The following is a 60,948-nucleotide window of genomic DNA, read 5'->3' on the forward strand; positions in this document are numbered from 1 at the left end:
GAACAGATTATTTTTTTCCTTTTTAATAATTTATTTATATGTTAATAAGAATAATAGGAGGAGAAAGAAAGAGAATCAGAACATCATGCTTGAGAGTTTAATGCTTTATCCACTGTGCAACCTCCTGGACCATTGTTTTTTCTTTACCAGAGCACTGCTCAGCTCTGGCTAATGGTGGTATAGGGGACTGAACCTGGGATCTTGGAATCTCAGGCTTGAGAGTCCTTTTGCATAACCATTATAATATCTTCCCCACCCCAAGTTACTTTTTATTTAATGTGGTTTCTGCTTATTTTTTTCTGTTTTTTTAATTTTTAAATTATCTTTAATAATTTATTTATTTATTGGGTAGTGACAACCAGAAATTAGAGGGAAGGGGGAGATAGAAAGGGAAAGATACAGAGAGACACCTGCAGCACTGCCTTACCACTTAAGAAGCTTCACCCTGCATATGGGGACTGAGGGTTTGAATTTGGGTCCTTGTGCATTGTAACACATGCACTCAACCAGGTGCACCACCACTCAACCCCTTTTTTCTGTATTTAGTTTAAATAAATAAGATAAAGATGGCAAGAAATTAAGAGGTGGGGGTATAGAGAAGGAGAAAGAGAGACATTGTAGCACTGCTTCACTGTTCAAAGTTTTCCCTCTGCATGGTTACATGTGTGCTCAACCCAGTGGGCCACTGACCAGCCACCTTACTCAAGGTTTTTGTTTGTTTGTTTGTTTGTTTGTTTTTGGTTTTTTTTAAATTTATTTCTTTATTGGGGAATTAATGTTTTACATTCAACAGTAAATACAATAGTTTGTACATGCATAACATTTCTCAGTTGTCCATATAACAGATGTTTTTGGATGGATATGTTGGGTTCCTTAGGATATATCCCGAGGAGAGGAATTGCAGGGTCACAGGGTAGGTCCATTTCTAGCCTTCTGAGAGTTCTCCAGACTGTTCTCCACAGAGGTTGGACCAATTGACATTCCCACCAGCAGTGCAGGAGGGTTCCTTTGACCCCACAGCCTCTCCAGCATTTGCTGCTGTTACCTTTTCTTTTTTTTTTATTTTTTATTTTTGCTTCCAGGGTTATTGCTGGGGCTCTGTGCCTGCACTATGAATCCACTGCTCCTGGAGGCTATTTTTCCCATTTTGTTGCCCTCGCTTGTTGTTGTGCTTGTTGTTATTGTTGTCATAGCTGTTGTTGTTAGATAGGACAGAGAGAAATGGAGAGAGGAAGGGAAGACAGAGAGGAAGAGAGAAAGACACCTGTAGATCTACTTCACTGCTTGTGAAATGACCTCCTGCAGGTGAGGAGCAGGGGCTCCAACCGGGATCATTACGTAGGCCCTTGAGCTTTGCGCCATGTGCGCTTAACCCGCTGCGCTATCGCCAGGCAATAAAGTCTTTTTGTATAACCATTGCTATCTCCCCTGCCAAGGACAGATTTGTAAACAAAACAAAACAAACAAACAAGCATATGTTCCACTGTCCCCTGATGCTGATGCTTTAAATAATGTTAGAAAAGCTTGGATCTCAAGTCCCTGGCTCTCCACCTGCAGGGGAGTCGCTTCAAGGGCGGTGAACCAGGTCTGCAGGTGTCTATCTTTCTCTCCCCCTCTCTGTCTTTCCCTCCTCTCTCCATTTCTCTCTGTCCTATCTAACAACAACAACAACAATAACTACAACAACAATAAAAAACAACAAGGGCAACAAAATAAAATAAATAAATAAATACAAAAAATTTTTTTAAAAGGAAAGAAAGAAAAGGTTGGGTCTGGAGTCCAGCCGTAGCACAGCGCGATGAGCGCAGGTGGTGCAAAGCGCAAGGACTGGCATAAGATCCTGATTCAGGTCCTGGGCTCCCCACCTGCAGGGGGGTTGCTTCACTGGCAGGTCTACAGGTGTGTATCTTTCTCTCCACCTCTCTGTCTCCTCTCCTGTCTCGATTTCTCTCTGTTTGCTGTTACCTTTTCTGATGTATGACATTCTCACAGGAGTGAAGTGATATCTCATTGTTGTCTTGATTTGCATTTCTCTGACAATCAGAGACTTGGAGCATTTTTTCATGTGTTTCTCGGCCTTTTGGATCTCTTCTGTGGTGAATATTTTGTCCAAGTCCTCCCCTTATTATTTTTGGATGGGGTTATTTGTTGTCTTGTTGTTGAGTCTGGCAAGCTCTTTATATATGTTGGTTATTAAACTCTTACCTGATGTATGGCATGTAAAGATCTTCTCCCATTCTGTGAGGGGTCTCTTGGTTTGGGTAGTGGTTTCTTTTGCTGTGAAGAAGCTTTTTAATTTGATGTAGTCCCATAGGTTTCTACTTGCCTTAGTCTTCTTTGTAATTGGATTCGTTTCATTGAAAATGTCTTTTTTTTTTTTTTTGCATTTTAAAAATAAAGAGAAGCAATACTAAACCTCCTTAATTTGTAAATATGTAACATTATCATATCTCCTATTATATAAAATTCCTTAGAATCTGGTATGTTTTAACACTATTTTTTTTTTTTGAAAAAGCAGGAATTTTTTTGAAATTTTTTTGAAAAATTTTTTTGAAAAGCAATTTTTTGAAAAGAAATTTTTTTGAAAAAGCAATTTTTTTGAAAATTTTTTTTGAAAAAGCAATTTTTTGAAAAGAAATTTTTTTGAAAAGCAGGAATTGCTTTTTTTTTTTTTTTTTAATCTCCATATCCCACCCCCTCCCCCGATAGCTTTCCCATTCTCTATCCCTCTGGGAGCATGGACCCAGGGTCATTGAGGGTTGCAGAAGGTAGAAGGTCTGGCTTCTGTAATTGCTTCCTCGCTGAACATGGGCGTTGACTGGTCGGTCCATACTCCCAGTCTGCCTCTCTCTTTCCCTAGTAGGATGGGTCTCTGGGGAAGCTGAGCTCCAGGACACATTGGTGGTGTCTTCAATCCAGGGAAGTCTGGCCGGCATCCTGATGACACCTGGAACCTGGTGACTGAAAAGAGAGTTAACATACAAAGCCAAACAAATTGTTGAGCAATCATGGACCCAAAGCTTGGAAAAGTGGAGAGGAAGTATTAGGGAGGTACTCACTGCAAACTCTAGTATACTTCTGCTTTCTTACTTTGGTGCCATACTCCAAACTCAGTCAATTTCTGCTTTGCGTTTCTACTTCTTTTTTTTTATTTATTTATTTTTTTTATGATCTCCTTACCTACAGGAATACACTATTCCTGGTTGCTATTTTTGCCTTTTTTTCATTTTATTTGATAGTATAGACAGAACTTGAGAAGTAAGGGATGGGTAGAAAGAGAGAGATAGAGACACCTTCAGCTCTGCTTTACCACTTGTGATGTTTCCCTCGAACCAGTTTCTTTGCACATGTTAATTTGTGCACACAACCAGGTACACCACCACCCAGCACCCTGAGTATCAATCATTTCTAAATAGTTCACCAGCAGAGGGGATAAATAGCACAGTGGTTATCCAGAGACTCTCATGCCTGAGGCTCCAAAGTTCCAGATTCAATTTCTCCCCCACCACCACTACCACCACAAACCAGAACTGAGCTGTGCTCTGGTTAAAAAAAAAAAATGCTATATATATATATATATATATATGCATATTCTTCCCACAGCATGAGTGCTTCTCCATCCACATTGGTCAGGCTGGTGTGTCCAGATCAGCAATGCCTGTTGGGAGCTCTACTGCCTGGAACATGGCATCCAGCCTGATGGGCAGATGCTGAGTGACAAGACCACTGGGGTTGGAGATAACTCCTTCAACACCTTCTTCAGTGAGACAGGTGCTGGCAAGTATGTGCCCAGGGCAGTGTTTATAGACCTAGAACCTATAGTCATTGGTGAGTTGGCCTCAGTAACCTGGGTGAAATCCTAGGAGAGTGTCCTGGTCCTCCACAGACACCTTAAGGCTAGGTAGTCTTTTTTTTTTTTTTTCCCTTTTTTTTTTTTCCCCTTTTTTTTTTTTATTTAAGAAAGGATTAATTAACAAAACCATAGGGTAGGAGGGGTACAACTCCACACAATTCCCACCGCCCAATCTCCATATCCCACCCCCTCCCGCAATAGCTTTCCCATTCTCTATCTCTCTGGGAGCATGGACCCAGGGTCATTGAGGGTTGCAGAAGGTAGAAGGTCTGGCTTCTGTAATTGCTTCCTCGCTGAACATGGGCGTTGACTGGTCGGTCCATACTCCCAGTCTGCCTCTCTCTTTCCCTAGTAGGATGGGTTTCTGGGGAAGCTGAGCTCCAGGACACATTGGTGGTGTCTTCAATCCAGGGAAGTCTGGCCGGCATCCTGATGATACCTGGAACCTGGTGACTGAAAAGAGAGTTAACATACAAAGCCAAACAAACTGTTGAGCAATCATGGACCCAAAGCTTGGAAAAGTGGAGAGGAAGTATTAGGGAGGTACTCACTGCAAACTCTAGTATACTTCTGCTTTCTTACTTTGGTGCCATACTCCAAACTCAGTCAATTTCTGCTTTGCGTTTCTACTTCTTTTTTTTTTTTTTACATGCATAACATTCCCCAGATTCCCATTTAGCAATAAAACCTCCACTATTTCATTCATCATTTTTCATGGACCTGTATTCTCCCCACCCACCCACCCACCCCAGAGTCTTTTACTTTGGTGTAATACTCCAATTCCATTTCAGGTTCGACTTGTGTTTTCTTTTCTAATCTTGTTTTTCAACTTCGGCCTGAGAGTGAGATTATCCCATATTCATCCTTCTGTTTCTGACTTATTTCACTCAACATGATTTTTTCAAGGTCCATCCAAGATTGGCTGAAAACGGTGAAGTCACCATTTTTTACAGCTGAGTAGTATTCCATTGTGTATATATACCACAACTTGCTCAGCCACTCATCTGTTGTTGGACACCTGGGTTGATTCCAGGTTTTGGCTATTACAAATTGTGCTGCCAAGAACATATGTGTACACAGATCTTTTTGGATGGATGTGTTGGGTTCCTTAGGATATATCCCCAGGAGGGGAATTGCAGGGTCATAGGGTAGGTCCATTTCTAGCCTTCTGAGAGTTCTCCAGACTGTTCTCCACAGAGGTTGGACCAATTGACATTCCCACCAGCAGTGCAGGAGGGTTCCTTTGACCCCACATCCTCTCCAGCATTTGCTGCTGTTACCTTTTCTGATGTGTGACATTCTCACAGGAGTGAAGTGATATCTCATTGTTGTCTTGATTTGCATTTCTCTGACAATCAGACTTGGAGCATTTTTTCATGTGTTTCTCAGCCTTTTGGATCTCTTCTGTGGTGAATATTCTGTCCAATTCCTCCCCCCATTTTTGGATGGGGTTATTTGTTGTCTTGTTGTTGAGTCTGGTAAGCTCTTTATATATGTTGGTTATTAAACTCTTATCTGATGTATGGCATGTAAAGATCTTCTCCCATTCTGTGAGGGGTCTCTTGATTTGGGTAGTGGTTTCTTTTGCTGTGAAGAAGCTTTTTAATTTGATGTAGTCCCATAGGTTTATACTTGCCTTAGTCTTCCTTGTAATTGGATTCGTTTCATTGAAAATGTCTTTAAAATTTATGCGGAAAAAAGTTCTTCCAATATTTTCCTCTAAGTATCTGATAGTTTCTGGTCTAACATCCAAGTCCTTGATCCACTTGGAATTTACTTTTGTATTTGGTGAAATACAGTGATTCAGTTTCATTCTTCTGCATGTTTCAACCCATTGTTTCCAAAACCATTTGTTGAAGAGACTCTGCTTTCCCCATTGAATAGTCTCGGCACCTTTGTCAAAGATTAGATGTCCATAGGTGTGGGGCCTCATTTCTGGGCTCTCAGTTCTATTCCACTGGTCAGTGTGTCTATTCATGTTCCAGTACCAAGCAGTTTTGATCACAATGGCCCTATAATATAGTTTGAGGTCTGGGAGTGTGATGCCTCCGGTTCTGTTCTTTCTTTTCAAGATTGTTTTGGCAATTCTAGGTCTTTTCTGGTTCCAGATATACACTTGTAGCATTTTTTCTATTCTCCTAAAAAATGTGGTTGGGATCTTGATGGGGATAGCATTAAATTTGCATATGGCTCTGGGTAATATATTCATTTTGATGAACCCATGAACATGGAATATCTTTCCACTTCTTTGTGTCTTTTTCAAGTTCTTTGAGTAGTGACTCAAAATTTTCAGTATACAAGTCTTTCACTTCTTTGGTTAGGTTTACTCCTAGATATTTTATTGTTTTTGTTGCTATAGTAAAAAGAATTGATTTCTGGATTTCAATTTCTTCTAACTTAGTGTTTGCATAGAGGAATGCCACTGACTTTTGAATGTTAATTTTATAGCCTGACACCTTACATGTTTGTTTTTTGAGCAAGAGTCAGTTGCTCTATTTGTTCCTCTCTTGCATCTGAAGCATTGCTGGATGGCATCCTTGGCCTGAGCCTCTGCGACTCAGTCCTTAATGACCACAAAATGGCAACAGGCACTTTAGGAGGTTCTCCCTCTGTACTTTTATGGAGAACTGCCAGTCCCATGGTTTCTTGTGGGCATCACCCTTAATCAGGATGCTGTGGTGGAAGGACAGAGTGTCTCCCCAGTCTACCACCATATTCTCACAGTTGAATGCTCGAACTTAGAGGATATTGGCACTTGTCTAAGTCTATGGCAGCTTCTAGAATTCTTTTTTTTTTAATTTTTTATTTATAAAAAGGAAACATTGACAAAACCATAGGATAAGAGGAGTACAGCTTTGCACAATTCCCACCACCAGAACTCTGTATCCCATCCACTATTAAAGAATAGCTTTCCTATTCTTTAACCCTCTGGGAGTATGGACCCAAGATCATTGTGGGATGCAGAAGGTGGAATGTCTGGCTTCTGTAATTGCTTCCCCACTGAATATAGGCGTTGACAGATCGATCCATACTCCCAGCCTGTCTCTTTCTTTCCCTAGTGGGGAAGGGCTCTGGGAAGTAAAGCTCCAGGACACATTGGTGAGATTGTCTGTCCAGTGAAGTCTGGTTGGCATCATGCTAGCATCTAGAACCTGGTGGTTGACAAGAGAGTTAACATACAAAGCCAAACAAATTGTTGACCAATCATGGACCTAAGGGCTGGAATAGTGCAGATCAAGAGTTGGGGGTCCTCCATTTTGTAGATAGCTAGTAGGCATATTTTAGTTAAATTCCAAAGGGCCTGTGGCTATACTAGTTGTTTTGGTTTGTTTGTTTGTTTGTTTTCCTTTTTCTTTCTGCCCCTGAGCCTGAAATCTGATATGCAGGTGGGTCCATGTCATTGTCTGGGGAGGTGATATCATGGCTGGAAAAGGGACAGAAAGCTGGATCAGGGCAGAGAGTAGCTCCCTAATACGGGAAAGGGGTATAAATATTATTGACTGTAAACCCCATCAATTTGATGTGATCTGGGGCCCATAATTAGCTTAGGAGCCTATGTGACCTCTGCATCCCTCTAGATCTGAGCTCACATTCTCTGGCCATGAGTATGAACATTCCATGCTGCCCCAATATCGATCCATCTTCCTCGGGTGTTCCATCGAAGGACGGAACATTCTCTACTGTTTGTTGATCCAAATTGAGGGCAAAGTCCTATGGGGGCCCACACAGGGGTCTATTGTGTTGTTCCTGATAGAAATAACCGGTAACAATGGAGAAAGGGATTTATTCAAGGTCTAGGCCCATCAAGTCTGTTTGGGAATCTAAAGAATCCCCGAATAGGGCCCCAGCTGATGGGGTGGCCTGATAGTGACTGAAGAGTCATCATTGAAGTATGCCAGTCTCTTGTCCTTATTAAGCTTTTGCAGTCCTTGCTTTGATAAGGATAGCTTGGGAATGAGTAGGAGAACTGTAATAGGAAGTAGGTGAGGAGAGTATCTAAGTAGACACTATTTCATTATGAACTTGATACTGACTCACTATAGACTATTGTGTCCTTTTGCTTTCAGGTATATATTTTGCCCTAATTTATAAATACATGTGAACATATGCTCTATCTTATGGGACCTGGTCTATACCTAGGTTTTGGGACTTTGTTAGGAAATGAACTTCCTGGAATGGAATTAGAGAATAAGACGAAAGGAAAGGTCTCACCCGAGTAATGAGAGTGAAGGGTTAGCATTACATGCCTGACGTTTTTGGACACAGTCTGAAGTGAAGCATGCTGAGTGGTACTCGTTGCATTGATTAGGTTGGGATCAGCAGATGCAATATCATTTGGAATGACTTGAGAGAAGCATGCAGGAAACTGAGCCCCACCCCAGAGGTTTCAGTATTGGGGGAAATATAGGCTCTATAATGGAAGCAGGAAGTTTCTGCTGTCTTAGGGTTTAAGAAGACAATAGATATTGCTATAATCACATTGTTTGGCAATTGGGTTAACTTTGAAGAATCCCTTTGTTAGGATTTCCTGTATCATAGATACCATCACCATATTTTATGTCCTTTGACATTATTTGTATATAGCTATACCACTGGTTGCTTCTGTTCTCCCTGGTCTAAGCTTTTAAGAGAGTCAACATAACAAGGACTCAGCCTATGTATTAAAAAGACTCAGTCTGTGCTTTAAAAAGTTTGAGACATATACTCAGTTTTTACCCTCTCATATTACTTAAATAGTGATTTATATGACTACAAATTAATAGGAGTGTACATAAACACCATTCCCACTACCAAAAGACTGTGTCCCATCCCACCCACTGTCCCCCACCCCTGCAGCCCCAGGAAGCCGAATATCCACCCTCACCCTCACCCTCACCCCAGGGTTTTTACTTTGGTGCCCTACTCCAGGCCCTTGTTTATTATTATTATTGTTGTTGTTGTTGTAGTTATTGTTGTTGTTATTGATGTCATCGTTGTTAGATAGGACAAAGAGAAATGGAGAGAGGAGGGGAAGACAGAGAGGAGAGAAAGATAGACACCTGCAGACCTGCTTCACTGCCTGTGAAGCGACTCCCCTGCATGTGGGGAACCAGGGGCTTGAACCTGGATCCTTACTCCGGTCCTTGTGCTTCGCACCACATGTGCTTAACCTGCTGTGGTACCGCCCAACTCCCAACCACTCCAGAAAACTTTTAGTGAATAAAACATAGAACCAATAGCTCACTTGGATAGTATACCTACTTTACCTTGTGCTCTACTCAGGTTCTGGCCTGGCCTCCACCACAATTGAGGAAGCTAGTACAACCAAAAATCAGCTCATGAAAAATCTATTTCCTTGGAACGTTCCTACTTATGACCACAGAATGTGAGCTCAGATCTATAGGGATGCAAAGGTCACATAGGCTCCTAAGCTGAATATGGGCCCCAGATCAGATCAAAACGATGGGGTTTACAGGCAACAATACTTATACACCTTTCCCATATTTGGGAGATACTCTTTTCCCTGACCCAGCTTTCTGGTCCTTTTTCCAGCTATGACATCATCTCCCCAGACAATAACTTAGATCCACCTGCATATCAGATGTCAGGCTCAGGGGGGAAAAAAAAAAAAAAAAACTAGTATAGTCATGGGTTCTTTGGAATACAACTAAAATAAGACTACTATCTATAAAACTGAGACCCCCCCACACACTCTTCATGTGAACTTTTCCAGCCTTTAGTTTCATGACTAGCCAACAATTTTTTTGGCTCTATATGTCAATTCTTTTTTCAGCCACCAGGTTCCAGACGCTAACATGATGCCAGCCGGACTTCCCTGAGCAGACGACCCCACCAATGTGTCCTGCAGCCCCACTTCCCCAGAACCTCACCCCACTAGGGAGTGAGAGAGACAGGCTGGGAGTATGGATCGACTTGCCAATGCCCATGTTATCGGGGAAGCAATTACAGAAGCCAGACCTTTTACCTTCTGCACCCCATAATGACCCTGGGTCCATACTCACAGAGGGATAAAGAATAGGAAAGCTATCAGGGGAGGGGAGGGGATACAGAGTTCTGGTGGTGGGAATTGTGTGTGGAGTTGTACCCCTCTTATCCTATGGTTTTTGTGTTTCCTTTTTATAAATATAAATAAATAAATAAATAAAATCTATTTCCAGGAATAAGTTGAACTCTGTCTTTTCCTACTTCCATGGATACAGCAAAATGATGGCTTCTAAAAGAAATTCTAGGGAGTCGGGCAGTAGTGCAGCAGGTTAAGCACAGGTGGTGCAAAGCACAAGGACTGGCGTAAGGATCCCAGTTTGAGCCCCCGGCTCCCCATCTGCAGGGGAGTTGCTTCACAGGTGGTGAAGCAGGTCTGCAGGTGTCTCTCTTTCTCTCCCCCTCTGTCTTCCCCTCCTCTCTCCGTTTCTCTCTGTCCTATCCAACAACGATGACATCAGTAACAACAACAATAATAACTACAACAATAAAACAACAAGGGCAACAAAAGGGAATAAATAAATAAATATTTTAAAAATTAAAAAAAGAAATTCTAGCCACTCAGAGAGGAGATGGAATTATTAGAACTCAAACTCTGAGCCTGTGTAGGCCCAGCACTAGGTCCTGGACACACATCTGCACAGCAGACATCCAAGCACTGGAAGGTATAGACCTGTCTCAGTGACCATGGGAAGTTTGCTGAGAACCCAGCCTGGGAGGTTAGCTCTTCTTTAGGCCCCATCGCCAGCGTAGGCATGCCCCAGAGCACACAGCAGGCAGGCTCTGCCAGAGCAATGCTCAACGCTGTCACTCAGAAGCCCAGCAGCCCACACGCTTCATGCCTCATCAGCATCACGCGAACATCTGGCACATCAAGGGCTGGAGGGGCCTACCACTGGGAGGAGTGGTCTGCTCCCAACTCAAACATCCAGGGCAGGCAACCAGGCTTATGAAACACAGGACAGCTTTACATAACTGCAGAAGTTAGGAGGAAGAGTACACTCTCAGAAATGCAGTGCTGACCATAGCGGTGATTTTTTTCAAAGTGGAATTCTGTTTTGCTTTTTTCTGATGATAAAAGTAAACTGACTGGAGTCAGGTGGTGGTGCAGTGGGTTAAGCATGCATGGCACAAAGTGCAACTGACGTAAGGATCCCCATTCGAGACTTGGCTCCCCACCTGAAGGAGAGTCACTTCACAAGCAGTGAAGCAGGTCTGCAGGTGTCTATCTTTCTCTCCTCCTCTGTCTTCCCCTCCTCTCTCCATTTCTCTCTCTCCTATCCAACAATGACGACATCAATAACAAAAACAAGAACTACAACGATGAAACAAGAGCAACAAAAAGGAATAAATAAATAAATGTTTTTAAAAAAGTAAATTGACAGGGAGACAGCACAGTGGTTTATCTGATAGATTTGCATACTTCAGGCTCCAAGGTCCCAAGTTCTATCCCAAGCACCATTTTAAGCAAGAGCTGAGCAATGATCTGGTCCAAGAAAGACAAAGGAAGTGGTGCAGTGGATAAAGCACTGGACTCTTAAGCATGAAGTCCCAAGTTCAATCCTTAGCATTGTATGTACCAGAGTATATTGCTCTGGTTCATGTCCTTCCTCTCTCTCTCTCTCTCTCTCTCTCTCCTTTTATCTCTCTCTTTCATAAATAAGTAAATAAATATTTTTTAAAAGAAGGGCCCAGGAATTGGTACACCAGGAAAAGTGCACATATTACTGTGTGCAAGAACCCAGGTTCAAGCCCCTGATCCTCACCCCCATCAGGGGAAGCTTTCATGAGTGGTAAAGCATTGCTGCAGGTGTCTCTTTCCCTCCCTCTCTCCCTCGTTAGCTCCCCACTTCCCTCTCCATTTCTCTCTGACTATATCCAAAATAAATAAATAAATAAACAATAACAAATAACCAAGTATTTTATACAATTTATTTTTTAAAAAGGATGAGGATACTAAAAAGAAATAATGCAGGAAAACTATGTCCACTGTCACTAAATCCAACAAGAGAGAAATGCATAAAATAGAAACTAAACCCCACTCCCCATAAGTGCTACTTTCCAGAGTCCCCCAAAGCTTGGTACCTGGGCTTGCAGCCTCTAGTTTGCACATGCAAACACACACATACACACACACACACACACACAGCAAGCATGCACATACATGCACACACATACTGGAATCTGTTTCTTTGCGTTCATTATTCTTTGGCAGAAATGGGCTCACACCCTTCCCGCCAGCCTCTAGTTTGTTTTAACCCACTGAGAATGTGTCACAAACAGCTCCCTGCCAGCTTCCAGACTCAGTGCTTCACCTGCCAGATGCTTTGAGTCCAGGCCATCCAGCTTCAGATCCTGCAGTCCTAATTCTCTTCCCACTGTTTTCCTTTAGAAAGCTCTCAAAATGCCAGGAGAGAATTTCCTGGAATGCAGAACCCTAGGCCCCTGCCCCAGAGATTCTGATTCAGAAGGTTCTATGGGGCAGCCAGGGATCTAAGAGATAAAACATCACTTTATGCAATTCTCACAACATTTGTCAGCTGAGGGCTGTCATATTCAATCAGCGGGACCTGTAAGAAACTCTGTTCACACCTGTTTCTAACCCTGAGCCAATGCACTTGAAAGTAATTCATTTCTTCTTCTCTCTCTCTTTTATTTTTTTTCCTCCAAGGTTATCACAGGGGCTCAGTTCCTGCACAGTAGTTCCACTGTTTCGATGATTATTTTTCCTTTTTCCTTTTTTTTTCTCCCCTTCATTTTCTTTTCTGTCTTTCTTTTTTTTGGGGTGGGGTTGGTGGGGTAATAGAGACTAGAGAAGTAGAGAGGGAAGAGGGGAGAAAGAGGGAGAGAGAATGAGAGACAATGTAGCACTGCTTCCCCACTCATTAAACTTTACCCCTACAGGTGAGAACCAGGGGCTTGAACCCAGGCCCTTATGCAAAGTAATATAATGTACTCTACTAATGACTGTCTGATCCCCTTTTCTTTCTCCTCCTCCTCCTCCTTCTCCTCCTCCTTTTTTTTTTTTTTTTCTGTAGGGCTGATGCCTTGACAATGTATGATCCTCCTATTTCACTTTTATCATTATTATTTATTTACAGCCGGGAGGTGGTGCATCCAGTTGAGTGCATATGTTTTCACGCACAAGGACCTGGGTTTAAGCCTTTGGTCCCCACCTGCAGGAGAGAAGCTTCTTGAGCAGTTAAGTAGTGCTGCAGGTGTCTCTCTCAATTCCTTCTATCTCTCCCTCCCCTTTAAATCTGTCTCTGTTGTTATCAAAAATAAATTAAATAAATGTTTAAAAATTATTTATTAATGTCAGAAAGAGAGAGAAAGAAAGAGAAAACCACAGCATCACTACGGCCCATGTGATGCCAGGGACTGAACTCAGGACCTCATACTTGAAAGTCCAGCATTTTGGGTAGCACAGCAGGTTAAGCACAGGTGGTGCAAAGTGCAAGGACCAGTGTAAGGATCCCAGTTTGAGCCCCCAGCTCCCCACCTGCAGGGGAGTCACTTCACAAGCGGTGAAGCAGATCTGCAGGTGTCTATATTTCTCTCCCCCCTCTGTCTTCCCTCCTCTCTTGATTTCTCTCTGTCCTATCCAACAACAATGACCTCAGTAACAACAACAACAACTTCAACAACAGTAAAACAACAAGGGCAACAAAATGGAATAAATAAATAAATATTTAAAAATTTAAAAAAGGAAGTCTAGCATTTTATCCACTGCACCCCCTCCAGAACCCCAGCTAACTTTTTAAAAATTGGATAGAGACAGAAATTGAGAGGGAAGGGGGAGAAAGGAAAAGAGATGAGACACCTACAGCCCTGCTTCAAAAGCTTTCCTTTTGCAGGTAGAAACCAGGGGATTGAACTTGGATCTTTGTGCACTGTAATGTAAGTGTTTAACCAGGTAAGCCACTGCCTGTACCCCCACTAATTTTTATCCCCCCCTTTTTTTAGATATAGAGAAGGAGAGACACCACAGTACCATGCCACTGTCTGCACAGTTACCCCTGGTGCCATCCATGGTTTGTGTCAGAACCGAAACTAGGATCCTCCTGTCATGGCAAAGTGTGCCCTCTACCAGGTAAGCTGCCTTCCAGCCCTGAATCCATCTACCCCTCAGGAAGCATGACCATGACAGGGAGGGATAAGGAAACTGCTCAGACCCCCACCAGTTCCTGCCCTCTGCCATGCCCACACATTTGTGGATGAGGTTTCTCCCAGGCACAGAGCTCCCAGTCCAAAAGCACAGCTTGTGTCCAAAGGGCCATCAGGTGCAGGACATGGGCAGCAGGAAAAGCTAGCTCTCGGTCTTGACAATGCCTGTGCCTTCACCCAGAAGTTTCTGTGTGATGATGGCCTGTGTGGCCAGGATTGGCATGTCAGACAGCTTTTGAAGGCAACTCCAAAGCCTGCTGCTCCACATTCTGATTCAGGCAGTGACTGTATTCCATCTGCACTGTCACTGTGACCATGCTCTGCTCCATTGTAAGCAGCCTCTGTTGAAGGAGGTGACTCAGCCTATCTGAATCCCCAGTTTAATCCTGAGCACTGTAGATGTCAGAGTAGTGTTCTAGTATCTTTCATAAAATAAGCAAGTTGGGGAGCTGGGCAGTGGCACACCAGGTTAAGTGCATATATTACTAAATGCAAGAATCCATACAAGGATCCGAGTTCAAGCACCCAGCTCCCCAACTTGTGGGGGCGGTTGTTTCACAAGTAGTGAAGCAGGTCTGCACGTCCCCCTCCTCTCTCTTTTTTTTTTTTTCCACCAGGGTTATTGCTGGGCTCGGTGACTGCACCATGAATCCACTGCTCCTGGAGGCCATTTTTCCCCCCTTTTGTTGCCCTTGTTGTTGTAGCCTCGTTGTGGTTATTATTGCCATTGTTGATGTTGTTCGTTGTTGGATAGGACAGAGAGAAATGGAGAGAGGAGGGGAAGACAGAGAGAGGGAGAGAAAGATAGACACCTGCAGACCTGCTTCACCGCCTGTGAAGCGACTCCCCTGCAGGTGGGGAGCCGGGGCTCGAACCGGGATCCTTACACCGGTCCTTGTGCTTTGCGCCACATGCGCTTAACCCACTGCATCACCACCTGACCCCCTTCCCCCTTCCTCTTTTAATTTCTCTCTGTCCTATCCAATAAAATGGAAAAAATGGCCTCCAGGAGTAGTGGATTAGTAGTACAGGCACCAAGCCCCAGGGATAACCCTGGAGGCCTAAATGAATAAATAAATAAATAAATAAATAAATAAATAAATAAATAAATAAATATAAGCAAGTGGGATCCAGGTGGTGGTTCACCTAGTAGAGTGTACACATTACCATGTTCAAGGACAGGTTCAAACCCCAGGTTTCTACCCACAGGGGAGAAGTTTCACAAGTGGTGAAGCAGTGCTGCAGATTTATCTCCTCTCTGTGTCTCTGTCCTTTCCCTCAACCACACTAGCTTTGTCTCTCATCTCTATAAGAAGAAAAAAGGGGGAGTCGGTCAGTAGCACAGGGGCTTAAGCACACACGTCGCGAAGCGCAAAGACTGGTGCAAGGATCACGATTTGAGCCCCTGGCTCCCCACTGACAAGGGGAGTCATTTCACAAGCAGTGAAGCAGGTTTACAGGTGTCTTATCAATCTTTCCTCCTCTCTATTTTCCCCTCCTCTCTCCATTTCTCTCTGTCCTATTCAATAACAATGACAGCAATAACAACAACAACAATAAATAATAATGGGAACAAAAGAGAAAAAATAGCCTCCAGGAGCAGTGGATTCGCAGTGCAGGTACCAAGCCCCAGCAGTAACCCTGGAGGCAAATAATAATAATAATAATAATAATAATAATAAAGAAAAGAAGAAAAAAGGATGAAAGAGAGGAAAGGTTGCCCCACCTGCGGGGGGGGGGGCACTTCACAAATGGTGAAGCAGGTCTGCAAATGTTTATCATTTTCTTCTTTTTTATATTTATTTATTTATTTATTTATTCATTTTTGTTGCCCTTGCTGTTTTATTGTTGTAGTTATTGTTGTTGTTGTTGGATAGGACAGAGAGAAATAGAGAGTGGAAGGGAGACAGAGAGGAGGAGAAAAAGACACCGGCAGAACTGCTTCACTGCTTCACTGCTTATGATGTGACTCTCCTGCAGGTGGGGAGCCAGGGGCTCAAACCTGGATCCTTATGCTGGTCCTTGTGCTTTGCACCACCTGCACTTAACCTGCTGCACTACTGCCTGACTCCCAGATGTTTGTCATTTTCTCCCCCTCTCTACCTTCCCCTCCCCTCTCAATTTCTCTCTGTCTTATCCAATAAAATAGAAGGAAAAAAAGTGGCCACCAGGAGTACTGGATTTGTAATGCAGGCACCAAGTCCCTGTGATAACCTTGAAGGAAAAGAGAAAGAGAGAGAGAGGGGGAGAGAGAGAGAGAGAGAGAGAGAGAAGAAGAAGAAGAAGAGGAGGAGGAGGAGGAGGAGGAGGAGGGGGAGGGGGAGGGAAGGAAGAATGAAAGAGGGAGAGAGGAAAGAAGGAAGGAAGGAAGGCTGGCTAGCAAGACAGCTCACTTGGATAGTTCACTTGCTTTGCCATATGAATGATCCAGGTTCAAATTTGGCCCCAGTTGTGCTGGAGGAAGCTTCCATGCTGTGGTGCCTTTCTCTTTGTCTCTCTGTCTCTGTCTTTCTATCTGAAAAAGTTGGCCTGGAGTGATGAAGCCTCAGTGGTAACTCCACTCCCACCCCAGGAAAAAAAAAAAAAGCGATTAAGCACCCTAATACAGTTACCCCTTGGTATCCACAAAGGAATGGTTCCAGAATATTCCAGACAGACCCCCGAATCCAGAGGAACTCAGGATCCTTCTGTGAAATGGTGTCATATTTGCATGTAGCCCCTGCAAGCCTCTTATCTTCTTTAGACCACACTGCAGGCCAGTCCAGGACCTTGGTTCTTTTTTTAAATTTTTAAAAATATTTATTTATTTATTCCCTTTTGTTGCCCTTGTTGTTTTATTGTTGTAGTTATTATTGTTCTCATCATTGTTAGATAGGACAGAGAGAATTTGAGAGAGAAGGGGGAGATAGAGAGAAAGAGAGAAAGATGCCTGCAGACCTGCTTCACCACCTGTGAAGTGACTCCCTTGCAGGTGGGGAGCCGGAGGTTCGAACCAGGATTCTAACCAGTCCTTGCGCTTTGCACCATATGCACTTAACCTGCTGTGCTACCGCCCGACTCCCACGACCCTGGTTCTAAGCTCACCTCAGAGAAGTAGAACAGAGAGTTCCTGAGACCTGACTAAGTCCAGGATAGACAGGACCTCATTCACCTGAAGTTGTTCTAAAGGTGTGTATCTTTCTCTCCCTTATCTGTCTTCCCCTCCTTTTTGCCAGGTGTGAGACACAGGTCCGAATCTGGGCCCCACTGCATTGAAGGAAACTTCGGTGCTGTGGTCTCTTTCACTCTCTCTGCCTCTCTAACTTCTCTTAATAAATAAATAAATAAATAATTGGAAACCACTGTCCCCAGGGTTCTCAGAATTAGGGTTGGAAGGCACAGAAATTTCAGAGGTTTATCATTATTATTACCAGACTGTGAGCAGAGGTGGCATGCCCTGGGGCTGGGACCCATGGATTCCAGCCTGCAGACCCTGCATTTATGAGGACATCATCAGGTGGTGGGATCACTGTGGAGTGGCCAGCAGAAGCCACATGCTGCCAGATGCCACCCCAGAGGTCTGATCAGACTCAGCCAGCTGAGAAGCACCCAAGAAGCAACTAGAGGAGGGGGGTACTCACTCATGTGTCATCCATTGTCCCCATGTTTTAAGTGTGGGTTATGTGATGGACACAGAGGTGGCTGCCATAGGTCTGTCAAAGCTGGTGTAGCTCCCCACCCCAGTTCCCCTGCCCAGGCACCCACTGGAAAAGCCTGCCTTTATTTTTCCTCAGGAAACATGGAGCACCTTCCTGTGTAAGAAGTCATACATAGCATGGCACGGTAGTGGAGACCAGGAAGATAGCTTGCCTGGATAAAGCACTAAACTGGACTTTCGGAGGCGGAGCTACGAGCAGCAGCATATCTGTTTCTCTCCTCTCCTCTCCTCACCCAGATCAACTAGGAATACCAAAGGAGACCACCTGGGACCGAAAAAAGACAGGACTAGAACAACTACAGGAACCCACCAAATCACTGGTGAGTGCAAACACATGTGGCTGGTGACAGAGAGGAGCCTAGGAAGACACTAAGTGGCTGGTAACAGTCCGGCAGCTTATCAGTTGAAACACCACCTCCAGTCTGTTCCACCAACAAGGGGACAGCCGAAGGGAAAGAGGACTCCCCGGAGGCTCACCAAGTGCAACTCTGAGTCTCCATTACTACTACCCTCAGAATCTGGAGTAGCAACAGGGAGGGACACCATGGAACAGAGATCTAACCAGGAAACTCAGGAGAAGACCTATACCTCCGTGGCATAGCTGAGGGGCTGTGAAGGTCTCTTTGCATAACCACTGGACTATCTCTGCCACACCCTACATTATTACTTGGTCAAGAGTCAGTGATTAAGATAAAAAGCCTACTTATAGTTTAGAAGCCCTCAGGCTCCCATAGCCTACAGAGAAGGAAAAAAAAAAAAGAGGCTTTTAAATCACTGAGCCCCAACTCAGGGATTAAAATACTAGTGAAACAACTGCTAACTTCCACCAATGTGAACCCTTTAATTACCTTACTTAGACACAAGTCAATCCAGGAAATAGTTATCAGTAATTTGAAAAGTACTAAGAGAGGGAACTCATAACATAATATATAAAATGGGTAAACCAACAAGAAGAAATATTGGAGAAACGAACCAGGACAACAGTCCAGCTAAAAGCCCCACAAAGGGTGAAGCACAAAATAATGAGTTCAACATGCAAACATTAGCTAAGGAAATAATCACAAGAGTGAGTAAAGAGTTTGAAAGAATAGTAATCACAAATACAGGAACAAAAAATGAGACTCTGGAAGAAAACACTATCTCAAGGTTATTAGAGAGCTGAAAGCTGAAATAGCTGAGCTAAGAACACAACTAGCTGAACAAGCTAAAACAGTATCAAAACAGGGTAACAAAATAGATGAATTCCAGAAAACAGTAGAGGGCAGAGAGAATAGAATCAATGAGGCTGAAGACAGAATTAGCAAGATTGAGGATGAATTAGAGACAACTAAAAAAGAAGTAAGAGATCTCAAAAAGAGATTAAGAGATGCTGAAAACAACAACAGGTACCTATGGGATGACTTCAAAAGAAATAATATACACATTATTGGCTTAACAGAGGAAGAAAGAGAGGGAGAGGAAGAAAGCATTCTTCAGGACATAATAGCTGAAAACTTCTCTAGCCTAGACAACAATAAAGACATAAAGATTCAAGAAGCCCAGAGTGTCCCAAACAGAATTAACCCAGACTTAAAGACACATTATATTTAGAATGGAAAGGAATAAAGATAAAGAAAGGATCCTGAAGGCTGCAAGAGAAAAACAAAGAATCATCTACAGAGGAAAACCCTTAAGATTAGCAGCATACTTATCCACACAATCACTACAAGCCTGAAGAGAATGGCAAGATATCCTTTGAGTGCTCCATGAGAAAAACTTTCAACCAAGACTACTGTATCTTCCTAGACTGTCATTCAGACTAGACAAAGGCATAAAAGCCTTCTCAGACAAGCAACAGTCGAAAGAATCAACTATCACCAAGCCTGCCCTGAAAGAAGTTCTGAAAGGTCTCCTATAAACAATCAGACCACCATAAATAGGACATATATCAGAACACTCTAAAACTCTACAAGAATGGCATTAAAATATCTTCAATCTTTGATATCAATACATGTCAATGGCCTGAATTCACCTATTAAAAGGCACAGAGTAGGAAGATGAATCAGAAAACACAACCCAACAATATGCTGTCCACAGGAAACCCATTTAACTCAATAAGACAAACACAGACTCAAAGTGAAAGGATGGAAATCTATCATACAAGCCAACAGCCTACCAAAAAGGGCAGGAACAGCTAGTCTCATATCTGACACAATACACTTTAAAATAAAATTTAAAAAGATAGGAATGGACACTACTTAATGCTCAGAGGATCAGTCAATCAAGAGGACTTAACAATTATTAACATCTATGCACCCAATGAGAAGCCATCTAAATACATCAAACATCTACTGAAAGAGCTACAGCAATATATTAACAGCAACACAGTCATAGTAGGGGACTTCAGCACCCCACTCTCTCAACTTGACAGATCATCCAGGCAGAAAATCAATAAACACATAAAGGAGCTAAATGAAGAGATAGATAAACTAGAACTGTTGGTCATTTTCAGAGTCATTCATCCCAAGAAACTGGAATACACATTTTACTCAAATCCACATGGGTCATTCTCAAGGATAGATCATATGTTAGGCCACAAAGACAGCATAAGCAAACTCAAGAGCATTGAAATCATCCCAAGCATCTTCTCAGACCACAGTGGAATGAAACTAACACTTAACAATCAACAAAAGATTAGTAATAGTCCCAAAATGTGGAAGCTCAAGAGTACACTTCTTAATAACCTCTGGGTCAAAGAGGAAATAAAGGAAGAAATCAAAATGTTTCGAGACTGCAATGAAAATGAAGACACAAGCTACCAAATATATGGGACACAGCTAAGGCAGTACAGAGAGGGAAGTTCATAGCTATACAAGCACACATTAGGAAACAAGAAAAAGCACAAATAAACAGCCTGATTGCACATCTTAAAGACCTAGAAGAAGAAGAACAAAGGAACCCTAAAGCAACCAGAAGGACAGAAATCACTAAAGTTAGGGCAGAAGTCAATAACATTGAAAATAAGAAAACCATACAAAAGATCAATGAAAGTAAATGTTGATTCTTCGAAAGAGTGAACAAAATCGACAAACCTTTAGCCAGACTCATAAAACAAAAAAGGGAGAAGACCCAAATAAATCAGATAGTAAATGAAAGAGGAGATATCACAACAGACACAACAGAAATTCAACATATCATGCAAGGCATCTATGAACAACTATATGCCACCAAGCTAGAGAACCTGGAAGAAATGGACGATTTCCTAGATACCTACCAACTTCCAAAACTAAGTAAAGAGGAAGTGGATAACACGAACAGGCCCATCACAGCTAATGAAATTGAAACAGTTATCAAAAATCTCCCCAAAAAATAAAAGTCCTGGACCAGATGGTTTTACAAATGAATTCTACAAAACCTTCAAAGAAGAACTAATACCTCTACTTTTAAAAGTCTTCCAGAAGATTGAAGATACTGGAGTACTCCCTGCCAGCTTCTATGAAGCCAACATCACTCTGATACCAAAAGCAGACAGGGACACAACCAAAAAAGAAAACTACAGACCAATATCTCTGATGAACATAGATGCTACAATACTGAACAAAATTCTAGCCAACCGGATACAGCAGTATATTAAAAAGATTGTTCATCATGACCAAGTGGGGTTTATCCCAGGCATGCAATGTTAGTTTAATATACGTAAATCAATCAATGTGATCCACCACATCAACAAAAGCAAGACCAAAAACCACATGGTCATATCAATAGATGCAGAGAAAGCCTTTGACAAAACACTACAAAAAATGGGAATAAAAAAAAAATTTTTTAAAAATGGGAATAGATGGAAAATTCCTGAAGATAGTGGAGTCTATAGATAGCAAACCTACAGCCAACATCATATTCAATGGTGAAAAACTGGAAGCATTTCCACTCAGATCAGGTACTAGACAGGGCTGCCCACTATCACCATTACTATTCAACATAGTGTTGGAAGTTGTTGCCATAGCAATCAGGCAGGAGCAAGGAATTAAAGGCATACAGATAGGAAGAGAAGTTGTCAAACTCTCCCTATTTGCAGATGACATGATAGTATACACAGAAAAACCTAAGGAATCCAGCAAGAAGCTTTTGGAAATCATCAGGCAATACAGTAAGGTGTCACGCTACAAAATTAACATTCAAAAGTCAGTGGCATTCCTCTATGCAAACACTAAGCTAGAAGAAATTGAAATCCAGAAATCAATTCCTTTTACTATAGCAACAAAAACAATAAAATATCTAGGAGTAAACCTAACCAAAAAGTGAAAGACTTGTATACTGAAAATTATGAGTCACTACTCAAGGAAATTGAAAAAGACACAAAGAAGTGGAAAGATATTCCATGTTCATGGGTTGGAAGAATTAACATCATCAAAATGAATATATTACCCAGAGCCATCTACAAATTTAATGCTATCCCCATCAAGATCCCAAGCACATTTTTTAGGAGAATAGAAAAAATGCTACAAATGTTTATCTGGAACCAGAAAAGACCTTGCCAAAACAATCTTGAGAAAAAAGACCAGAACTGGAGGCATCACACTCCCAGATCTCAAATAGGGCCATTGTCATCAAAACTGCTTGGTACTGGAACATGAATAGGCACACTGACCAGTGGAATAGAACTGAGAGCCCAGAAGCAAGCCCCCACACCTATGGACATAGAATCTTTGACAAAGGAGCCCAGACTATTAAATGGGGAAAGCAGTGTCTCTTCAACAAATGGTGTTGGAAACAATGGGTTGAAACATGCAGAAGAATGAAACTGAATCACTGTATTTCACCAAATAACAAAAGTAAATTCCAAGTGGATCAAGGACTTGGATGTTAGACCACAAACTATCAAATACTTAGAGGAAAATATTGGCAGAACTCTTTTCCACATAAATTTTAAAGACATTTTCAATGAAACGAATCCAATTACAAAGAAGACTAAGGCAAGTAGAAACCTATGGGACTACATCAAATTAAAAAGCTTCTTCACAGCAAAAGAAACCACTACCCAAACCAAGAGACCCCTCACAGAATGGGAGAAGATCTTTCCGTGCCATATATCAGACAAGAGTTTAATAGCCAAAATATATAAAGAGCTTGCCAGACTCAACAACAAGACAACAAATAACCCCATCCAAAAATGGGGGGAGGACATGAACAGAATAGTCACCACAGAAGAGATCTAAAAGGCTGAGAAACACATGAAAAAATGCTCCAAGTCTCTGGTTGTCAGAGAAATGCAAATAAAAACAACAATGAGATACCACTTCACTCCTGTGAGACTGTCATACATCAGAAAAGGTAACAGCAGCAAATGCTGGAGAGGCTGTGGGGTCAAAGGAACCCTCCTGCACTGCTGGTGGGAATGCAAATTGGTCCAACCTCTGTGGAGAATAGTCTGGAGAACTCTCAGAAGGCTAGAAATGGACCTACCCTATGACCCTGCAATTCCCCTCCTGGGCATATATCCTAAGGAACCCAACATATCCATCCAAAAATATCTGTGTACACATATGTTCTTGGCAGCACAATTTGTAATAGCCAAAACCTGGAAGCAACCCAGGTGTCCAACAACAGATGAGTGGCTGAGCAAGTTGTGGTATATATATACAATGGAATACTACTCAGCTGTAAAAAATGGTGACTTCACCGTTTTCAGCCGATCTTGGATGGACCTTGAAAAAATCATGTTGAGTGAAATAAGTCAGAAACAGAAGGATGAATATGGGATGATCTCACTCTCAGGCCGAAGTTGAAAAACAAGATCAGAAAAGAAAACACAAGTAGAACCTGAAATGGAATTGGCATATCGCACCAAAGTAAAAGACTCTGGGGTGGGTGTGGGTGGGTAGGGAGAATACAAGTCCAAGAAGGATTCAGAGGACCTAGTGGGGGTTGTATTGTTATATGGGAAACTGGGGAATGTTATGCATGTACAAACTATTGTATTTACTGTTGAATGTAAAACATTAATTCCCCAATAAAAAGAAAAATCAGAGTCAAAAAAAAAAAAAGCACTAAACTCTCAAGCATGAAGTCCTGAGTTTGATCCTTGGCATCATATGTGCCAGAATGATACTATGCCTCTCTCTCCATCTTCCTTTTTCTCATTAACACACATTTAAAAAGAAAAAAGAATTAGCTGTATTTCCAGGCCCTAATTAATGTGGAGAGCCTGCCTCTAGGAATTTCTCAGCTAGCACTATCTGGCATTATAACTACTACTGTTGTTCTCATTTTCTTTTCTTTCATTTTTTTAAAAACTTTATTTAATTTGATTAGACAAAGAAGTTGAGAGAGAAAAGGGATAGAGAAGAAGAGAGAAAGAGATGCATCTGCAGCACTGCTCACCACTTGTGAAATTTTTTCCTTCCAGATTTGAACCTTGGTCCTTGTACATGGTTAACTAGCATATGCACCACCATCCAGCCTGCTTTTTTTTTTTCTTTTTCTTGCCTCCAGGGTTGTCACTGGGGCTCTGTGCCAGCACCACAAATCCACCACTCCTGGTGGCCATTTTTTCCATTTTATTGGATAGGACAGAGAGAAATCAAGAGAGGAGGGGGAGATAGAGAGTGGGAGAGAAAGATAAACAACTGCAGACCTGCTTCACCAGCCATGATGCATTCCTCCTGCAGTTGGGGAACCAGGGACTTGAATTCGGATCTTTGTGCTGGTGTTTGTATTTTGTACTATGCCACTGCCCACTCCCTTCCTTTTCCTTTCTTTCTTTTTTAAGTTTTTTTTTTTTTAGAATTTATTTATTCATGAGAAAGATAGGAGAGAGAAAGAACCAGACATCACTCTGGCACATGCCCTGTCAGGGATTGAACTCGGGACCTCATGGTTGAGAATCCAGTACTTTATTCACTGTGCCACCTCCTGGACCACCCACTTCCCTTTTTCTTTGTAAGAGTTCTTTTATTTTTTTCCTAGAGACAAAAATGAAAGAGCAAGAGCAAGAGCAAGAGCAAGAACAAGACTGAGAGAGAGAGAGAGAGAGAGAGAGAGAGAGAGAGAGAGAGAGAGAGCACCAAAGCTTCCTTCAGTATGATAGGGGCCAGGCTTGAGCCTGGGTTGCACACATAGCAAAGCAGCACACTTTCCAAGTGAACTGTTAGTGATGTCTTTATTTATTGTAGACAAGCAAGAGAGAACCAGCATATCTTTCAGTTCTTGTAGTGCTGGTGATCTAACTCTGGACCTCATGTTTTCAAATCCTGTGCTTTTCCCCCTGTGTCACCTGCCAACCACTAATATTCCCATTTCCTGGGTTCTCTCTTGGAACTGGGGAATAGTGTCAAGTCTGTTAGAGCAGAGCCCGCACCCAACTGCCCTGTGACCTTGACTAACCTTGCCAGGCTCTTGCTGCTCATCCATAAAATGGGAATATCAGCGAAGCCTCTTTTCTCCATTCCACCCAGGGCTGTGGTGGAAGGAGACAGGGAGGAGGTGAAGAGCCAAGCTGGAGGCAGGCCTGGACCCTGAACACACACACACACAACCTCAGTTGTGTCAACCTCAGTTTCCCGGCACAAGAGGGCGGGCGCAGGGAGGGCGGGGCGCGGCCTGGGGTGACGCTGGCCCCGCCCCTCCCCGCCCCCGGGCGAGTCCCGGGAGTCTTAAGGCGCCACTGCGCGGGCCGGGCCTGGCCTCTGCCTGTGTCGCTGGCCTCTGTCTGTACCGCTCGTCTCGCCGCTGCGCCGCGCCGCACCATGGAGGGCTACCACAAGCCGGACCAGCAGAAGCTGCAGGCCCTGAAGGACACGGCCAACCGCCTGCGCATCAGCTCCATTCAGGCCACCACGGCCGCGGGCTCCGGGTGAGCGCGGGCTCGGGGGCGCGGCAGGGAGCGGGCGAGGGCTAGGAGCGTTTCCAGGCCGGCCGCCGCCTTCCGGTGCTCGGCCCCGCTTCCGCCTTGTGGGCCGGCCGGCTGCGCCTCCCGCCGGCGCTGCAGTGCGTACCCGGGCTGCGGATTCCCTCCGGGTGCACGCTCTGCGCCTCTGGGTTGCACCAGGGCCCAGGCTCGTTGCACCTCTGGCCGGTTCTGCAGCGCTCGGCCCGGCTCCAGGCTACCTCAGGTCGGTTCTGGCTGCAACAGGCCCCGGGCAGCTGCTCCTCTTGGCTGCACCGGAGCGCGGGCCCGCACGTCGCCGAGCCACCGTGGCAGTGCAGTCTCCCAGAGCCAGCCCCAGCCCCAGCCCCCTCGGATTTCCTCAACAGCAGGCCGCGTCCCCCCACTGCCTGCTTGTGGGGCGCCTGCTTTCTTGAACACTTCTAGCGGGGAAAATGAGACCCGATCTTCCTCTTGTCGCAACCTGTCCCTGCTACACCCTTGATTTGGGGTCTTAATCTGGAGCCAGGCGGGGAAAGTGTGGCGCGCGGGGGGGGGGGGGGGGGGCGGGGGAGGGTGGTGGCCACGTGGGTGCAGAAACTAAGGCGAAGACTAAGGGCTGACCTGAAGAGGAGGTGGGGGCGGGGCGGGGCTAGAGGGTCCATGTTCCAGGGGCCTAGCAGTAGTGAAAATGAGGTCCTGACCTCCAGCAGGTGCCTCCTCCGCCCCCCCACTCTGGCTCTGTAGATGGAGACTGCTAATCCCAAACAACCTCTGAAGGTGTCTTGTAACAGGGACAGCCTGAGTGGGGCAACTCTGATGGGAGGAGAGTGGTCACCTGTGCCCAGCTAGTTAAGAGATCAGCCAAGGACTGACTCCTGAATGTTTTCTTCTTGTAAAGTGGGAACACGAATAGTTCCTACAATGTGAGTGCTGCCACCCGCCCTCGTTTCTAGGAACCTTCTCAGTCAAGTTGTGTGTTTAGAACCAAGACAAGACTCTCATCTCTAGCTAATTTCAATTAGGCCATTTTCTTACTGATCAGTGAATCTTATTTTAGGACCCTACTGGTGTGCAGTATTCCCCTCCTGCCTACCCACCACACACCTTTGTGGGTTTCTTTTGGGTCTAGATTGGCCTGGAGAATCCCCTTCCCAGACAGGTGATCATATTTCTCTTGGTGCCCCCAGCCCAACCTGGCACAAAGATCTGTACACCCAGTGTTGCTTAAAGAGACACAGTGGTTGCTCAGCTAGCTGGCACTGCAGACACACCTTCCAGGGCCAGCCAAGACCTGCAGGCAACTCTGGGTCGTCAAGCAGGTGTCCCTGGTGTGATACAGCACCCTTGCGTGCTGCTAGTGTCTCTGAGAGTAACCCTTGAGGACAAGTGTACTGTTTTGTCTTCCATGAGATCACTGCTCAGCTCTGGGTTATGGTGGTGTTGGGGATTGAACCTGAGACTTTGGAGCCTTAGGCATAAGAGTCATTTTGCCTCACCACTGTGCTATCTCCTTAGCCAGACTGGTGCTTTTCTGTGCATGTTACATGGATGAGGAAACTGAGGTTTGTAGGGGAACTCACTGGAGCCCATCTTTGATGATTCCATTCTCAGAGAGATCTGCCAAGCAGGACAAACAGACAGTGGAGAGAAAGGGAAAGGCTGGGAGCACATTCTTCTTTGGAAGAAATGAAATATAATAGAGATCTTAAGTGAGAGGGAGTGTTGGGAACCTCCTTGGGAAGGTTGTTAAACTGTGACTTCTGCCTAGAATAGATAGTGTGTGTTGACAGCTGATTTACATTCCTGCCCCCACTGGACTCAAAGAAAGTGTGCATTTGCAAAAAGGGAAAGGGCTGTAGAGTGTGTGTGTGTGTGTGTGTGTGTGTGTGCATGTAAAGATATAGCAGTGAGACACTAGAGGAAACTTGTTTTCAGAGGGAAGTAACATATTCATGCAAGGCCTGTCACAAGAGATTACAAAAGGCATTTGCCAAGAATGAGTGGCACAAAGGGCTAGGAGATAGCTCAGTAGGTAGAGCACATGCCTTGCCTTCCCTGATATCCTGGGCTTTATCCTCCATATCATGGGAACTCCACAGATAGTGCTTTAGTATCTTTTAAGTATTTCTCTCTTTTTTTTTTTTTTTTACCTCCAGGGTCATCATTGGGGCTTGGTGCCTGCACTACAAATCCACTGCTCCCATTCCATTTTATTTGGTAGGACAGAGAGAAATTGAGAGGAAGGGGAGATAGAGAGGGAGAGAGAAAGATAAACACCTGCAGACCTACTTCACCACTTGTGAAGTATCTCCCTGCAGGTTGGGAGTGGGGACTTAAACCCGAGTCCTTGCACTTAGTACTTTGTGTGCCACTGCTCAGCTCCCTCTTTTTCCTCTAAGGGGATAGAATAATTTTTTTTTAATTAGACTGGAGAGGCAATGACTAATCTTACACATTTGAGGCCTTCAGTCCATTTCCTGGTGGTATGTGAAAAACCACACAAGGAAAGATGCTTAATTGAACTCTATAGATGAATCTGTGAAATCTGTAAGTGGTAGGGTGGTTTAGTGTCTCTTACTTCTCTTGGGTGGTCTGGTGGTAGCATAGTAGATAAAGCATTGGACTCTCAAAGAAGTCCCAAGTTCAAACCTCAGCAGCGCTTATACTAAAGTGATTCTCTGATTCTCCTCTCTGTCCTCCTATGTCTCTTATTAATAAATAAGACCTTACATAAAGTCAAATGAAAATGGGAATTTTTTGGTTGGTTCCTTAGAGCAAAGGCCCTGTCTGACCAGTAGTCACACCAAAGTGGCCATGTGTGGGGCCATGTGTTTCTTTTTCTCTATCTCTCTCATCTGTCATCTTTTGGGCTTCACTGCTCTAGGCTGACTTCCTTAGATAGCAACAAAGAGGCAGAGAGAGAGAGACCATAGCACTGAAGCTCCCTTCAGTGTGGTGGGGGCCAGGCTTGAACCTGGGTCTCAAACATGACAGAACAGTATACTATCTAAGTGAGCTATTCTGCCATCCCCAATCAAGTGTTTCCACAGCTCCCCACAAGGACTGAAGCCAGATATTCTGTGAGGACCCATGCCATCAAGCTCAGAATTTCTTAGTAGCTTTCCATGTGCTGTGTCAGCTCATCTCCCATGAGGACACTGTCCTCTGTGTCTGGGGGCTGGGCATGGAGGCACTGCCCTCACAGAGGCCTCTTTGTCAGGAAAGTACCCACAGTGCTCCCTGCTCATCCTCTACATGCTGAAGGAGCGATAGCCCAGGTCCAGCTCACCCAGGCTGAGAAAGAAAATGTAGGGCTGGGCAGTAGCTCACCTAGTTGAGCTCACATAAGAGCCTGGTTCAAGCCCCCAATCCCTTTCTATAGGGGGAAGCTTCACAAGCAGTGAAGCAGTGTTGCAGGTGTCTCCTCCCTCTCATGATCTCACCCTTTATCAAAATAAAATTAGAAAAGAAAAGGGGCCACTGGGAGTAGTGGAATTTTCATTGCAAAAACCAAGCTCCAGTGATACACCTAGTAGCAAAAAGAGGAAGGGGAGGAGAGAAAGAACAAATAACCCTGTGGCCTTGTCAGACTTGCAACTGAGGCTGATGACAGTCCCCTAGCTCTCTCTGACCAGATGGAGACATGACTAAGTGTCATCTCAGGGCACCTCAACGTCAGGCCTGGTTTGGGGTGTGTGTGTGTGTGTGTGTGTGTGTGTGTGTGTGTGTGTGACTTTAATAGGTCCTTAGGGTCCTGATCCATGGCTCAAGAAGACTGGACTCTACTTAAGCACTTTCCTAAGCAGCTATGTCTTGGTCACAGTGGCCCTTGCCAACCCAAAGTCTGTTTCCCTGTCTTTTTTTTTTTTTTTTTAGGACAGAGAGAAATGGAGAGAGGGGAGAGGAAGACAGAGTTGGGGAGAGAAAGATAGACACCTGTAGACCTGCTTCACTGCCTGTGAAGCTACTCCCCTACAGATGGGAAGCCAGGGGCTTGAACCAGGATCCTTACACCGGTCCTTGTGCTTCGCGCCATGTGCAGTTAACCCACTGCGCTACCGCCTAACTCCCCCTCAGTTTCCCTGTCTTTAAAGGAAAAGCTCAGGGGCCAGGTGGGGGTGCACCTGATTAAGCATGCACATTACTGTGCTCAAGGACCTAGGATCAAGCCCCCTACCCCCTCCTGCAGGGGGAAGCTTTTCAAGTGGTGAAGCAGGGCTGCAGGTATCTCTCTTGTCTCTTTTCCTTTCTATCTCCCCCTTCCTCTTGATTTCTGACTATCTGTTCAATAAATAAAGATAATAATAAAAAAATTAAAGCTGGAAGCAAGTGGTAGTGCACCTAGTTGAGTGCACATATTACCGTGCACAAAGATCCAGGTTTAAGCCTTGTAGGAAAGAAGCTTCACAAGTGGTGAAACAGTACTGCAGTTTTCTATTTATTTATCTATCTATCTCTGCCTTCCCCTTCCCTTCCAATTTCTGTCTGTGTATCCAAAATAAATCTTTGAAAAGGAGGGAAAAAGAGAGAGAAAAGCTCATAGATGGGTGGTTTTCAAACTGATCTCCCAGAGTGGGCCTGGGAGTGCAGAGGGTGCCAGCTCTGGGGTTCTGCGCTGCCACACACACCCCACTATAGCTAGCTGAGGAATTGGGGAACTGGGGTGGGGGGGGGGTTGGTTAAGAACTGGTATTGGAGAACTACCCCTCAGCACCTCTCCCCAACCCACCCCTAACTGAGGCAAGAGCAGAGAGCCGTTGAGATTGCCCCAGCAGCCACTGGGTTTCCCAACCCCCTGTGAAGGCAGCTGGCTGAGTGCCCTCTGGACTCAACAGGGCTGCAGGTCAGTGTTTCTGGAAGCTGAGGAGTAGTAGGTGGGCTTAAGTAGTAGTAGTGCTTAAGTAGTAGGTGGGCATGACTCCCTGGAAAGGCTGAGACATTCCTATGGCTGCACAGTGGCCTTTGTTATAGCTCTTACCTGGACTTTGCCTCTGGAGCTTGTTGTTACTAGACCCTGAACCATCAGAGTTCAGAACTTCCTCTTTACCACAGGCTATCTGCCCTTGGTGCCCAGAGCAGCCTGCCATGAAGCTCTGCTATCACCCTATACCATGAAGCATAGTCTACTCAGTGGGTGTGCTTGGGGAAACTGGGGTGAGGGCCAGCCTGGGCTGGTAGACGGGCCAACACCGCTGAGGCTTCTAGCTCCAAAGTCAGTTAGCACCAGGGAGTGTGGACACTTGAGACTTCTTCTGGGCTCTCAGCATCTCTTCTCCTTTGAAAAATACTCCTTTAGAGGTCGGGGTTGGGGGGTGGCACAATGGATAAAGTAAAGTGTTAGACTCTCAGGCATGAAGTCCCCAGTTATGTCACCAACAGCGTATGTACCAGAGTTACGCCTGGTTCTCTTTCTTTTAGCTTTCTCATTAACTAATAAATAAAATTAGGGCCTGGGTTCAAACCTCCAGTTCCCACATCTGGGGAAGGGTCAGCTTCAGGAGTGGTGAAACAGGGCTGCAGATGTCTCTCCCCCTTCTCTCTCAATTTCTGTCTGTCCTAACAAAAAGAGGGTTACACTTCCACACAATTCCCACCACCATAACTCCATATCCAACCCCCTCCCTTTATAGCTTTCCTATTTTTTTATTTTTAAAGATTTTATTTATTTAATAATGAGAAAAATAGGAGGAGAAAGAAAGAACCAGATATCACTCTGGTGGTACATGTGCTGCCAGGTATTGAATTTGGGACCCCATGCTTGAGAGTTCAGTGCTTTATCCACTGAGCCACCTCCTGGGCCACAGCTTTCCTATTCTTTATCCCTCTGGGGGATGGACCCAGGGTCATTATGGGGTGCAGAAGGTGGAAGGTCTGGCTTCTGTAATCGCTTCCCTGCTGAACATAGGCATTGGCAGGTCAGTCTATACTCCCAGACTGACTTTTTTTTTTTTAATCTCTCAATGTAAGAAGCAGAGCATCACTCTAGCACATGTGATGCTGGGATGGCACTCAGGACCTCATGCTTAAGCGTCCAACACATTATCCACTATGGCCTCTCATAATGAGGCAGAGGTAAGACTTCATCTTTGGTGTGTGAAGAACTGAACTTCTGTGCTGTGTGCCAAGCTCTCACACACAAGGAGAAGATGCCTGCTTGTGGTCCAATTTAGTAGGTTGGTTTTTGGATTGGCGAATACTGTTACCATTAATTAAAGATTTGTTTAGGGAGTCATGTGGTAGCACAGCAGGTTAAGCGCTCATGGCAAGGACTGGCGTAAGGATCCCAATTCAAGCCCCCGGCTCCCCATCTGCAGGGGAGTCACTTCACAGGTGGTGAAGCAAGTCTGCAGGTGTCTGTCTTCCCCTCTCTCCATTTCTCTCTGTCCTATCCAACAATGACGACATCAATAACAACAACAATAACTACAACAATAAAAACAAGGGCAACGAAAAGGAAATAAATATTTTTAAAAATGTAAAAAAAAAAAAAAAAAAGATTTGTTTAGTTATTAACAAGAAAGAGGGAAGCAGAGTATTATTACTCTGGCACATGCAGTGCCAGGGATCAAACCTGTCACCTCATGGTCTGACCATACTAGTCCAATGTGCTGCCCATTGGGCCACCTCTCAAGCCACAATTTCTCCTTTATGTAGAATAATTTATAATTATTTTTTAAAGATTTGTTTCTTTCACAAGAGAGCTAGGTCAAAGCATCACTCCAGCACCTGCAGTGCTGGAGATGGAATCCCTGGGTCTCCAGAATGCAAGTTCTGTACCCTGCCTGTTGGGCCATTTCCCCAGCTTTGGAGGCAGAAATCTCTTTTGTGCTTGTGGGCTCAGAAAAAGCTGCCAAACCATACTAGGTGGGAATGTTCTGTTTCCCACAGCAGGGGAAACCTGTTCTTCCTTAAGTCTGGTTCTCATGTTCCCTTCATATTGTCATGAAGAAATAAAGCTCAGCAAGGTCATGTTCCCAGGGTCAGCACCCATCCTTCACTCACTAGTGTGCTCACCTGTGCCAAGTGCAGCTCACACCTCCGACCTCTTGGGGCCTGAGTTGCAGCAGGAAAGAGAAGTAGTAAATGCCCGATAGAGTTAGGTTGGCGGCAATGTGAATGATGGGGGAAGAAGAGGTATTTTAATATGGTCAAGGGAGGCTTCTAGGAGGTTACTTGGTACAGAGATCTGAGGAAATCACCTGAAGTATGGAATAAGAATTTCCAGGAAAAGGCCAGGCCTGGTAATTCAGGGAACAGGAAGGACAGAGGTTGCCTCTGAGGTTCACCTCTGTCCCAGAATCTTGGGGTTCTTGCCTGAATAGTTAAATAATAAATACATGTATGGAAAGAATAGGCTGCAAATAGCATACCCATTATATATAGCCTGTATGTACCTACCACCAGTCTTGACTAAAATGTCATAGTTCTTCCCCATCCCTCACCACAAAGAACTACACCTTGAATTATCATTCTGTTGTCTTGCTTGTAGTTTAATTGCCACAGGGTTATTGATGGGACTTTATATCAGGCTCAACCTGACGCTGTTAACTGGCTACGGAAGAAGGGCAAACGCTAGAAGAAGAAGAAGAATTGATGGGACTTGATGCTAGCACTGCAAATCCACTGCTCCTGGTGGCCATTTTTCCTTTTTTTTTTTTTTTCTTTCCACTTTTATTAAATAGGACAGATAGAAATTGAGATGGGAGGGGGAAATAGGGCGAGAGAAAGAGAGATACCTGCAGACCTATTTTAACTGCTTGTGTGTTCCTGCAGGCAGGAAGCAAGGACTCAAACCCAGATCCTTGCACATGTGTGTTTAACCAGGTGCACCACCACCTGGCCTCCTAATTTATTTATTTTTTCACCAGAGCAGTGCTCAGCTCTGGCTTATGGTGGTACTGGGAATTGACCTCAAAGCCTCAGAAATGAAGATCTGTTGCATAACCACTATACTATCTCCCTTATAATATGTTTATTTGTTCATAAAGAACAGGGGCTTCTCTGCTTTCTAGATCTATATGTTTTAGGGTTGCTAGGTCTTGGGGAATGTGCATTTTTAAGAATTGTATATTTATAGGCCAGCTCACCGTATGTGTGTGTGTGTATTTCATATGCATGACCCAGGTTGAAGCCTGGTCCCTACCACACTGGGGGAAGCATGGGTACTGTGATATATTTCCCTCTTTCACTTTGTCTCTCTTTTATTATTATTATTTTTTAAAGATTTTATTTATTTATGAGAAAGGTAGGAGGAGAGAGAGAAAGATCCAGACATCACTCTGTTACATGTGCTGCCAGGGATCGAAGAAAACAGCACCTCATACTTGGGAACCCAATGCTTTATCCACTGCGCCACTTCCCAGACCACTCACCTTGTCTCTCTTTCCATCTGAAAAAAGTTAGCCCCAAGAAGGGAAGCCTTGATGACTACAAATAAAAAAAAAAAAATTGTTTATTTGCTTTCAGTGCCGTCAACCTCTGTGCTGCATTCCCTTTCTGTTGTCTTTGAACACCACACACCTATCTGACCACACCTTTCCCCCACATAGCGAGAGGCCTTTATCTGTACCCTTAGGGCAATGTGAGTTTGCTGGCAGAACTCAGGCGCCAGGTCCTAGCCTCCATTCATTCCTTCCTCTTTAACAGGTTGAACTTAAAAGTGTCTCTTGCATACTCAGGTGCACCAGACTGTCTTTTGTCAGTCCCTGGCTTCTCCCGCAGCCAGCCCCAGCTTGCACTTTAAGAGTTGCAGGTGCTAAGAAATTTGGCTTTTATCCTCCCCAAGTAGAGGGTTGGTGGCTCATGGTGAGCAAGCTTTTCAAGCTCCTTGGGCACTGGGACCATAGACACCCCCTAGCAGTATACCTTATAAGTGGAAAAAGTTGAACGTTGGGCTTGAGTGGCACAATTCAGCCCAGTCTTGGAACCCTGTAGAGAAACACTCCCTGAAAATTCTGGAGTGGGTTGGGGTGCACAGATGGCCCTTCCAAGGACACTTTATTTGTTTGTTTGTTTTAATGTCACTTATTTATTATTGGATAGAGACAGAGAGAAAATGAGAGGGGAGATGGAGATAGAGAAGGAGAAAGACAACTGCAGGTGGGGACCAGGGGCTTGAATCCAGGTCCTCGCAAACTGTAATGTGTGTGTTTAACCAGGGGCCCCACCACCTGCCTTATTTATATATTTTTAAATAAATGCATATACCTTTTATTTGTTTACTTTTTCTAGAGCACTGCTCAACTCTGGCTTATGGTGGGGGGTGGGGTGGGGGAGATTGAACCTGGGACTTCAGAGCCTCAGGTTTGAAAGTCCTTTGTATAACTAACCATTATGCTGTCTCCCTTGCCAGAATCCCTAATTTATTTTACTTGATATCAGTGAAAACAGAAGCCAGACATGGGCCATGAGCCTAACAATGAAGAGTTAAAATCAACTTTTGCTACTTTTTAACATTTTTGTAAATTTTTCACCAGAGCACTGCTCAGCTCTGGTTTGTTGTAAGGGGGGTGGTGGTGGTCGAGCCTGGAGCCTCAGGCACCAGTGTTTTCTGCATAACTATTCTGCTACCCCCAGCCTAATTTTGCCTACTTCCCAACTCTCCTCACAGCTGATCTGCCCCTCCCTCTGTGTCTATGCAGCCTGGGCCTAGCACCTGTGTTCAGAAAGAGCCTGTTCTCCCCTTGCAGGGCTCCCTTCCTGGCAACCAGGTGGCATGTCACCCAGGATCACGTGGTGGCAAAGATGGAGGAGGCTTCACTGCATCTTTCCAGCCTGTTTTCTCCATGGAGATTGACCCACCTTGTCCCTCTACTCTTCCTCCTAGTAGGGACCTGGCTGCCCAGGGGGTGTGGGTGGGGGTGGCTGCCTGGCATTGCAATTCAGGGATGATCTCTGGCCCATGATGGGCACTGGGGACAAGAACTTTCTGGTTGACATCTGCTCACCTCCCTCTTTCAGGTCTAGTGTCTTTTCCCCCTGGCCAGGAGCTCATACACATGGTTAAGTATGAGGTGACCGTGTACTGGAAAGGTGCTACTAAACCAGCATGGACAGTTTTGGCCTATTTCACTAACGTGCCTTGTGCTGGAAGTGACTTACCCCTAACCTGGTGGTGGGGGGTGTCAACTGGCAGGTGGGGGTGGCAGGGAGGCTCTCATGAACCCCAGATGCTGCATGTGCCCTTGGGTTGGGCGCTGGGCATGTGTTAGTGTGAAGGTCCTTGGAGCAAGTGTCTGAGTGCAGGGCCGGGCTGCATGGAATGGGGTTGAGAGAGTGTGTGTGTGTGTGTGTGTGTGTGTGTGTGTGTGTGTGTGTGTGTGTGTGTTGGGGGGGGGGTCGGTTTCTGTGCCATTTCGATAAAACCACAGACCAGGGGATGATAGCATGTGCTGGCAAGACCCTGTCCTCAGCTCAAAGAACCCTGAATATGAACAATGCCCATCTCTAAGGAGCAAACCTTACACTTTTACCTGTGATTCCTCTGCTCAGTAGTTCAAGTTCAGTCATTAGCATAAGAGATGGGGCTGTGTGGAAAGCCTCATTTGTCTGGACCACTGCCCTGGCAAAAAAGGATTGTTAAAACTGTAACCTTTCTGAAAGATGGGGTTATATATTTTGTCTTTCAAACTCTTCACCCAATTGCACTTTCTAGTGGCTCTGGCTCCATCCACCCTTGAACTGCTATCTGAGAAGCTAGCAATCATTCTACTGAGCTTCTAGAACCCCAGGTCCTATTTTGCAAACAACCCACCCTGCCAGTTGAGACCACTGAGAAGTCCATGCTAATATTATTAAGTCCATGAACCCCAGACCCCAGGTCCTGGCCAGGGTTTTAGGACCAGCATCCCAGAGGCCTAGGAAGAGGCTCTGGTCCCTTCTCTCAAGTGGCCAGAGTCCCTGCAGCCCCACCAGGACATAGCCAGCTGTTCAGCTCTGTTAGGGGCCCTGGCCCCAAGGTACCAGCTATGATAAGAGGGGCCTGAGCCTCTTCCTTTCTTAGCTAGTGAGGCCTCAGAAGTCTCTTCACTGCTGGGACTCTTGAGTCTCGGGACTGCCACCTGGGGATGTGTGACTATCCCTCCCTGGTCCCCACTTGCTTGTTCAGCCTCGAACTCATAACAGAGGCCCCTACAGTACAACCCTTGGGGGTGTAGGCAGGAAATGGGACCATTTTGGGGACATGTCTCCCCAGTTCCTGTCCCAGGCTGGGGACTAGCCTTACCCTTTAAGGGCAGGGTCCCAGGCCAGCATTCATGTGTCCTTCTCTCTCCTGGACACAGCCACCCCACATCCTGCTGCAGCTCTGCTGAGATCATGGCTGTGCTCTTCTTCCACACCATGCGCTATAAGTCCCAGGACCCCCGCAACCCACACAACGACCGCTTTGTGCTCTCCAAGGTAAGAGCCTGGCAGGCCTGCAGGGAGGGAACAGGGGACAGGGCAGGAGGAGGCTGGGGGAAGTACGTGGCCCTTGAGTAGTGAGGAGGTGCTGTGACCAGCTACCTCCACAGAGACCCAGCCCCACTTTGGGCTGGTTCCTTCTCTGTGTCTTTCTGGTCTGCAGAGGGCCAGTGAGATAACTCATTTAGATAGTATGCTGCTTTGCCATGTGCATGTCCCAAGTTTGAGCCTGGATCCCACCATACTGAAGAAAGCTTTAGTACTGTGGTTTCCTTCAGTATGGTGTGAAGGAGAAAAAAGGGACAGAGAATTAGTCTGCGGATGTTCTGTCCATTTTGGGGGTTAGGCACGGGCCCAGTATTGTGGCTTTCTGCACGTGTCTGGCAGACCATAGCTGGCTCCTGATGCCACAGGGGGGGAGGGGGGGATAGGCACCCTTCCAGGCCCCTTATGCATGAAACCATAGCCACTGAGCATGCCAAACACCCCTGCAAGCCACCTGTGCCCAGGCCTGGCTGCTGGCCTCTGGCCTCCTGGGACAAGCATGAGGGCTCAGGCATCTTTCCAAGCCCACTCACTTGCCAGGAGCCAGGGCATGGGGCAGCCCGCTGCCTTCCAGGGTTTGGACTGGCCTGACCTCACAGCTGGCTGTCCTGCCCCTGCCTGTAGCCTGTTGGCCTTGGCCATGAGGACACTGGTTTGGAGGAGGCTGGAGAACAGGAGTGGCCTGTGCTTGCTTCTGGAGCTGGGGCGGGGGGGGGGGGGGGGGGTTTGGTGGCCACCAGGCATGGCTGCTGCCATCAAGCCCCCACTCCTCCTCTCTGACCACCTTCCCCTCTTACGTGTCTTGTTCCTGGCAGGGCCATGCGGCTCCCATCCTGTATGCCGTCTGGGCTGAGGCAGGCTTCCTGCCAGAGGCAGAGCTGCTGAACCTGCGCAAGATAAGCTCTGACCTGGATGGGCACCCTGTCCCGGTAAGCGCCCCAACTACCTCCCTGCTTCAGGGAGGGGCAGGGGCACTCCCTGTGGGAGTTGATGGGGAAATGTTGAAGGGTGAGAGTAGCCAAAGGCAGTCTAGGTGGACCAAGCATGCAACTTCCCTTCCCCTCTGGGTTCTCTGGCTGGACACAGGCTTTGTAGAAGGTATCCACTGGGAAATCAGTAAGGGGCTGCAGGGGGTGGTGATTCCTTATCCCCTCCCCAGAATGCATCCCAGTTTGTTCTTCAGGGTATAAAACCCTGTAAATGATTAGAGTTCTGGAGGGGAAGATTTCTCACTTAGTACACTGCTTTGCCATGTGCATAACCCAGCTGGTCCCCACCACACTAAAGAATGTTGTAGTCTCTTTCACCCTCTGTCTCTCCCTAAAAAAAATGTTTGGACTTCATGGGTTGTACTCATACCAATGCTTTAGCCATTGTGGGAGGTGAGATTCACTCTTCCTTTCTCCTGAGCTCATGTGACCCGTGAGGGTGGGGAGGGGGCTGGGTTTTGGACAACACCCATCCATAGTTACTGCCTTAGGAGAAAGTGGAGGTCACACTCAGGAGGAGCCCTCCTCATCCCAGGTCCAGTCTGCCCCTGTGGGTCTGGGAAGCAGGCTAAGGGCACTCTGCCCCCCACTCTCCTATGACTAACTGGCCTTCTGCTGTGACAGAAACAAGCCTTCACTGACGTGGCCACTGGCTCCCTGGGCCAGGGACTGGGCGCCGCCTGCGGGATGGCCTACACCGGCAAATACTTTGACAAGGCCAGGTAACCCCCCCACCCTCACCTGCCCTCAGAGATGGGGGAGGGTGGTAAGAGTTCTTTAGTCCTGTGGGAGTCACCCCCTCTGGCTTGCTCAGAGACACACAGATGCTGATGTGGTAGCCATCCCTTCTTTCTGAAGAGGAAAAGTGCTCAAATGAGTGAGGCAATCCACAAACCTAGAGTCCTTTTGGTGGCCAGTAGGGCCTGGCTTGTGTCAGGAGCCCATGTCCCCTACTATGTGCTCATTAGCTGAGGGCCTCCTCTGTTACCCCAAGCCCAGTATTTGGACACCAGAAGTTTCAGAAAAACCCCAGGCCTCCCCATTAGCACCTGGCTAAATGCCACAGGTCTCAGGACTGAGCCATTTAGCTTTATCTTAGGCATGTCCAAGGTATTACAGCTTCTTGCTGTCATCAAGGGAGAAAGGCACCCTGGGCAACAAATATCAGCCACCGGCTGCATGCCTTGGGCAAGTCTGACCTATAAACAGGGCTCTTTTTATTGATTTGAAAGATGCATTTATGAATGAGAAAGAGGGAGAGAGCTCACCAGAGCATCAAACTTGGACCTCATGCTTGAGAGTCCAAGGCTTTATCCACTGGGCATCTCCTGGACCACAGGTTTCTCTGTTAAACTGATAAGAACAGATACTACACTTGATCTTAGCTAAAAGGCTGAGAAGTGATACACAGGTTTCTCTATTAAGAGATGGAGGGAGGGAGAGGGGCTGGCTACAGGTTGAACAGAAAAGTACTTGCCAGTGGTTCCTTCATGCTTTTACCTCTGGGACCTGTGTTTAGTATTCAGGGCTCTAATGAGCCTCTATGGGCTGAGTAATGACATGGGGACAGTTGCCTCTCTCAGACCAAGAGACACTACAGTCAGTGGGTCAGTGATGGGGGCAGGACTGGAACCCAGGACGCACATTCAGGGTCCCTGTGCTGCTCTAAAAACCTTGAGAAGCATAGGAGGATTGGGGAGCCTTGGGGTGGGAGGCTATCCTGAAGAACTTGGCCTGCAGGTGACAGGAAGAACCAAGGGCTACAGCCAGGGGGTCACAGGCTCAAGGTGACTTCCAAGACAGGTAACGGCAGAGAGCCCAGTGGGTCTCTCCAGCAGGGTAAGCACCTGCTGTGTGGAGTGATGTTAAGAAATGCTCCCCCAGGAGGCTCTCCAGCAGCAAGGAGGGCTTGGGGCCAGGCTAAACTCAGGCCCCTAGGTTATTATACCTTGGGGAACAGAGGGTAGCAGAGGCAACAAGAGATTATCAGGCTGTGCCAGGCCCCTGGGGTAACATCCTGATAGTCATCAGCTTAGGAGCCTCTGCCAAATGACTTCCATTTCACTCATAGATCCTTTTTTATTTAAAATATATTTAGTTATTATGAAAGAGAATTAGGGTACCACTCTGGCACATTCAATGCTGAGGGTATCCAGGACTCCCATGCTTGAGAGTCCAGTGCTTTATCCACTGTACCACCTTCAAGCCTGCTTCCATATTTATTTATTTTTATTGTCTTCATCAGATAGAGATAGCCAGAAATTGAAAGGGAAGGGGGAGACAGAGAGGGATATATATACGTGTGTGTGTGTGTGTGTATATATATATATATATATATATATATATATAGAGAGAGAGAGAGAGAGAGAGGGAGGGAGAGACCGAGACCTGCACCTCTGCTTCACCACTTACAAAGCTTTCCCCTTGGACCTGGGTCCTTAGGCATTGTAACGTGCACTCAACCAGGTGTGCCACCACCTGGCCCCTCAATACTTATTTATTAGGAAGTACCTGCTCATTTATGAAACGTAAGAGTTCATGTTTTTGTTTGTTTTTAATTGGAAAGTGTACATAAGATAGAGACAACTCAGAGCATGGTCCCACCAGCCATGGAATTCAGCTTTGCCTTTTCCGTTCCTGTTGTGTGAAATAGGGCAGTTTAAACTCAAGACCTCATGCTTGAGAGTCCGGTGCTTCATCCACTATGCCACCTCCCAGGTCACTGAGCTGGCTTCAAACACTTGCCCACATCCTGAATCTCATACCTTTGGGCAGCACAGGGTCAGAGTCCATGGCCTCGAAGTTCCCTTTTGGTGTCTGAGGCTGTGCAGGCCCCACTCTGAGCTGCGTTCCTGGCCCCTTAGAAGCGGGTGGGGCTGGGAAGGCTGCCAGCCAGCCACTTCTCTGGAAGTCCTTTCTAGAAAACTCCTACTCTCCACAGACCTGGCTTAGCCCCATCAACAGGGCCACTTTGGGGGGCTGTGAGCTTTGACCTGCTCCAGCATCTTAGGCCCTGGGCCTTCTCCTGGCTGACAGATGGCAGCAAGGGTGGATGCAGAAGCCCTCCTGACCTGCTGGCCTGCGGAGGTGCTGAGTCATGCTGATAGTGCCCCAGCCCCACCTCTTCTCCAGCCTCCCTGATTTCCACTTTACTGTGTCCCTCCCCAGGAAGGAGTGGACAGTAGGGCCTTGGTAATCAGACAAGTGTTTGCCTTCCTGAGCCCCAGCCCTGTAGCCTTTGAGCCCAGCTCCTTGCATGCTTGGGGCCCACAGCACTCTCTGCTGGCAGGCGCCCCTCAGCTCAGGGCTAGGACCTCGCCACACATAGACCACAAAGAGGTCATTGTATCTCCATGTCTGGCTGCTGCCCCTTACATCTGGGAAGTGGGGAGAGGGCTGTTGATCCCTGAACTAGTCCCCCTCTGCAGGTTAGCACCAGGTTTGTTTGTTTTTTAAGACTGGCAAAGAGGCAGAGAAACAGAAAGACCACAGCACTAAAGCTTCCTTAACTAAAGTGGGGACTAAGCTTGAACTCTACTCATCCATGTGACAAAGCAATGAATTGTCAGCAGATACCAGATCCCAGATCCCATGCTGAGTGGTTTTTGTTTGTTTGTTTTTTCTTATGTCACAGTGCCTTTGAAAAGCCTTGGCTTCAGTGGTTGAGGAGGTGATATAGTAGCTACATTGCTGAACTTAAAAGCATGAGGTCCCAAGTTCTTCAATATCACCTGTTATCAGAGGAATTCTCTGGGTCTCTCATGTTAAATAAAGTAAATGTCTTAAAAACCAAGAGACAGAGGGTAGGGTTGCCTATGCTGAGGCAGACAAGGTCCCTGGGATAGAGAAAGACCCAGGCCCAAGCAGGAAACAGCCTTAGGGCCTGGGGGAAGAAGAACACACCCAAAGGTGCTGGGCTTTGTGGCTTCCCTGCCTCTTGAGTCAAATATGCAATGATTACACACCATTACTCTTGGGTTACCCCAGAGAGGGGATAGAGTAAAGTGAGGCCCTCCTGACTAGATATCTCCCATTTTGGGAACCTGGCAGCCCCTTCTTTCTGGAACTCTTGGCTCCTCCTAGTCTATGGCCCTAGGATGGGAAGCCCTCCCAGACCTGGTGGCTGAAGGACAGGCCAGGAGCCCAGTGGGTCCAGAGGAGGGGCCCTGCCTCAGCACCACTCCCCTGTCCCCTCCACAGTTACCGTGTCTACTGCGTGCTGGGCGACGGGGAGCTGTCAGAGGGTTCTGTTTGGGAGGCCATGGCCTTTGCAGGCATCTACAAACTGGACAACCTGGTGGCCATTCTTGACATCAACCGCCTGGGCCAGAGTGACCCAGCCCCACTGCAGCACCAGGTGGATGTGTACCAGAAGCGCTGCGAGGCCTTTGGGTGCGTGTGGACCTGGGGTGGTAGGGTAGGGCAGGGCTGGGGGACTGCTGAGGGCACAGGGGCTGTGGCTGCAGGCTGAGCCCCATCTGAGGAGGGATTCTTCCTCTGACTCACAGCTCTGAGCACTGGGCAATTGGAATTGAAAGCAATAGCTGAGACTTGTCTAAAGGAAAACAGGCTCAGATGGTATCTCTATGGAACAGAGATAAACACTCAAGGGGTTTCACTGCTCCAGGATGACATTTTTGGGTATAAAAACAGACAAAGATGCAGAGAGAGTGAAAAAGACCACAGCACCAAAGCTTCCTTCAATATGGGGGGGGGGGGGGGCGGGCACCAGGCTTGAACCTGGGTCATGCGTATGGCAAAGCAGCACACTATCCAAGTGAGCTATTTTTCTGGCCCACTAGCTGCTGTTTTGTTAGTAGTCATGCCAGGGGCACCTAGAAACAATATCTTAAGGGGAAAGGCAAGCAAAGAAAACATTACCTTTCCTCTAGAAGTCTGTCAACACCAGTTGTAAGGATTTTGAGCACCACCTCTAACATCTCTGGAGTGAGCTGGTGTGCCTCCTATGGCCAAAGAAGAAGAGAAAGGAAAAAAGAAAGAAACCATCTACTAGAGGGCCCAAGAGTAGCACATTTGATAGACCTTTCCCCCTGCAGGTGGGGACTGGGGGCTTGAACCTGGGTCCTTGTGCACTATAATGTGTGCTCAACCAGGTGCATTACTGCCCAACCCCCCTCGATGTCTGTCTCTATCCTAAATAAATTATATAAAGTCATCTACTAGCATACAGATTGCCCCGGGAAGTTTGCTCTCAGTAGGAAATGAGTAGATTAGCAGTGAAAGAGGCAGTGATAAACTCATCTGGGTTACGTGGGAGAGGAGAGGCACACTCGTACAAAGGCAAACCAGAGGAAATTAAACACTGAAGACAGAGGAAAGAGCAGCTCAGATCCACATGGGAAACACTGGGGCCTCCAGTCACCCAGCTCTCTTTCTAGACTGCAGCCTGGGAGCTGAGCCAGGGCCAAGCCCTGAGGGCCCTCAGTTCTGAGTCTTTGTCCTTCACATTCCCCCCCACCCCCATTTCCAGCTGGCACGCCATCATTGTGGACGGACACAGTGTGGAGGAGCTGTGTAAGGCATTTGGCCAAGCCAAGCACCAGCCGACAGCCATCATTGCCAAGACTTTCAAGGGCCGAGGGATTGCAGGTCTGTGCACCAGTCCTTCTTGTCCTCCAGACTACCCAGAGAGGCACCCACCTTTTGCTGCTTTGATGAATGCTAGGGAGGGTGATAGGAGACCCTGTGCTCCCTGGTCAGTATGACTTTAGTCATCAGGATCTGAAACCAGATCAGGTACCACTCAGCTAGATGACAGGTTCAGACAGAAAGACTTGAGGGGAGTGTGCCAGTTTGGGGTTAGAATTGAGGGGCCCTGCCTGAGCCAGCCCCCACACCCTCACCCCACTGGCACTTGAAGGCCACACCCTGAGTACAAGAAGTAGTCACTTGCCCTTGGTCACATGGATTCTGACAGCAGGGGGCCCAACCTCAGGCCCAGGGGTGGCTTCTCTGTGCCACCAATCTGGATTGTCACACCTGCTCAGAGATAGTCACTGCTCTGTGAAAGCCTGGTAGGGGGTGGACAGACATCCCAAGGGGTCTCTGGGGTACTGCCCTGGCTCAGTGCTTGGGGATGGGGCGGGGTTGTCTCTGAGTGAGACCACAAAAGCTCACAATTTTGAGGACTCCTGGAAGCCTCAATCCTTGGCTTTACTTAGGGCTCAGTGACATCTGGAGTGTCCTCAAAGGAACCCCCGAGAGTCCATTCAGCTTGGGCTTCAGTATCCCTTTCTGATGGTTGACTCCCTCCTGTCTGTTCAGTAAACCGTGTCCCTAGTATAACAGTGTCTGTGTGGAGGTAACACAGAGGATAGTGGAGGCCTAGGTGGCACCCTCACTGGGTGCCTGGTTGGCAGGGGACTGGTCTTCACAACCCTCCTCCCCAATGCCATGAGCTCTGGATGAATGGCCCAGGGCACCTTCTTGCTCCGAGCCATGTCTTACCTGGCCCTGGACCTGTCTGCTGCTCCCACAGGGATTGAAGACAAGGAGGCTTGGCATGGCAAGCCCTTGCCCAAGAACATGGCGGACCAGACAATCCAAGAGATCTACAGCCTGATCCAGAGCAAAAAGAAGATCCTGGCCACCCCCCCACAGGAGGATGCTCCCTCGGTGGATATTGCCAACATTCGAATGCCTACCCCACCCAGCTACAAAGTTGGGGACAAGGTACACAGCTGGGTCTGTGGCTGTACTCCCAGAGGACTAGGAAAGAGGCAGGGGGATGCAGGTTCAACCAAGGAGATCTCCTGGCATGTTCCTGTAGACGGGAGGCTCTGGAGTTAGTATTTTATCAAAGTTTTATTTTGCTGGGCCAGTAGGATTGCTCACTTGAGAGGGCTTCTGCTTTGCAATGCATCTGACCCAGGTTTCAGCCTGGCCCCTACCACACTTGACCTTTCTGTCGTTGTCTGAAAATGTCATCCTGGTGTGGTGAAACTGGCAAAGTCAGAAAAGAAAGGAAGGAGAAAATAGAGCAAATCAGAGCATCACTGCGGTGTTGGAAATCAACTTTGTTTCTGCAAGTCTGGTGCTCTATCCACTTAATACCTCCCAGGCCACCAACTGTGAAACATGCAAGCTACTTACAACCTTGAGAACAGTCTAGATCTTTGAGCCAGCCTCATCTCTGAGCTCAAGCCTTGCCCTGTGTGAGTGTTAAGCATGGTGCTAAGCTGTCCCCACTCCCCACAGATCGCCACCCGCAAGGCCTATGGGCAGGCCTTGGCCAAGCTGGGTCATGGCAGTGACCGCGTGATTGCCCTGGATGGGGACACCAAGAATTCCACCTTCTCAGACCTCTTCAAAAAGGAGCACCCAGACCGCTTCATTGAATGCTACATAGCCGAGCAGAACATGGTAGGTGGGACCAGCCAAGGGAGCCACTGAAGTATCGGGGACCTAGTGTTGACCTTGGCTGTTGGAGGAGCTAGACTAAGCCAGGGACATGAGGTCAGGGAGGGCCAATTTACAGCAGCTGACAGGTGAGAACCGAGGTCTATGCCCAGAGCTTTGTGGCCTAGGGATGTGGGCCAGGGGACCTCAGCGGGCATATGGGGGCTGGACAGGACAGGCTTCCTCTGCAGAGGCCTTGAGTCTGGTGTGTCAGCAGAAGGTGTGTCAGCAGAGGCCTGGGAAGGATGGCTCTGCGTGTTTCCTGCTAAAAATAACATTACCCAGCATACCCAGTAGAGCATATACACATTACCATGCACAGGGACCCAGGTAAGTACAAGGACCCAGGTTTCAGCCTCCATGTCCCACCTGCAGAGGTGGAAGCTTGACAAGAGGTGAAACAGGTCTGCAGGTGTCTACCATTCTCCCTCTATCTCCCCTTCTCTTCGTTTTTTGTCTTCAGGGTTATCACTAGGGCTCAGTACCAGCACTATGAATCCACTGCTCCCGGCAGCCATTTTTTCTGGGTTTTTTGTTTGTTTTAAGTTGGCTAGGACAGAGAGAAATTGAGAGAGGAAGGGGGAGGTAGACAGGGAGAGAGAAAAACAGGCACCTGCAGACCTGCTTCACCACTTGTAAAGTGTCCCCCTTACAGATGGGGGCTCGAACTGGGATTCTTGGACAGGTCCTTGTACTTTGTACTATGTGCGCTTAACCCGGTGCACCACTGCCTGACCCCCTCTCCTCTCAATTTCTCTTAGAAAAATAAATAACTTGGGCCAGGCCAAGTGGGGGCTTACACCTGGTTGAGTGCCCATGTTATATTATAATGTATAAGGACCATGGTTCCAGCCCCCAGGCCCTACTTGCAGGGGAGGAAGCTTCACAAGCAGTGAAGCAGTACTGCAGGTGCCTCCTGCTGTATCTACTGCTTACCTCTCCCTCTTTTTTTTTTAACCAGAGCACTAACCAGCTCTGGCTTATGGTGGTGTGGGGTATTGAACCTGGGATTTAGGAGCCTCAGGCAAGAGAGTCTGTTTGCATAACCATTATGCTGTCTCCCCCACCCTTTTCTTTCTTTTTTTTAATTTAAATTTCTTTATTGGAGAATTTCTCAGTTTTCCATATAACAATACAACCCCCCACTAGGCCCTCTGTCATCCTTCTTGGACCTGTATTCTCCCCACCCATCCACCCACCCCAGAGTCTTTTACTTTGATGCAATACACCAATTCCTATTCAGATTCTACTTGTATTTTCTCTTCTGATCTTGTTTTTCAACTTCTGCCTGAGAGTGAGATCACCCCATATTCATCCTTCTGTTTCTGACTTATTTCACTTAACATGAAATTTTCAAGATCCATTCAAGATCGGCTGAAAACGGTGAAGTCACCATTTTTTTTTACAGCTGAGTAGTATTCCATTGTGTATATACCACAACTTGCTCAGCCACTCATCTGTTATTGGACACCTGGGTTGCTTCCAGGTTTTGGCTATTACAAATTGTGCTACTAAGAACATATGTGTGCACAGATCTTTTTGAATGGGTGTGTTGGGTTCCTTAGGATATATCCTCAGGAGAGGAATTGCAGGATCATAGGGTAGGTCCATTTCTAGCCTTCTGAGAGTTCTCCAGACTATTCTCCACAGGGGTTGGACCAATTGACATTCCCACCAGCAGTGCAGGAGGGTTCCTTTGACCCCACACCCTCTCCAGCATTTGCTGCTGCTACCTTTTCTGATGTATGACACTCTTACAGGAGTGGAGTAGTATCTTAATGCTGTCTTTATTTGCATTTCTCTGACAATCAAAGACTTGAAACATTTTTTTCATGTGTTTCTTGGCCTTTTGGATGTCTTCTGTGGTGAATATTCTGTCCATGTCCTCCCCTCATTTTTGGATGGGGTTATTTGCTTTCTTGTTGTTGAGTTTGGTAAGCTCTTTATATATTCTGGTTATTAGCCTCTTGTCTGATGTATGGCATGTAAAGATCTTCTCCCATTCTGGGAGAAGATCTTTGTTTGGGTAGTGGTTTCTTTTGCTGTACAGAAGCTTTTTAATTTGATGTAGTCCCATAGGTTTATGCTTGCCTTAGTCTTCTTTGTAACTGAATTTGTTTCACTGAAGATGTCTTTAAAATTTATTCGGAAAAGAGTTCTGCCAATATTTTCCTCTAAGTATCTGATAGTTTCTGATCTAACATCCAAGTGGTTGATCCACTTGGAATTTACTTTTGTATTTGGTGAAATACAGTGGTTCAGTTTCATTCTTCTGCATGTTTCAATTCATTGTTTCCAACACCATTTGTTGAAGAGACTCTGCTTTCCCCATTTAATATTCTGGCCACCTTTGTCAAAGATTAGATGTCCATAGGTGTGGAGGCTTACTTCTGGGCTCTCAGTTCTATTCCACTGGTCAGTGTGTCTATTCATGTTCCAGTACCAAGCAGTTTTAATGGCAATGGCCCTATAATACAATTTGAGATCTGGGAGTGTGATACCTCCAGTTCTGTTCTTTCTTCTCAAGATTGTTTTGGCAATTCTAGGTCTTTTCTGGTTCCAGATAAACATTTGTAGCATTTGTTCTATCCTCCTAAAAAATATGCTTGGGATCTTGATTCTCCCACCCTTTTTTTTATATATATTTATTCCCTTTTGTTGCCCTTGTTGTTTATATATATATTCTGCAGGTGTCTTTCTATCTTTCCCTCTCCTCAATTTCTCTGTCTCTATCTTAAAAAGAAATAGACAAGTAAAATGTTATAAACTAAAATAATATTAATAAAAACAAATAGAACGGGGGTTGGGCAGTAGCTCAGCAGGTTAAGTGCACTTGGCGCAAAGCGCAAGGACCATCATAAAGATCCCAGTTCAAGCCACTGGCTCCCCACCTGCAGGAGGGTCCCTTTACAAGCAGTGAAACAGGTCTGCAAGTGTCTGTTTTTCTCTCCCCCTCTGTCTCCCCTCCCCTGTTGATTTCTCTCTGTCCTATCCAACAACATCAATGGCAACAATAACAATAACTACAACTAGGGTAACAACCTGGAAAAAAAAATGGCCTCCAGGAGCAGTGGATTGGGTGAAGGCACCTAGCCCTAGCAATGACCCTGGTGGGGGGGGGGGGGGAGATCACTTTAAAAAATAAATAAATAGGGAGTTGGGCGGTAGCGCAACGAGTTAAGGGCACATGGTGCAAAGTACAAGAACTGGTGTAAGGATCCCCATTCCGAGCCCTTGGTTCCCCACCTGCAGGGGAGTCGCTTCACAGGTGGTGAGGCAGGTCTACAGGTGTCTCTCTTTCTCTACCCCTCTCTGTCTTCCCCTCTTCTCTCCATTTCTCTCTGTCCTATCTAACAATGACATCAATAACAACAACAATAACTAGAACAATAAAAAAAAACAAGGGCAACAAAAGGGAAAATAAATAAAAATTAAAAAAAAATTTTTTTAAAATAAATAGAACATCCCCCGAAAGTGTGGTTGTCAGAAGTCTATACTGGTTAGTGCCCAAGAGGTGGCTGGGAAGGGGTCTGGTGCCTAGAAGCCGTGTGGGCACACGGGGCAGAGGAAGGACACTGCCCAGACATACCTGTGTGCCCCTTCCCATCCCCAGGTGAGCATCGCAGTGGGCTGCGCCACTCGCAATAGGACGGTGCCCTTCTGCAGCACCTTTGCTGCCTTCTTCACCAGGGCCTTCGACCAGATCCGCATGGCTGCCATCTCTGAGAGTAACATCAACCTCTGCGGCTCCCACTGCGGCGTGTCCATCGGTGAGCACAGGGCCAGAGGCATGGGAGGGACAGGCCAATGCACACACAGATGGACAGTCAGAAGGACAGATGTGTGGGGGCCTGACTTCAGCCAATGTTCTGCCCCTGCAGGTGAGGATGGGCCCTCCCAGATGGCACTGGAAGACTTGGCCATGTTCCGAGCAGTCCCCATGTGCACTGTCTTCTACCCTAGTGACGGTGTGTCCACAGAGAAGGCTGTGGAACTAGCAGCCAACACCAAGGTGGGCCCCTGGGGAAGGAGGTGTCTGGAAAGACTTCCCCCTTGTTGCTGGCTGGGGGCAGTGCCACCCCCTGCAGTCTTCTGACTGATTCTCTGTGGTTCCCCCCACACTAGGGTATCTGCTTCATCCGCACCAGCCGCCCAGAAAATGCCATCATCTACAACAGCAATGAGGACTTCCAAGTGGGCCAGGCCAAGGTCAGGGCCACTCCTGCCCTCTGAGACCCTAGGGTCCAGACCCACAGATCTCAAGCCTCACTGTGTCCCCCTGCTGCCCTCCCCCCTCAGGTGGTTCTGAAGAGCAAGGATGACCAGGTGACTGTGATTGGGGCTGGAGTGACCCTGCACGAAGCCCTGGCCGCTGCTGACCTGCTGAAGAAAGGTAAGGCCTGGGAGTTGGGTGGTAGCACAGTGGGTTAAGTACAGGTGGCACTAAGCACAAGAACCGGCACAAGGAACCCGGTTCAAGCCCCCAGCTCCCCACCTGCTGGGAAGTCGCTTCTCAGGTGGTGAAGCAGGTCTGCAGGTGTCTACCTTTTTCTCCTCCTCTCTGTCTTCCCCTCCTCTCTCCATTTCTCTCTGTCCTGTCCAACAACATCAGTAATAACTACAACAATAAAACAACAAGGACAACAAAAGAAAATAAAGAAAGAAAAAAATTTAAAAATTTTTTTAAAAGAAGGTGTAAGGCCTGAGGTGGAGAGGGTTTGAACTGCCACTCAGCTGGGCACTTGTCAGACTGTATCATGACCTCAGGTCTCACCTATTTAAAGATTTTTCTCTCTTCTCTATCTCCACTGTCCCTTTTGATTTCTGTCTCTACCCAATAAATAAATAAAATATATTTTAAAACAACAACAACAAAAAAACTAAACAGGGAGGCTGAGTGGTGACTCACCCGGCTGAGTGCACACATTGTCTTGTACAAGGACCTGCATTCAAAACCCTGGCCCCACCTGCAGGGGAGCACTTTGAGTGATAAAGCAGTGCTGCAGATATCTCCTCTCTCACCCTGTCTCCCCCTTCTCTCCTTTTCTCTCTATTTCTCTTAGTCCTGCCAAATTAAAAAAAAAAAAAAAAAAAAAAAAAAAAAAAGGAGGAGGAGAAAGGAAGGAAAGGAGAAAATAAGGGGAGGTCAGGTGGTAGTTAAGCCCATGTGGTGCAAAGCTTAAGGACCGGCATAAGGATCCCGGTTCAAGGCCCCCGGCTCCCCACCTGCAGGGAAGTCGCTTCACAGGCGGTGAAGCAGGTCTGCAGGTGTCTATCTTAATCTCTCCCCTTCTCTGTCTTCCCCTCCTCTCTCCATTTCTCTCTGTCCTATCCAACAACGATGACATCAACAACAATAACTACAGCAATGAAAAACAACAAGGGCAACAAAAGGGGAAAATAAATAAATAAATAAATATAGAAAAAAAATTAAAAAGAAGAAGAAGAGAATAAGGACCAGAGCATCACTCTGTCATATGTGATGGATGCCTGGGATTGAAGTCAAGACCTCATTCTCATTCTTTCTCTCCCTATCTCTCTCTCTCTCTCTCTCTCTCTCTCTCATTAGTAAATATTTTTTTAAAAATAAGTAAAGGAAGGAATGAAAGGAAGAAATATATGTCAGTCCAGGATCAGTGGAATTGTGTGTGTCCAAGGTCCTGGGTGCCAAACAAAAAAATTCTAAACTAAAATGAGTTTGCCAGGAGTGGTAGAATTGAAACAGAAAAACTCTTAGTGGCATCGACAAGAAAACTGAACTGACATCACCAAGAGTTGGCAGGTGCCAGCTACTGAGGGGGAGAGGGCACATGGTGGACAGGTGTCACATATAGGCCACGCAGAAAAGGAATTCTAAGAGGTTGGAGGAAGGCAGGCAGGAAAGGGCCAGGGCCAGGTGGGCAAGGGAGATTGGCTGTGGTTATCATTATTGCCATTGTTGATGTTGTTTGTTGTTGGGAAGAAGTGGTTAAGTGGCCCAGCAGCCTGACCTATCACTTTGCCAGGCCCTTGCCCTTTCTGCTTGCCTCTGTCCACCTTGTAAGCCATAAGCCGTGGCTGCTCTCCTGGGAGGACAGAGGCTTCTTGCTTCTTGGGTCATATAGCAGCATTTAGCTTCCCATACTTCCCCTGGCTTGTGAAGGTGGCAAGCCAGAGGCCAGACAAATGGGAAGGGAGCTGGCCAGATGGAAGCTTGGCACAGGTGAGCTCAACATCAAGAACAAGGGGACAGTGACAGGTGCCAGCTCACAGACCTCCCTCTCAGCCTGGTCTCTACACTTGTCCCCTCACAGAAAAGATCAGCATTCGAGTGCTGGACCCCTTCACCATCAAGCCCCTGGACAAGAAACTCATTCTAGATAGTGCTCGGGCCACCAAGGGCCGGATCCTCACTGTGGAGGACCATTACTATGAAGGTAATGTCTGGGCCAGGGCAGAGAGGCGGTGGGAGTACAGGACTGGGAGCCTCCCTTACCCTGGCCCCCAGAAGGCAGCTGTGGCCCTGAAAAAGCCAGAGCCATCCCTGGGGAACTTGGTTGGACAGCTGCAACATGGAATAAGTCTCCTGTGACCCTCTAGGAAGCAGTTGGCTATAGGCGGGTGTGAGGGCTGGGAGCTGGGAGCCCCCCACCTCCACCCTCAAGTCATGCCCTCTCACACACACAACCCTCTCATCTCTTCCTTGTTAGGTGGCATTGGCGAGGCGGTGTGCTCCGCAGTGGTGGGGGAGCCCGGCATCACTGTTACCCGCCTGGCAGTTAGCCAGATCCCCAGGAGTGGGAAGCCGGCTGAGCTGCTGAAGATGTTTGGCATCGACAAGGACGCCATTGCACAGGCTGTTAGGGGCCTGGTGGCCAAGGCCTAAGGGTGCACCCCTCATGTTCCCCCAAGGTGCCCTGGGGGACTGGGTTCCAAGAGCTGAAGTGAATATAGGTTTTGAGAAAAATGAATTGGCTCCTGAATTGCTTTTTTTCTCCTGTGATATGAACACAGCCTGAGTGGCTGAGCAGGGGTTCCTAGGCCTGGTGGCTCATGGCCTTTTGTAGTCACTGCTGTCACCATCAGCTGCAAGCCAGCCAGCCAACCTGAGACTCAAAGTCACACTTTACATCTCACTCTCCAGCATCCAGGCCGGGGGCTAGTTGAGCTCTTGCTTCCCAGTGGAGATGCTGTCCACAGCTACCCTACCTTCCTGGAGGCCCCTCAGAGGTGTGGGAACACGAAAGACCAGGTCCAGACTCCAAGCTGGCGTGAAGGCTCTAGTTGCTCAGCTCCTTGGTTAAAACACAGGTGCTGGGTGGGACCTTGACCTTGGGGTTCCTGTCTCTGGGCCCTCTGACTCCACACTGAGGACCCAACTTCAGTCCCTGCCCTCAGCACAGGTTAGCTCCCCCAGTCTGGGTACAACCTCAGCCTATGGCCAAACACACAGGCCCTTGTTCTTACTGTCCTGGGATGAACTGAGGCTGGGCTCCCTATCCACTGGGAGGCCCCAGGAAGTCCTCAGAGCCCTTACATGTGCAGACACGCTACTTACATGGTGGGGGTTTTGTTTGATTGTTTGTTTTTGTCTTCTTTTTTGCCTCCTGGGTTATCCAGCACTATGAATCCACTAACTGCTTCTGGTGGCCATTTTTGATGGAACAGAAAGAAGTTGAGAGAAGAGGGAGAGATAGCAAGGGAGAGAGAAAGATAGACACCTGCAAACCTGCTTTGCCACTTATGAAGTACCCCCCCATAGTTGGGGAGCTGGGGGCTTGAACCCAGATCATTGTGCTTAGTACTATGTGTGCTTAACCAGGTGTGCCACCCCAGCCCCTTTGTGTGGTCTACTTTTCCCTTCCCACACCACTTGTTTGTTTGTTTGAAAATATTTTATTTTATAGAACAGAGAGAAGTTGAGGGGGGAAGAGGGAAAAAGATACCTGCAGCACAGCTTCACCACTCATGAAGTTACACACACACACACACACACACACACACACACACACACACACACGTGGAACAGGGGACATGAACTCAGGTCCTTGCAAATGGTAACGTGCACAAGAGAGTGTGCTACCATCCACCCCCTTGGACCTATGTCTTGACACAAGCACAAAGCCCCTGGCTTCTTCTAAATCAAGAATCACAAAAGCAGTTCAGATGAAATAATTCACCTGATTAGGGTACTTGCTTTGCTATGCATGTGTTTAAAAGTCTGAGCAAAAGAAGTTGGGTGTGTCTGCCACCTAGTGGTTATTCCTAGTATTGCAGTGCTTGAAAGTGCACCCCTGCATGGAGCAGGAGGGAACTGAGAACTCCAGAAGGCTTAAGTTTAATCTGCTTTGCCTAGAATGTGCTATGGGAGAGGGAGGAAGGCACCACAATGACAGAACCTTGGTCAGGAAAATATGGTGACTTACATGCAATGTGTGGATCTGAAAGAGGAAACCAGGCCATGACACACTGCTAAGAGCGCACACATTACCATGCATAAGGACCCAGCTGAAGCCCCTGGTCCCCACCCGCAGGAGGTCAGTTTCACAAGCAGTGCTGCAGGTGCCTCTGTCTCTCTCTCTCTACCCCCAACTACTTTCTGTTTCTATCAAAGGGGGGGGGGGGCAACCAAGAGTGGTGGATTTGTCTACAGGTGCCAAGCCCCAGTAATACAAAAAAGAAAATATACTTGAAATCTGATGACTTTTAGAGATAAAGAGAGACCAATGATAAAACAACCAAGGCAACAAAAGGGGAAAAAATAGCCTCCAGGAGCAGTAGATTTGTGGTGCAGGTATGGAGCTCCAGCAATAATCCTGGAGGCAAAAAAAAAACAGCCACCACAAAAGAACAACATTTAAAGGAGAGGCTTCATGAGCAGTGGAGCTATGATGTCTCTTTTATTCTGTAGAAAGAAGAAAAAAGTGGAGGATAGTATTGGAATTACAGATATGAAGTCCTAAATGTGATTTCTGGCATTAAATGTACCAGAGTGGTATTCTGGCTCTTCTCTCTCTTTCCAAAAACTAAATAAACTGGGGGGCTGTGGGTGGTGCCCCCACTTGAGCTCAAATGTTACAATGTGCAAGGCCCTGGTCACCACCTGCAAGAAGAAAGCTTCACGAGTGGTGAAGCAATACTGAAGGTCTCTATTTACCCCTTTTAATTTCTCTGTGCCTCTATCCAAAATAAATAATAAATATATTTTTAACAAATTATAAAGAAGCATGGGCGGGGGTTGCCAGGACCAGTGGATCCATGCATGAACCAAATAATATAAAAAAGGAGTCAGGCAGTAGTGCAGCGGGTTAAGCACACATAGTGCAAAACACAAGGATCCTGGTTAGAGACCATGGCCCCCTACCTGCAGGGGAGTCACTTCACAGGTGGTGGAGCAGGTCTACAGGTGTCTGTCTCTCCCCCTCTGTCTTTCCCTCCTCTCTCCATTTCTCTCTGTCCTATCTAACGACGACATCAATAACAACAACAATAATAACTACAACAATTAAAAAAAAAAACAAGGGCAACAAAAGGGAAAATAAATATAAAAATTTTTTAAATAATAGAAAAAGTAATAAAAGCAGGTTCTAGCCATCTCTCTGCACCCTCAGGTGACACCTGCCTAGGGCTCCCCTGTGACTGAAAGAAGTCTGTCTTAAGCCACATCTTTCTTAGGTGTTAGCTGTGATGACACATGGCAGGTCAAATGCAGCCACACCAGATGACCTCATTCTCTGTCAGGGAGGTGAGGCAGAGGAACGAACACACACACACACACACACACAATGAGGGCACATCCACCATTCGCCATCTGGGAGACCTAACCCCTAGCTCCCAGACAAAAAAGTGTACTGGGGAGACAGGAGAAAGTAGAGTGGGTTTGGTTTGGTTTGGTTTTGAACTGAGTGATCTTGCCTTCGTGCATACTGAGTGAGGTCTCTATGCTATGTTGTCACAATTTCCATAGCAGTCCTGTCCCCAAACACAGTCCCAGGACAGCAGGAATCTGAGAGACACAAGCAGTGCATCATCACAGACCTCAAACCTGCCAAGTTCAGGTTCCCTGTCCTCCCCCAGGTATTTATTGCCTTTCTGAATGTCAGGACATTGAAGAGAGAAAAGGAAATATCTGGGGTTGAAAGGGGAGTAAGGAGGATTCTTAGAAAAAGGAAGGGAGGGGGAGTTGGCGGTAGCGCAGCGGGTTAAGCACAGATGGCACAAAGCGCAAAGATCCTGTTTGAGGCCCCCTTCCCACCTGCAGTGGAGTTGCTTTGCCACCTGCAGGTGTCTGTCTCTCCCCTCTCTATCTTCCCCTCCTCTCCATTTCTCTCTGTTCTAACAACGACGACATCAATAACAATGACTACAACAACAATAAACAACAAGGCAACAAAATGGAAAATTAATTGATTTAAAAAAAGAAAAGGGAAGGTGTTGCTGAGGACTTATTCTGATGCAGTCTCCGCCCCCAGGTTTTTCTATGCCCCGCTAAATCCTAGAGTGCCCCCTTTCAACCAATCCTGGCTCCGCCCCCAGGTTTTCCTATGCCTCGCTAAATCCTAGAGTGCCCCCTTTCAACCAATCCTGGCCCTACACGTCACCCCTGGTTGTCGCCCAATAAAAAGCCCCCTCACCCCTCTCCTCGCTCTCTCTGGGCTCTCGGCTCTCCCTCTCTGAGGTCTCGCTCCCTGCTCTCCCCCCGTGGTCGGCCATTGCTGGCTGGCTCCACGTGGTCTGAACCAAACCTCCCCCCCATCTTATAATAAAGATCTGTGTACCCCTTTGCTCTGGACGTCCGCTCTCTTCTCCGCGGTGCAGCCCGACACCAGACCACCTCAACAACATCTGGCGCCCATCGTGTTCCGTACCCACACCACGCCCGGCCTGAGGTCTCCGAAACCGCCCAGACACAGGTAAGTGGCATCCGCCCACTTCTGTGGCCCCGCGAAGCAGTCAGGGAGGACGGTATGCACTCTCCATGGACCAAGTCCGTTTTGAGGAGCTTTTACCAGCATTTAAATACACCACAAGACTGGAAAGAACTGGCTCGTGCTGCACTTCCAGACCCTCTCTATCTTCAGTGGCAGGCATGTTTCCGCGATGAGTGCTCTAGGCAATCGCAGGAAAATAGTAACAAACAGATAGAATGGAATTCTGATGCTTTGTTTGGAGCAGGAGCTTATGAATCTGGAGCTCAGCAGGCAGAAGCCAGGTTTCCAACTGGTTATTTTGAACAGGTACGCATCTGTGCAACACAAACATGGGAAAGGGTGACCACACCTGATGTAGATCCATCAGCTCCCATTAACTCTTTTCACCAAGGCTCTGATGAGTCATTGGCGAGCTTCATCTCAAGGGTGAAGAGAAGCTTAGAGAGAAAGGTTTATAATCCTGACGTCCGCACACTACTCCTGCGCTCTATTGTCTGGGAAGGCATGACACCACAATTCCGTCAGGTATGCCTTAATCTTAAACACCTACACCCAGATAATTGGATTCTAGCGACACAAGAGCTTACATCAGGCAATTATGGGACACCCGCTACGACGCAGGTCTATGCAGTTGCCCCACGTAAGCAAAACAGGGCCTGCTTTCAGTGCGGTCGCCAAGGACATTGGCGTAACCAATGTCCTGATAAGTTGCGACCACGCCTCCAGTCAGGGAAACCACGCCTCCAGCCAGAGCAACCCCGCTTTCAGTCAGAGAGCCAGAGACCACGTACTGTTTGTCCAAAATGTCGTAAGGGGTTTCATTGGAAGAGAGATTGTTGGTCCCAATTTCATAAAGATGGTTCACCCCTGAATGGTACAAATTCGGGGCCTGAGATTTTGTGGACCACTCCTGTTTTAGAACAAGGTCACCCTTCTATGACAGTAAAGATTGGCAATATTCCTTTTAAATTTTTGATTGACACGGGGGCAGCAAAGACGATTTTAAGGCAAGAAGAGGTTCCCCAAGATTGGGAACTCATCCCTGGACCCAGTTTACATGGAATAGGAGGGATGACAAGAGCATTTTGCACACGAGACTCGCTTATGTGAGAAGACCCAGAAGGTTCTACTAGACACTTCCGCCCTTTGGTAGCTAATATTAGCACCAACTTACTGGGCAGGGATCTTCTGGAATGTCTTAATGTTAGGATATCCACAGACGCCTCTGCAGAGCGTAAAACTCATTCCCGCGATACCAGGTCTATTCAGCACCCCCAATACTAAATGCCACTGTTCGTAGCCAAACACCCCGCTTAAGCTGGCTTTCTAATGAGCCTGTCTGGGTGGAACAGTGGCCTTTACCTAGAGATAAGCTAAAAATTTTAAAAGAGCTCGTCCGAGAACAGTTGTCCTTGGGACACATTCGTCATTCTCGAAGCCCATGGAATACTCCTGTCTTTGTGATTAAAAAGCGCTCGAGAAAATGGCGCCTCCTTCAAGATCTCTGTGCAGTAAATAAAACCATGCAGGTCTAGGGCTCCCCCCAAAGGGGTTTGCCTCTTGCTTCTGCAATTCCCACGGAAATTCCAATCATAGCTATTGATATACAAGATTGTTTTTTCTCTATCCCCTTGCATCCGCGAGATTGTAAACGTTTTGCCTTCTCTGTTCCGTCTATTAATAATGCCAGCCCCGCTGACAGATTTGAATGGGTGGTGCTGCCCCAGGGTATGGCCAATAGTCCTACAATTTGTCAAGAGGCTGTTAAATCTGCCCTTGTCCCATATATTCATAAGGGCCTTAATATTTTTCATTATACAGATGATATTTTAATATGGGAAAAATCAGATACAGATCTCTATGCCTTACGTGATTTTCTCATTCCTGCATTAAAGAAAAGCGGCCTTAATGTAGCCCCTGAGAAGATACAGCTAATCCCTCCAATATCCTTCCTAGGTTCAGAGATTTCTCTAACGCAAATTCGTCCCTTAAAACCTAATGTTACCTTCCCTTCTAACCTTACTCTTGCTTCTTTACAAAGTTTTCTAGGAAATTTAAATTGGCTTAGGCAGTATCTCTATCTGCCCACAAGCTGCCTCCAACCACTGTTTGACCTGTTGAAAAAAAACAAACAGCCCTCTTCAAAACGTAAGTTAACTCCCGAGGCCTCCTTGGCACTAGAAAGGGTTAACCAGGCCCTCCAGGACATGCACCTTGTTCGATTCTCCCCCTCCTCTCCAGTAAACCTTCTAATCTTCAACTCCACCCCCACAGTAGTAGGGGCACTGTGGCAAGACCATGGGGTTCTCGAATGGCTTCACACGCCAGTAGGAAGAGCTCCAAGACTCCTCACTGAGATAGATGCGTTAACATTCATGGTTCGCCAAGAGAGAAATAGGTCTGTGCAGGTCTTAGAGAAAGAACCAGATTTAATCATTCTGCCCTTTTCTCTCACAGATACAGAGTGGCTTATACGCCATCATTCCCGCTTTGCCATAAGCTTCGTGGGGTTTCCAAGACAAATAGATAACCATTTTCCTTCTAATAAATTGATAGCTTCTTTACCTCTTCTGCCTCTACTAACACCTAAACTTTTCTCTCGGGATCCCATTCCCTCTGCTCCTACAATCTTTACTGATGGCGGAAAAAGGGGAGCTGCTGCCCTTATATATTACCCAGACAAACAATCTCCTAAACCTCTCTTTACTGAGCTTCCTGATAATTCCCCTCAGTACAAAAAACTTTATGCTGTTTTTCTTGCACTAAAAGCTGTACCAAAATCCTTCAACCTTTTTTCTGACAGTGTGTATACTGTTAACTTACTTCCATGGCTTGCTCGTTCGTATGTGAAAATTGATGACAACCCACTTTCCCCTCTCTTGATTCAAATCGCCTCTATGCTCTGTTCTCGAACCCAACCACTGTATATTCAACACCTTCGTTCCCACAGCCCTCTTCCTGGTTCCCTGTCCGAAGAAAATGCCGCAGTTGACCGCCTTGCCTCCACAGAAACTTTCCCAGTCTCTGTCTCTGATCCTGCTAATTTTCACTCTCTAACCCATGTTAATCTTAAAGGCCTTCAAGCTCGATTCCCTGATGTTCCTGTACCACAGTTAAAACATATCCTTGCTACATGCTCTTCTTGTGCAAATCTCATAAAGACACCTGCTATCCATACCCTTGGGGTTAACCCCCGAGGTTTAAAAGCTAATGCTATTTGGCAAATTGATGTCACCCACATACCAAACTTTGGCAAACAAAAATATGTGTTTGTCTCAATTGATACCTTTTCTAAATTTATGTGGGCTACAGCTCAGACAGGAAAAAGTGCTAAAAAGCTTGTAAGCCATATGCTCTCTTGTTTTGCCGTTATGGGGGTCCCATTACTTTTGAAAACAGACAATGCACCTATGTTTTCAAGCAAACAATTTAAAGATTTTTGTTCCCTCTAGAATATTACTCATACCACAGACATTCCCTACAATCCACAGGGACAAGGCATTGTCGAAAGGGCCCATCAAACACTGAAGGCTCAACTAAATAAAGATAAAGGAGAAACATATCCCCCCAATATCCAGCTAACAAAAGCCTTAACTACGTTAAATCTCTTTAATATTTACAATAACTCAGCCTTACCCCCTATTATTCTTCACTGACAAACACCATCTACCCTCCCATCTATTAAGGTGAAATAGAGAGACCCACTCGATAAAGTTTAGAAAGGGCCTGACCCATTATTGACCATGGGAAGGGGTTTCGCATACATTTTCCCTCAAAATTTCTCTAAACCTGTCTGGGTTCCTGCCCGCCATGTCCGACAATACCCGCAGGATGGCGCTGTTATTCCTGAAGAACAAGAAATACTACAAGAGGACCAGATGCAGGATACATCCCAGGACCCGTAATACGACATGGCAGAACCTGCAAATCTGGCTCACAGAGACCTCTCTCCTACCCTTTCCCTGTATGTCTTATGTTATAACTGGCCAGTTGTTTTTGTGAATGAGTGTGTTAAATGACAAAATTTTTTTTCTTTTTTTTGCATGACCCATCTGCTTGGAGTACTCTAAAAGGTTATTGGCCTTATATAAAAATGCTGGACGCAGCCAAAGTTTCTGGAGACGTCCAGAAACATTCCAAAAAATTTTTTTTCTTTCTCCCTCTTTTGAATTTTATATATAGTTTTGGTATATATGTAAGTGTTTAGTCTTAAACTGTGTGACTAATGACAGATTTAAAATTGTTTTTAAATAATGTGTTTTTATAACAAAAGTTCTTTTTCCTCCAGTTTGTTATAACTAAATGTTTATGGGTATGTCTCAAGTTTGGTAACACTAACTTAACGGTCAGAAGTGTAACCCTACAGCTACACTTTTACCAGACAAGGTAAATATTAATTGTTAAGATAACTTACTATTTAGGTAAAAGTCTAAATGTTCAACGTGACTATTCATTCCCAAAACTAAACTATATAAATTTTATATACAGGACACCTTTGAAGGGCCCCCAAAGGTGCCCTGTAAACTATCTTGTAGAAATTAATCCACAACAGATCTGACATCAATCTGGCACTGTAAACGTTAAAATCATTGTCACAAATATGCGTTAACTCTCTAAACAATTTGAGTCTGTTTAAA

The 60,948-nt window shown here is 46.3% G+C and overlaps 1 protein-coding gene and 1 non-coding gene across 2 annotated transcripts; one reads left to right on the forward strand and one right to left on the reverse strand.

Annotated features, from left to right (window-relative positions):
- Positions 1–25,315: 25,315 nt before the first annotated feature.
- Positions 25,316–52,351, forward strand: TKT (transketolase). The gene is made up of 14 exons (XM_007526164.3): positions 25,316–25,530; positions 36,828–36,945; positions 37,809–37,922; positions 38,607–38,704; positions 42,183–42,374; positions 43,474–43,592; positions 44,482–44,675; positions 45,201–45,365; positions 49,015–49,171; positions 49,283–49,413; positions 49,527–49,610; positions 49,701–49,794; positions 51,695–51,817; positions 52,091–52,351. Exons 1-14 carry the CDS (start codon positions 25,424–25,426, stop codon positions 52,264–52,266), a joined length of 1,872 nt encoding a protein of 623 aa, XP_007526226.1. The 5' UTR covers positions 25,316–25,423; the 3' UTR covers positions 52,267–52,351.
- LOC132542183 (U2 spliceosomal RNA) lies at positions 39,202–39,387 on the reverse strand. Its single transcript, XR_009553302.1, has one exon. It is a non-coding gene; the product is annotated as a U2 spliceosomal RNA (small nuclear RNA).
- Positions 52,352–60,948: the final 8,597 nt, after the last annotated feature.

Source organism: Erinaceus europaeus, chromosome 12 (genome assembly GCF_950295315.1).
Source record: "Erinaceus europaeus chromosome 12, mEriEur2.1, whole genome shotgun sequence".
Taxonomy (NCBI): Eukaryota; Metazoa; Chordata; class Mammalia; order Eulipotyphla; family Erinaceidae; genus Erinaceus; species Erinaceus europaeus.

Excerpts from the sequence above, each read along its gene's own strand:
- TKT (XM_007526164.3), top strand. The coding sequence starts at position 25,424 with ATGGAGGGCTACCACAAGCCGGACCAGCAGAAGCTGCAGGCCCTGAAG. Across the intron at positions 37,923-38,606 it reads TGGATGGGCACCCTGTCCCG|AAACAAGCCTTCACTGACGT; the intron begins GTAAGCGCCCCA and ends CTGCTGTGACAG. Across the intron at positions 42,375-43,473 it reads AAGCGCTGCGAGGCCTTTGG|CTGGCACGCCATCATTGTGG; the intron begins GTGCGTGTGGAC and ends CCCCATTTCCAG.